The sequence below is a fragment of the Helianthus annuus genome, chromosome 11, assembly GCF_002127325.2.
Source record: "Helianthus annuus cultivar XRQ/B chromosome 11, HanXRQr2.0-SUNRISE, whole genome shotgun sequence".
In the NCBI taxonomy this organism is placed as follows: domain Eukaryota; kingdom Viridiplantae; phylum Streptophyta; class Magnoliopsida; order Asterales; family Asteraceae; genus Helianthus; species Helianthus annuus.
The window spans coordinates 146079853-146151941 of NC_035443.2; the positions used below are offsets into that span (position 1 = coordinate 146079853).

General features: G+C 36.6%; 4 protein-coding genes and 2 long non-coding RNA genes across 10 annotated transcripts; 2 read left to right on the forward strand and 4 right to left on the reverse strand.

Moving 5' to 3' along the window:
* Positions 1-8297: 8297 nt before the first annotated feature.
* LOC110890748 (protein PROTON GRADIENT REGULATION 5, chloroplastic) lies at positions 8298-9875 on the reverse strand. Its single transcript, XM_022138376.2, has 2 exons — positions 9471-9875; positions 8298-8537 (listed from the first exon to the last, which is right to left on the reverse strand). The coding sequence occupies exons 1-2, from the start codon at positions 9741-9743 to the stop codon at positions 8433-8435; spliced, it is 378 nt and encodes a 125-aa protein (XP_021994068.1). The 5' UTR covers positions 9744-9875; the 3' UTR covers positions 8298-8432.
* Positions 9876-13298: 3423 nt separating this feature from the next.
* On the forward strand, positions 13299-22782 carry LOC110887195. The gene is made up of 2 exons (XR_002563134.2): positions 13299-13394; positions 22541-22782. It is a non-coding gene; the product is annotated as an uncharacterized LOC110887195 (long non-coding RNA).
* A 10775-nt stretch (positions 22783-33557) lies between these two features.
* On the forward strand, positions 33558-38473 carry LOC110890750. 5 transcript variants are annotated; one of them, XR_004871050.1, is made up of 8 exons: positions 33558-33721; positions 34383-34470; positions 35034-35126; positions 35958-36537; positions 36720-36774; positions 37364-37587; positions 37701-37773; positions 38128-38473. It is a non-coding gene; the product is annotated as an uncharacterized LOC110890750 (long non-coding RNA). The 5 variants fall into 5 exon arrangements; XR_004871051.1 differs by having other exon boundaries at positions 33559-33721; positions 34383-36537; positions 37364-37448; positions 37536-37587; XR_004871052.1 differs by having other exon boundaries at positions 33559-33721; positions 34383-36537; positions 37364-37448; positions 37536-37587; positions 37721-37773.
* Positions 38474-41442: 2969 nt separating this feature from the next.
* On the reverse strand, positions 41443-44776 carry LOC110890751 (protein FAM136A). The gene is made up of 3 exons (XM_022138377.2): positions 44562-44776; positions 44329-44466; positions 41443-41867 (listed from the first exon to the last, which is right to left on the reverse strand). Exons 1-3 carry the CDS (start codon positions 44688-44690, stop codon positions 41676-41678), a joined length of 459 nt encoding a protein of 152 aa, XP_021994069.1. The 5' UTR covers positions 44691-44776; the 3' UTR covers positions 41443-41675.
* Positions 44777-46309: 1533 nt separating this feature from the next.
* On the reverse strand, positions 46310-49872 carry LOC110888569. Its single transcript, XM_022136089.2, has 3 exons — positions 49801-49872; positions 46997-47167; positions 46310-46750 (listed from the first exon to the last, which is right to left on the reverse strand). The coding sequence occupies exons 1-3, from the start codon at positions 49870-49872 to the stop codon at positions 46460-46462; spliced, it is 534 nt and encodes a 177-aa protein (XP_021991781.1). The 3' UTR covers positions 46310-46459.
* Positions 49873-50696: 824 nt separating this feature from the next.
* Positions 50697-55487, reverse strand: LOC110890752 (stearoyl-[acyl-carrier-protein] 9-desaturase, chloroplastic). The gene is made up of 3 exons (XM_022138379.2): positions 55251-55487; positions 52241-52742; positions 50697-51456 (listed from the first exon to the last, which is right to left on the reverse strand). Exons 1-3 carry the CDS (start codon positions 55376-55378, stop codon positions 50896-50898), a joined length of 1191 nt encoding a protein of 396 aa, XP_021994071.1. The 5' UTR covers positions 55379-55487; the 3' UTR covers positions 50697-50895.
* Positions 55488-72089: the final 16602 nt, after the last annotated feature.

Consider the following 72089-nt stretch of genomic DNA (forward strand, 5'->3'; position numbering starts at 1 on the left):
AGGTGCACGAAAAGAATTACACCACCCACGACTTGGAGCTGGGTGCCGTTGTATTCGCACTAAAACTGTGGAGGCATTATTTGTATGGAATCAAGTTTGTGATCTATTCAGATCACAAAAGCCTTCAACATTTATTCAATCAGAAGGAGCTAAACATGAGGCAACGCCGTTGGATGGGAACCTTGAATGATTATGACTGTGAGATCAGATACCATCCCGGCAAGGCGAATGTAGTCGCTGATGCCCTGAGCCGGAAAGAAAGGATGAAACCCATCCGAATTAATGCTAGGAGGATGGAAGTGAAGAATAACTTGATTGAAAGGATATTAGCTGCACAGCGAGAGGCTGTGTTGGAAGCTAATTATCCTAAGGAAAAATTAGGAGTAACTGAGGAGCAGTTAACTCTTCACAAGGATGGACTTTTGAGATTGAATGGGCGAATATGGGTTCCTATTTATGGAGGACTACGAGACGTTATCCTCCAGGAAGCCCATAGTTCCAAATATTCTGTCCATCCCGGAGCAGATAAAATGTATCAGGATTTAAAGGCAAACTATTGGTGGATAGGCTTGAAAAAGTCTGTAGCCGCTTATGTAGCCAAATGCTTGACTTGTGCGCAAGTCAAAGCTGAGCATCAAAAGCCATCTGGCTTGCTACAACAGCCTGAACTTCCTGAATGGAAATGGGAGTGTGTAACTATGGATTTTATCACCAAGTTACCAAAAACAAGCAAAGGAAACGACACAATATGGGTTATAGTCGATCGACTGACTAAGTCAGCTCATTTCTTACCCATCAAGGAGACTTATAGCTCCGATACATTGGCCCAGTTATATGTTGATAAGATTGTCGCCTTACATGGCATACCTGTGTCTATTATCTCTGATCGAGATACTAGATACACGTCTCACTTCTGGAAGAGTTTTCAACAATCTTTGGGCACACGTTTAAACTTTAGTACGGCTTACCATCCTCAGACAGACGGTCAGAGTGAGCGTACTATTCAAACGTTAGAATACATGCTGCGAGCATGTGCTATCGATCTAGGTGGTAGTTGGGATAAGAACCTACCCCTAATCGAATTCTCCTACAACAATAGCTACCATACCAGCATAAAGGTTGCGCCTTTCGAGGCATTATACCGTAGGAAGTGTAGATCGCCGGTTTGTTGGGCGGAAGTGGGAGAGGTCCAATTATCAGGACCAGAGATAGTTTTTGAGACAACGGACAAGATTGTCCAGATCCGGGAACGTCTCAAGGCTGCCCGTGATAGGCAGAAAAGTTACGCTGATCCGAAGCGTAAAGATTTTCACTTCGAGGTAGGTGAAAAAGTGTTACTAAAGGTATCACCCTGGAAGGGGGTGATGCGATTCGGTAAGAAGGGTAAACTGAGCCCGCGGTACATAGGACCTTTTGAGGTTATCGAACGTGTCGGGTCAGTTGCCTATAAGTTGAACTTACCGGAAGAGCTCAATGGAATCCACAACGTGTTCCACATCTGCAATCTAAAGAAATGCTTTGCTGATGAATCATTAGTGATTCCACACACAGATGTGCATATAGATGAAAGCTTGAAGTTTGTGGAGAAGCCTTTGTCGATTGAAGACCGACAGGTGAAAAAGCTCCGAAGAAAACATGTACCGATAGTTAAGGTTAAATGGGATGCCCGGAGAGGTCCCGAATTCACGTGGGAAGTTGAATCCACGATGAAGGAGAAATATCCCTATTTGTTCGAGTAAATCTCGGGTCGAGATTTATTTTAAGGGGGTGAGGATGTAACACCTCGAAATTTTGTGTCCAATAATGTATTGACACGTGTCTTGAGTTTACACGTGGCGTATAATATTAATAAAGGACTAATGTTGACAAACCTTGAAAGTATGTAAATTCGAGGGTTATAAATGTCGATTAAGGGTAAGTATACTATATAGCAACCCTAAACGATGCTCGACCTTCAAACGAATAAGTCATGGATCGTACGGAAGCGAAACACGGAAGAAAGTGAGAGATTACAAGCTGCGGGGGTTAACTGTGTTAACATGTTTAATTATACCTCTGAGTGACCCTTTGACGTACCCAAGGCTTTGTAACAGTAAAATACGCTCACTAGAATATACTGTATAAATTCCGCGAAGTTCCGTTTTAAAACGAGAAAGCTATGATAAAATTCGTACGAGAAAGGTTAAAAGCGTCAACAATATAAATTAAAGCTTTTCGGATAATAATCGAACTAACCGGGGGCTTAACTGTACGAATAAAAGACCCGAGGCCTTAATTGTAATTAACCGAGGGCCATATCGCAAAGTTACCCCTTCAAACCCGAAAGGTCAGGTTATTAATTACCAAAGATTCGTTATTAATTATTAAGATTTAGTAATCATTTCAAAAAGATTTAAAAACAAACCCTTACGGACCGCAAAGGGTCTGCCTTACGGACCGTAAGGGGGTGAATGATTAAATCAGATTCCGCCACAGGCTTACGGACCGCAAGGCCTAAGCCATACGGTCCGTAAGCGATGCCCAGCGACGAAAAATTGGTTGTTGGCTGTTTTAAGCGGCAAAACACTTATGTATGGGTTTCCCAGGGGTATGGGCGCCCCCTACTCGACCCATAGCACCTTAGGACACTTGCCATTCATCCATACTCGTTTGTAGAGTGTGTTGTAATGATCTAAGGGCAAGTCTTGTACTATAAATAGACCCATTGTATGCATAAGTTTCACCACACCTCAAACACATTCTCTTGATCATCTCTGGAGCTTCCAAGCTTTATTCTAGCATCCTATTTCGTGTTCAAGCTTCTGTAAGTCATTTAAATCCTTTGTGGTTTAGTTTTACTTAGTAATATAGCTAAAAATCAAACCGTCGTAACTACGGTTTGACTTCGAGATAAATCCTTAATGGCTCAGTCTTATGTCGAATCAAAAATAGCTATGTGTTGGTATTTGTGTGGGTAATAAACCTCTGAAAGGGTTCCCCATGATCACCACTCTAACTAGTGCAAATGTCGAGTCAAACGCGTACTTAAAAAGTCAACAGAAAGCTATTTTTGCGATTCTTGCATAATCTGTAATATGAATGATATGCAACCTGTTTAGACACTCATAAAACATGATATTAAGTATATAAACTTGTCTACGCTCGTTTGATTCGGCCATTTGCTATATTGACCCGGTTCGGAACCGAATGTCGCAAAAGTTTGACTTTTGCTTTGACTTCAGTTCTGACCCGTTTTAGTGCAATGTAGATATGCCTTAGGACTCTCTTAGGACCAGGTCACGTGATGGTATCACCCTCTATGACCGGTTCGTTGTTTGTCCGAGTCTTTTACGCATTTCCGTTAATTACTTAAAAGTTGACCGTAACGCCTTTTTAAAATAAAACGAGTATTTCGGACACGTGAAGGGACCATAACCTTGCTTACTAAATTCTAAGCATGTCCCTAAAGTTTCACGCCAATCCGAGGTCTAGAATGGGAGTTATGCTAAATAGCGCATTTTTAAGAAACTTTTGTAATAAACGGCGCAATTAGTATAACGCCTACCTAAACCAAGATTTCGTCACCAAAACTTTTACCCATTGTAGTTAAATAATATTTTGGGATTTTTAAAGATTTTTAATTAATTTTAACACGCTCATAACCTGCGGTTATGGCTACGGTTCGGTAAATACCGAATATGCCCTTTTCGGCCAAAACTTGAGTTCTACAAGGTCTTTTGACCCGATTCCAGTTGCTACTTATTTTAAATAATAAATAAGATATTTTAAACTTATTAAACTGATAGGGAAACTCAGGTTTCCTGTAGAACTCAGAAATCCCTTTAAAAGTCTTCAAAATGACCGGAAAACCCCTACGGGGCGTATAATGAACTAAAACTCGTTACGGGCATTATGGAAGGTATCCTACTGATACCACAACCTCTTTAAAGTATATTGACTTGGGAAAACAGTGTAGGACTCCTACGGTTACCCGTTGCGCCTATTGCGCGCACGGTTCGGCTTATGTAACTAGTTTACATAAATTAGCCGATACGGGTCAAACCATATCATTTTGACCCCAAGATTCAGAATGTGAATATTAAACCCGTATAAAACAAGTCTCCGAACTTGTTGGGGTCAGAATCACATTCCATTCTCGGTTTTCGCCTTTCACGCGATTAAACCGTATCTATCCCTCGAAACTAACCGGTCTAGGCTACGGCTAATATAAAGACCCGTTAGGATTCTAATAGGTTATTTTAAAACCTTCGTTCCAGAATAGGAGCCCCAGTAAAAGATACCTGTGATTTAACTGATTAAGGACAATACTTGCAAAGGTAAATACTTTTAACTTATTTTCCCTTATACGGGCTTGGGTTACGGTATATAAAATACCGCTTGATTGAGCATCAAATCTTCCATCGCTTAGGTGGTTAATTGAATAATTTGATCGGCTCATTTAAACAGTCTTGTTACTTAAAAGCCTTTGGGGGGTTAATGACCATGTCCCGGATATCCTTGGCATCATTTTACGAAATGGCCACGACCTCGACACCCGGGTGTAGGCGTACACCCGGTTGATGTCTATACTATTAAAAGACGTAGCCGATGGTTTACCCGCCTCGGTTTTACGCAAATGTGGTGTGTCTATTGATCTTTAACCCGGACAGGATCCGAGCTACTGAACGCATAGAAGGAACATGTAATTCGTTCACAAGATTATAATTTTAAATAATTCTCCCAAGTTATAAAAGAATTTGTGCCTCGGGCATTCAAATCAATTTTACTAAACATTTTTCAAAAGTGTCGGTTGAATGTATTTACCAGTGTAAACTGACGTATTTTCCCAAAAAGATTAAGTGCAGGTACTACACGTAATCGGCTGGCAATAGCTCCTTAGCATCTTAAGAAGTCTCGCAAGCTTGATGTCTTATCTGTTGAACAACATTTTTAGTTATTTTATTTTATTTTGATCCCTCCTGTGGATACTATTCAACTACTTGTGATACATTTGATATTACAGTAAAAGGTTGAATTATATTTACCTTTATGCTTCCGCTGTGCATTTATATATTGTGGTTTGACTATATTGTTGCCAACTACGTCACGGTAATCCCCCACTGGGCCCACCGGTGATACACGTGGAAATCGGGGTGTGACAAATCACGGGTTTATTGATGACTATGTACAACTGCATATCGTACTATGAATGATCAACTTTTAATATTCCTCATCAGTTTGATTTTGTATGTCTCTTACATATGTTCTGCCGGTGTAATGACATATAGACAACTATAAATACAAATCAAACGTTAAAGGGCTTACTTATTTTGATCATAACTGTTAGGTTTTAAATTAAGGCTATAGTATGACTAATGGGGGTCCTGAGTCGCATAATGATTCAACGGCTGTATTTCTCTGCTATAGTACTTGTTTAAGGCTAAAATGAGTATTAACTTCTGATCAGACTAATCTAATACTCATGATAAATGAATATTCGGCTAAGTGGGAGAATGCAAGATTAAATATTTATTTATTTATATTTAATCTAGTAGCCATCATTATCATTTATATAATATAGATCAAAATATATTAATAACCTATTAATAATTAGTTGGTAATTGTTGATGGACCATATTACCCTTATTAACTAATTGGGTTTCCTCTTGGGTGTATATTTAAGGAGATTATTAGAGAGGTTAAAGGTTAGACACACAACCTAACAACATAACATCACAATTCGTCTCTCTCTCTCTCTCTATAACCGAAACCTCCCTACTTTCGGTTTATCACCATCATCACTTTACACCCTAAGGAGGAACCAGATCAAAACTGACAACTATGTCGAACTCCGTGGCTGCGTCTCTGACTGGATTCACTACTGATGCAATCAAAGGTATGTAATTTCGTTTTCCTTTATGTTTTAAACAGAACTGATCAACACTGGGATCATCCTCGGAGAGCTGAGGTGGAGAGACGGGGGAGTCGGGAACACTACGCTGCCTCCCTCGTCCCCATGAGGCTCCCGAGACGATGCCCCTAATCTCCCTAAGCCAATATTTCTAGAGGATCCGTCTGTCTCTCTATTTAATTTTAAAACGCATAGAAAAGAGGATGGGGAATTAGGATAGACTATAACATAGGTTAAGGGATATGAAAAAATGGTGATGTGATATAGAGGAGGTATTCGGGAGTCGGGAAAAAAAACTCATTTAGCATGACAATTTGTCGAGTCCAAAAGCAAATTTCATTTTGACTTTTCTTTTTAAACTTAAAAGTTCAGTTATAATTAACTGGGTTAATATATTATATTTTATATGTACGTATTCAGACAACCAACAAAGGAAGACAAGGATGAAAATATGTTGTGGTTCCAACAATTAATTTTTTTTTTTTTTTTGAACGGCAAATTTGGATCACTGACGGACCACTGGAGTATCATCGTGCCACCAGCAGAACCACCCGATCATATCCATCTCCACTAGGCAATAATGCCTATACACCAATTCAGGAGGAAACCCAATAAATCTGAGAAAACCCCCTTTGTGGGAATCGAACCCATGACCTAATGGTCATAAGCCTTATCCCATCCCCAAGATACCACTAGGCTATAATGCCATGGGTGGTTCCAACAATTAATTAAGAAGGAAGCCAGATAGCAATTTAGAGAGAAACCAGACAAATGACAATTTAATTCATAATCTTCATGCATTCATTCTCAAACAAACGTCCCTTTTAAAAGGATACAAGGAAATCAAATAACTAACAAATTGCAACCATTATCTCCTAAACTTACTGCACACGTGGGAACATAGGCCTCCAATTAGTCCCTTTATTTTAAATCACATGTTTAATTAAACAAACACAAACTAATAAGAATATAACAAACAACCTCACTACTTCCACCGTGAGGAACATATCAAAATATATCTTTTTTCTATGTTGTTTACCTAGGAGCATTGGTCAATGTTAATGAATTGATACACATCAATACATGTTCATATATGCTCCTTTTTTTCCACTAGCAAAAACTTATTTTGAGTTGAGTTAAATGCCATTTTAGTCCCTGTGGTTTGGGTATTTTGTCAGTTTGGTCCAAAGGTTTGACTTTATCCATTTTGGTTCAAACGTTGCCATTTTAGTCCACTGAGTTAACTTTATCCATTTTTTCTGTTAACTAGCAGGGCAATTCAGTCATTTTTTATGTAATTCTTCTAACTAGAAGGGCAATTCGGCCCAATAAAATGACCGAATTGCCCTTCTCGTTAACAGAAAAATGGGATGAAGTTAACCCAGTGGACTAAAATGGCAACATTTCAAACTATTTGGCCTATAATGGCAACGTTTCAAACCTTTGGATTAAACTGGCAAAATGGCCAAACCACAAGGACTAAAATGGCATTTAACTCTTTCGAGTTGCATATATACAAATGTTTCCCAAGACAACATAATACACCATTACACCCTGATAACAATAGCTTATAATTCCATAGATATTAAGGCCAAGTTGTTATCACTGGTTGTAGTTTGTGAACCAATGGACCAGGTTGGGTGCGGACCAGGCCACTGTAAAGTGGGAGAAACATAGACTGCTGACCGAACCATCAAGGGGTCGGTAGGTTCCGGTTTGTTTTGGTTGGTTGGTTAGATACTTAGATTCCTTTTTGGGCTAGACCGGTGTTAAGTTTTGGGCATGTAGTAATTTTTTAGCTTGACCAGACTTTTAGGCATAAGTAGTGGGCTGCAAAAGCCTTCCAAGTTCCAACATTTATTTTGAGCTGCATACATCCATCCATCATATCTTTTTATGTATTTTGGGCTTGACTATTAATGAATTTTTGTCTGTTCCTTTTAAAGACTCCATCATAATGTAGCTTTTAAATATTTCGGAGTTTATAAGTATACAGAACAGCGTTTTGGTTTTAAGATCATTTGCGTTTCCATTATAATGTTTTAGGTCGAAAATATAATTGCAAATGGCTTAAAATGTTTAGAAGTGTACACTAAGTTTACCGCCCACATAGTGGCCCGCCCCAATTCTACCACATAGTGGGGGAACCCGCTTTGACCCAACCTGTTTTGACACTCACCTTTTTGTTTTACCCTGAACCCATTTCGACACGTTACACAACCTGACCGTTTTGTCACTCATTCCTAAAAATGCTTGATATTGAAGACGTTCTTATAGTACATGTCATTGTTCCATTAAATTCGGTATTTCTAACGCTTGATTTAAATAATAGATAGGCACATTCAACATTCGCGCTTGAGCGATACTACTTGGTAGATATTAAGTTTCTAGTGTGGCATTCAATATGTAAAACCTAAAAGATATGAAGTGAATTTGATATATATGTTTGATGGTCACCAATGTTCATACATACACACTATGGAGGTAAAATTCAACTTTCTCATCAAACTTACAATCTTTTGTCTGCAAATTGCACTACTAGTTAAGCTAGGAATCCAAGTTTTTCGCCATTCTTCTTTGCCAATCGAATCAACCCTTGTCTTTGTTTTGCATCCGCCCCTATCGATTTGCAGAACTCTGTTATTACCTAGAAACAAGTTCAAATCATTCATAAGGTTAAAATCAAGATTCTTAGGATGTGTTTCGCATTGTTTTCTTAAAAGTTTGATGGCCTTTTCAAGTAGCAAATATTAGATCCTAGTGTATGGATATAGTGACACTCATTATGATAATGTGGTTTTTAGGGGTCATTTTACATGTAGATCTTTAAATAATCTCATTTCATTTTATGTCACATGACAGTTTCAAAACGCATTTCGAATCACCCGCTTACAAGTAATGGACTCGAAAGGTCTTGCACATACATGTATATAAATAGTGACGGAATTAGAAACCTTTCGGTCCATAGATTTTTACCATATAGTAAGAAAACTCAGATTTCCCTTTCAAAGTAGGCACTAATTTTTTCTCAATATAAATAAAAAGTTATGTTTATATTTAAAAAAAATCATGTTTTCTTCTCAATGGATGGCAATTCATAGGTTAACTAACGTTACTTAAAAAAAACTATTTTTTTACATGTAAGCAAGTTCACATTTTCCTCCTAAAAATCATGTATATTTTTTAAGATTTTCTTCGTAAAAATTCATGTTTTCTTCTTACAGTCGACAATTCAGAGTGTCTAACTAACCTTGAAAACCTTATTTTTTCCTAAAAAAGGTAGGCGTGTAAAACTATTTTTAAATGATTTTTTATTACATGTGTAAAACTATTTTCTTAAATGAGTTTTTCTTGATAAAAAATCATGTTTTCTTCTCAGCAGACTAACAATTTAGAGTATTTAACTAACGATTTTCCTTAAAGGATACTCATTATTATGCAAATTGCGGTGTTTTGAGGGTTTGTGGACCCTCTTGACCCTCCGGTTTCGCCATATGAACCAAAGAAAAACCCACAAATTTCAATCATTTCAATTGATATGTTACGAAAAACACTAGTGTTAAAGACATGTGTATGATACCTGCGAGTGCAACGCAATCGCTTTCCCTCTAATCTGATTAAACCGCTTCTTCCCAACGATATTACGCGTGACAACAACCAAAGGCGCGAAGATCCCTTTCCCTTCATTAACATTTCCCATCATCGGTCCGGACCTCAACGGCCTCCCGACCCGAACCACGTTGGGTGTGGTCTTAGCCACCAAGGTTCCATACTCTTCACCAACTATGGATGTCCCCCAACTTCCATGAAAGGAAGATGCAAACCCTGTTGCGGTAACCGATGATGCTGCCATAATAATGAATGTGAAGCAAGATTGGTGATGAGAATGGGTTTATTGTGTGTTTGTGGGTTTGGTGTAAATATGAGAACCTTTGGTTTGAAGATGAAGAAGCATCATGAGCCACATATAGTTTGTGGTTTGAAAAATATGGTTGATGTCCGGTTCAGACCGGGGGTTTAAGAGTTGTGTGGGTTTAGCTCATGTGGGAATCTATCCTAGCTATTTGATTGGTTGGGGGTGTGACATGGGTCCACTTGTTGGATGTGGTGTAGTGAATTCATTTCTTGAAAATATGTATTAAAAGTTAAAACCAAATATTTTTATTTTAATTCAAATATAATTAAGTATAAAAGTTTAAAATCATTATATTTTATATTACTATCATGTTAGAAACTTTATTTTGTACGAATTTGTTATAGATTTAGGGGTTGTTTGGTAGCCTCTTAATGACCATTCAGATGGTAGCTCTTAATGGTTTAAAACCTCTGAATGAATAAGGGTAACCTCAAGTCTGAATGGTTAAGAGGTAACCTCTGAATGGTAAATCATCACATGTCACATTCTTTTACCTTCTCATTTGTAAAATTCTTAATGGTTCCATTAAGAGGTAGCATCTTAATGACCATTAAAAGGCTACCAAACAGCCCCTTAATCTTTTTCATGAATCAGAACAAGTATAAATAAAAGGTAAGATATTGAATAAAATCTAGAATCCTTAGCTTCTACTCTTTGGATAAAAAATAAAAATAGTTGACGGAAATTAAGTACAAGGAATCAAGGATAACTAATTTATATGAAAATAAAAAAATGTCTCTGCTAAAAGCCATAGATATTTTATATATAATATTATTAATTAGCATCAAGTTTTGGCATTGGGTGTTTGTACATGCTGCATAATTTGTTTTTTATGCAACTCTTTGTAGTACATCTGTTTAGTGAGTTGTAAATTGTTTCTAGGTTTTGCCACGTATGTTCTGTTGCTACGTGTAAATACCAGAATCAATCTTCACACTGTCAAAACCCACCACCAAAGCAAAACCACCAACATCTGTTCTATCACCATTTTCTCTTCTTTCTCTCTCTAAAAGATTCAAAGAGAGAGAAGTGTTACCGGCCACCTTCTCCGACCGAACTTCATATTCCGATGACAAAGATGACGAGGGTAGATGACAGTAGTGGTGGTTGAAGAGGAGATTTATCAACACCATGTGAAACTACTCGTCTGAAGATGACGACTCCAGTGGTGGTAACGATTTGGATTGATGTACAACGGTGGAAGTGTTAGGGTTTTGACAGAGGAATGACGGCTGCGGTTTGACGGCTTGGTATTCCGGCGAGGCATTTTCTGATCTGGCTCCCGACAATATTCCGGTAAGCCTCGATTCTATTGCATGTCCCTTAATCATTTAAATCAATCTCGATTCTAATGAGTGAAGTTATATAGGGTTATTCTAGAACTCCAACCAAAATCCGGTGAAGTTACGTAAGATGATGATGAATCTGGTTAGATCCCAGATGAGCTCCGGTTAGATTCCGTGATGATATCTTCCGACTAGGATTCGGCGTTTAAAGGTAAGTCCGGTGATGAAACAATGGTTAACCGGGCAGGGTTAACACACTGGTCTCGTCAAGAAGGGTTAATCCCTTCCTCTCGAGGATCGCTGGCTGGATCGTCCGCCGGTTGATCTCCTGCACAAGGAAACAAGCCGTGACTCGTAACAAGGAGGATGGGGTGGGGGGGTGCTCCTTGTTACCACTCTCCGGCGTGAGAATCAGTAATTTGCTTAGGAAGCAAAGTGTGATAGTAGTAGTAGTGAGTGAGTTGTGAAGAGATACCTCAAACCTGGTTTGGGGTTGGTATTTATAGTCGAGGAGTGACGGAGGAGCTGAAGGGACGAACTGACGACGTGCTACCCCTTTGCAGGTGTGTCAGGCTTGTCGGTTGTGGAGGTGAAGCCACGTCCTACTGCAGTGTCAGTCCGTTGCTTACGTATGGCCTGACAGGCGGCTGCTAGTGGTGCCACTTGCTCTGTGTTGTCAGTCCCACTTGCCTAGTGGGCAGGATGCCGTGCGGGTCGCATCGCTGCCTACGGTAACCTTTGATGTTCCCGCGCTCCATGCTTTGACCAAGACATATGCGGGATGCGGTGCCAAGCCGCATCGCCGTCTGTGGTGACTGTTGCTGTTGCCCAGCTCCCTCGTCGTGACGAAAATGTCCATATGATGCGGTGCCAGCCGAATCGCTATGTACGTCCGCTTTCATACACAAGGTAAGGCTTCTTCTTATGCTTTGACCGATTAGATTCGAAGGATGCGTCCGCGTGGACGTAGTTCTTTGCTGGTGGGGGTTTTTTGATAAGGGTAATGGTCATTCGTGTAACACCCCGAAAACAGGTTTAGAAATTAAACCCCGTTAATACTAAAGACGGGGAAAGTACCGTTAGTGGTAAAAGTAAATTGGCAAATATTAGGAATAAATTGAATAATCCTAATATTTATTTAAAGTGAATCAGAGTTTTCAAGAAAAACAAGATAGATAAAAGGCTCTTTTAACGAGACTTAAAGTAGAACGGGTTATGAATTCCCGAACCCACTAAACTGACTTGGAAATAAATAACCTAGTTAGTTGGTTGTCTTGTGTTAAAGCATGAATAGGGTTAAAATGCAACTAGATTATAAGTTGTGCAAAATGGAAGGGCCTAAGTTGTAAGAATTGAAACTATAATATTAATTTTAATAAAATTTAAAACCAAAACACCATTTTGAAGGTGTTGGTCGTACAGAAGAAGAGCAGGGGCGACTCCCCACTATCAAACCCTAAAAACTCACTAAACTTGCAAATTGAAGGCTCAATCCAAGTCGAAATCGAAATTAAAGTGTAGATTATTGATCCTCATCACAAAAGGATTACAAGGTATGTAAAATTTCATGAAAACCCTCAACTTGAATTTCTCATGTAATTGGGAAAATCTGAAATTCATGGTTGCATGTTTGTTTTATGATGAATTAGGAACCATATAGTGTCTAGGGACAAACCCTAGACAAATACAAGTTGAAATAATGTGAAATTTTAGTGAAACCTATGAACACCATTGTAGGTGATTAGTGGGTTATGTGTAATTTGATGAACACTAGGAAATAGAGTGTCAATCTAGTATAATTTGACAATTTTGAAGTGATTTCAGAAGTTATAGAAGTTAACAACTTTGTAAGATGGTTGATTTATGTGAAAATAGGGCTAAGACATAAGCTAGAGACTTGATAAATAAACATGTAAAATTCTGCCCTTAAAGTGTTTGTTGAAATGCCTCAAAGAAGGCTCGAAACTAGAATTTTTGTAGTTAAAACACCTAATTGTGATGTTTTGGCTATTATGCAAAATGTGATTAAAAGAGTTCTAAACGTGATGATTGATTGAACTTATTGTGCGGGTAATATGATTGAAGTTAATTGACTATCGAAAGTCAAACAAATCAATGTTGAAGTCGAATAGTAGTTCCGACATAGAGTTCGTAAGATGGAAAAGTCGTATGTAATAATGACTAAACTAACCTTCTTACAAATTATGATGATAGTTTGACGCTTGACAAGCTAGGTGAAGGCTTGGAAAGGAAGCGGGTCAAACGAAGCAAATAAGAAGGAAAAGCGTACTTCGGATGCGAGGTAAGTAAAACTTACACCCACTTGTAGTATATATGTTTATTTCATAACGATGAATACAATAAAGGATTTGGTTTGAATCATGGGTTCCGACCTAAAACGAAATGAGTCGGAACCAACAAAAAAAATGTTTTAAACCATGATAAATGGTGAAAAAGGCAAAATGGTAAATTAGTCACGAATTGGTTAAGAATTAGTGAGTTTTTCTTAAAGTTACCTTATAGCGTAACTAGTAATGGAAAATGGGTAAAAATGGGAATTTAGTCAAGTATCGACTAAAGTAAAATAAGTTTCAAAGGACACCCATAGCGTGAGCCGAATGGGTTTAAAAAAAATAATATATATATATATATATATATATATATATATATATATAAGAAATTGACTTTAGAAAGAAAGGGATCTAGTGAGAAAATCCGAAATGGGTCGGATATGTGATTGCTAATTAAAAACCCATGTTTTGTTACATATGAAAATGTTGGGTTATATAGGTCGAACGGGTCAAATGGTGGGAATAACGCCATTTGACAATATCAACTAATGTGGTTGTCAAGTCATTTGTTTTCAGGGGCGAATAGTAATTTGGGTAATTGCGTCACCATAAGAATATCGATAATAAAAGCAAGGAGTCGAAACGGGTCATTAGGTTGACTCGAGCCAGGTATGTATAAATAAGATTGTGGTTAAACATATATTTTTTTTGGGTCAAATTAGTAGCAAATGCCCTTCGTCGTAAATGAGGGGCTAAAGTCGACTAAAATACCCTTGATGGGTAAATCGGGCAAACGACCTTTAAAGGTTGTTGGAAATAAGTGATTTGATAGATTAAATTCTTATGATAAGTATAAAAGGGATGATATGGGATCTTAGTGCATAAATACCCTTAACGGGTCAAAATAGAAGTAATAGCGAAACGGGTTAAAAATGTGTAGTAACCCGTAAATTGAACCTTGTACAATAGGAAATAACCATAATAAAATGTTTACAAAAGAAACAAAGGCCACGAACGAGTTTGTTAGAGGAAACCGTGAACGGGTCAAAAGTGTCGTAATTGGACTTCAAGCCGAGAGCTTGAAGTATAAAATTTCGTGAAGTGAGATGTTAGATTTTAACTCCATTCGATGGAGAATTAAATTACGAGTGCGTAGGAGAAAGAATCGCGTAATACGGACAAGCGGATTGAAAGATACGAAAGTTTTGTGTCAAATAGCGGCAAAAAATGGAAATGTTGGATGCAGGTGCCACCGTAACTTACTGTAACGCCCTGCGTTTTCAAACTTCCTACATTTAGAAACCTTACGTGAAATTCTAACTTTGGAAATCTTGTGTTCTTATAACCATTCTTTCATTGTAATCGTTGTAAAATACGGAACTTGCTTCGTAAATAAAACTTGTACATTACACTTTTTACCTAGTTAAATCATGTTTTATTTCATATTTCACCTTGTTACAAGTTAGGGGAAACATTGTTGCACATTATTACACAACTTAACTAAAAAAATTACTCATTATAATGTTTTAAAAAAATAAAAAAATAAAGAAATATGGCAGCCCCAATTCAGCAAAATTCAGCCCATATAGTTGGGTTTTGTGGGCTGGTTTCAAGGTGTAACCCCTTCTAAACACTTCCAAAGCCCAACCCATTGAAACCCTAATCCTTCCCCCTATAAATACCACTTATAACCAGCCTCCCTACCACTTTTGCAACCCTAAAAAACTCACAAAACATCCACCAAACCGTAGCTGAAAGCAAGGGTTCGAGTAGATTGACACCCCTTCACGAAAATGAGCATAACTCACTCAATTCTTATCCGATTCACTCGATTCTTTTTCCTACTTGCTTGTATAATCATGGGGTTCGATTCCTAGACTTCTCCTTGGAGAAATCAGACCTGGAAATGCCCCGAAATAGTCCATAAACTTTCTGTTTGTTTTTATGTTCATCAAAAACTTGTTTAAACCTATGCAACTTGTGTCCAACACATCTCATACCTATGTCCTAATGCTTACAACTTATCCCATGGTTGGTTAAGCTTAAAAACAAGGTTGAGACATTTAAAATCAGAGGATTAAACCTCATAAACTTGGTGTTTTGTTTAGGGTTTTAACCCACAAGTCATGTCAAACTTTGTCTTTGATACATGAGTGATTATGGAACAACTTGGGTTGTCCAAACATACAATCCTCACATGATTTGATGATTTCTCTTAGTTAGTGTGTATATTTCTTATTCTTTATTGTATGTTCATGACCCTCCTTGGTTGTTTTTTTTTACATCAAGTGTAGTGGTGAACACATAGATGTGCCTAAATGGAAGACTTGATCTTCCTACCTCCTACATGACTTCTATGACATTTAGAGGTACCAAAATGAAGATTTTAATCTTCTACCTCATGCTTGAACTATTGGACATATATTATATAACCTAAATATATTATTCGAATAATCGAATCTTTGATGATGAACTAGTGTTCATATGTCGGGGTACTAGATTACGTCATCCTAGACTATGATAACTTGTCACGATTCTAATGGAACCTTGTTCCATGAAAACATCTAAACTCCTTCGAGTTTCCTAGTGTCAAGAACAAGCATCATATGTACTAAATGATTATTTTCCATGTTATTCTCATATCTTATTTTTACGTTGTTTTAAACACCGAATCTCGACTCTAAACATACTTGAACTTTAACCCTTATACATTCGGACTCTAAATCTCTACTCGTCAACAATTGGATAATCGGAAAACATATGCAAACTTTGTGAGTATACTCGTACTTTTCCCCTTTTACTTTTACCACTTTTGGGGTGTAACATGTTTACCTATTGAAACTTACACATGAACTTTTGTCTAAACACACGAACATTCCTATAACAATGCTTGTATATGTGATGGCTTGATACTTTAAATTTGGGTGATTCTTATGTGTTGAACTTATCATTAACTTCGTACGAGCCAAACCTTGACATATGTAGCGCTATAGGATTAACGACCCGCCTCTACTGAAACTTTGGTTATGTCATGAGCAAGTTGCGTTTTCTTGGTTTGATATGTTAGACACATGCCATATTTAATGTTTATCTTGAATCGCATGCTTGCTATGAGGGATTGTTCACATTTTTATCTTATGCTATGTACGTACCAAACTTGTATACTCGCCTTTGCTTTTGCATTGAATTATTTTAAACATGTTACAGGTTGATGAGGATGATGCTAAGAAAAGAAGTAGCGTTGATGCCTAGATACACATATAGACGTTAGGGTTTAATATGTTGTATCAAATTTTGTTATGTTATCATGTTGTTATGTTAAACTTGTTGTATTTGAATTTCTTGTAATGTTGACTATTTGAAGTTATGAAATGAAATTTGGATTTTCTAAATATTGTCACAAATAGCGTTATGATGTCTCTAGCAATCTTCACACTTCGTCTCATCCCGATGTTTCCGCCATTGGTTGGGGTGTGACAGATTGGTATCAGAGCCATAACTATAGGGAATTAGGAAAAGTAGGAATGCTTTCACCTAGTCTATAGTTTTAGAGCCTTATTCGTATGCTTTGCTTGGACTACTACATGATACCTTATTTGTTACATATTTATGCTCTTTTAAACATGTATGTTACTCATGTGTAATATTTGACATGTTATTCGTACGCATTAAAGCTTGTTCTATTATGTGTTAACACTTGTTTTATCATTTCATTATTTAAGTACCATTCTTGATATGCTTTCTTATGTGTTTATACTTGCTTGTGTATTTCCTTCAACACACACTTCCCTCATGCATTTTACTCGATTATCCTAAATCCGACAACACTCATATTGTACAAATGAGACGAATTCACCAAAATAGGCGTGAAACCCACAATTTAGTGAACGACTCTCAATCTATCTATTCTTCTTTTTACACGAGATATCGCCATTGAGCTAGGAGTGAAATCCACATCTAAATGGCAAATCTCAAATTTCAAATTCTAGTGGACCCTCGTCAACATATCGAAATTTAAATTTTGACCCGACGAGTACCAACCACACTTAGGATACGAAATCGTCAAGATAGGGGTGAAACCCGCACCTTGTCGACTAGTTCCACTCCTTGATTTTTTCATAAATCCCGCCAAGTCTCGAAATTTCGATTGATTTGGGACATGTAGTAACCGGAAGGGTAAATACCGTTAACCGACTTGTCGGCGAGAGTATTTTACCTATTAGGCCAAAGCATGCTCCTCAAATTCAAAAGACTTTTCGACCACTTTGGTTAGTCAAAGTTCCGTTTGGAACACTCCAAACTTTGGTCAAACATGTGTTTCTATTATTTATTTATACGATGCAATCTTTCAAACTCGAGTTTACTTTCGATTTCTCTTTTCACACACACAACATATTGAACCTTTTCCATACATTTATACATATGCATGATTTCATATAATTTAAATTCGTTTTCCTTGTAACGACAAGTGGAGAAATATCATCGAGATGGGAGTGACTTCCTTATCTTGACGATTAGCTCCACTCCCTTTTCCTCAAAACGACCTCACCAACGAGTTAGGGGTGTTTCCCTAACTTAGGTGACCGTTACCAAAACTTCTCTTTCGAAACATCTTATTATGCAAACTCGATCATACTTTATACCCAAATTGTTTAATGTTATTTAAAAATACCCACTCATACAGATTTCGAAATACATTGTTTTATCAAACGTACTTTTTATTCTACAATCTATTTTCACTCAACTCATATACGCGAAATTCATAATCATGTCTTAAAACGTTTTATTACTCAAACTTCAAAACCTTACGAAATGCTACCTATCAATTTAATCGGCCCAATGAAACTCTTGCCCATGAACTTCGTATTCGACTTAATCACTAAAACTTGCTCACATTATATCGTCATACTAGAGACTTCCATTCTAAATTGAAACCAAACCAACCTTTCTCAATTACCTATAGGATCTTATAGATATTATGAGATCGTTTTACCAAAGAATATTTCCAACATCAACGAACCATTTGTCTAAACCCTTTAAAATGAACACTAAGACCTTTGATAAATCCCTTTTCCAAGGATCAACGTATTCACAAAAAACTCCAAAATTTCTTGTTAGATGAAACGAACTTACCTTTTTCCTACACCTATTTTTCAAAACACGTGGGCAAGAAGACTCCATGGGGACCGACCATCTTCGGATCTCGTAAACTCTTTTAAAACAAAGGTAGCATTTCCATTCATTACGAAATGCGATATGCATGACCAATAAGTACTTTATATACTCTTACATATGCAAACTATATTCTACCCTTTTAAACCAAGCTCAATCTAAATTTGATTCAATAAACTCAATGTTTCGTTTAAACAACTATACATGCATATCATCGTACACATTTTGGTCGATACCTCGCGATAACATCATTTATATCATTCGTATTACATACTCGACCTTTTGAATGCTTTATACACTTAGATCCGTGGTGTCCCAACAAACACTATATACGCAATATTTATTTTTCATACCTACACCTATGTTCATACGTTTTATGCTTCTACTTATACGCATACTACTTATACGTTTTGCGCTTCTACTTGTACACATACTACTTACACGTTTTATGTTTATGCTCATACATACATGCGTATTCATACTTAAACTTATGCTCATACTTTCATCCTTACTCATGATTCGTACATTCGTACCTATACGCGAGCGTAATCCGAGGGATTCGCTTACGTGGGTCCCATACATGCTTAAACATAAACATGCTTACATACGACATTCTTCTACGTACACATTCTTATTTTCAAATTCATGTATACCTTGATTCATACATAACTAGTACAAGCTATGTGGATCATGCGACGATCAGTATAATCGCGGGTGCACACGGGATTATAGTGATAGGCGTATGAGAACCATAGAGTGTACTACTGTGTATGGTAAGACACGGAACGTAACATGACCCCGAGTAACGAAACGGACGTAATGTGGTTAAAACATGGTGGATACGCCGCTGGTACTTCCTATATATAAGTGTTTTCACCATGTTACCAAACTTTCGTAAAACGTGCCATGAGAAATTCAGTGTGTTGCAGACCTTTTGGACCTAATACAACTTCACGCAACTCACAAACGCATTATATCCGATTATTCATGACGAGACTTCATCCTTAACACACTACGTTCATCTATCCAACACTTATGCTATTCACATACTTGTACTCTTTAAGAGCCATTCGTTCATTCTATACTCGTATTATTTTATACAAAACTCGTTCGCAATCCAGCTTGTTTAAACATTTGAGTCCTAACTTACCTCATTACCTATAAAATAGCCTCCCTATTCTTGATTCTTGTGTAACTATACTTAGTATCTCTCTATTGCTTTATTTAAAGTAACAAACCTTTTCGTTCCTCTCAATAAACAGGTTTTACGAAAGTATGATTTTTTTTATACTATCCTTAAAAACTTCCCCTTGCAAATCTACCTTGATGTTCTCCAAAATTTGGTACTTTTCATAACTTTCAAACTTCCCAAGTTTCAATTCTTAATGATCACCTTTATGCCAAAAACTCTTTCAAGCCTTCCTCTTGAATAAATTTCGGGACGAAATTTCCTAAAGGAGGGGAGACTGTAACGCCCTGTGTTTTCAAACTTCCTACATTTAGAAACCTTACGTGAAATTCTAACTTTGGAAATCTTGTGTTCTTATAACCATTCTTTCATTGTAATCGTTGTAAAATACGGAACTTGCTTCGTAAATAAAACTTGTACATTACACTTTTTACCTAGTTAAATCATGTTTTATTTCATATTTCACCTTGTTACAAGTTAGGGGAAACATTGTTGCACATTATTACACAACTTAACTAACAAAATTACTCATTATAATGTTTTAAAAAAATAAAAAATAAAGAAATATGGCAGCCCCAATTCAGCAAAATTCAGCCCATATAGTTGGGTTTTGTGGGCTAGTTTCAAGGTGTAACCCCTTCTAAACACTTCCAAAGCCCAACCCATTGAAACCCTAATCCTTCCCCCTATAAATACCACTTATAACCAGCCTCCCTACCACTTTTGCAACCCTAAAAACTCACAAAACATCCACCAAACCGTAGCTGAAAGCAAGGGTTCGAGTAGATTGACACCCCTTCACGAAAATGAGCATAACTCACTCAATTCTTATCCGATTCACTCGATTCTTTTTCCTACTTGCTTGTATAATCATGGGGTTCGATTCCTAGACTTCTCCTTGGAGAAATCAGACCTGGAAATGCCCCGAAATAGTCCATAAACTTTCTGTTTGTTTTTATGTTCATCAAAAACTTGTTTAAACCTATGCAACTTGTGTCCAACACATCTCATACCTATGTCCTAATGCTTACAACTTATCCCATGGTTGGTTAAGCTTAAAAACAAGGTTGAGACATTTAAAATCAGAGGATTAAACCTCATAAACTTGGTGTTTTGTTTAGGGTTTTAACCCACAAGTCATGTCAAACTTTGTCTTTGATACATGAGTGATTATGGAACAACTTGGGTTGTCCAAACATACAATCCTCACATGATTTGATGATTTCTCTTAGTTAGTGTGTATATTTCTTATTCTTTATTGTATGTTCATGACCCTCCTTGGTTGTTTTTTTTTTTACATCAAGTGTAGTGGTGAACACATAGATGTGCCTAAATGGAAGACTTGATCTTCCTACCTCCTACATGACTTCTATGACATTTAGAGGTACCAAAATGAAGATTTTAATCTTCTACCTCATGCTTGAACTATTGGACATATATTATATAACCTAAATATATTATTCGAATAATCGAATCTTTGATGATGAACTAGTGTTCATATGTCGGGGTACTAGATTACGTCATCCTAGACTATGATAACTTGTCACGATTCTAATGGAACCTTGTTCCATGAAAACATCTAAACTCCTTCGAGTTTCCTAGTGTCAAGAACAAGCATCATATGTACTAAATGATTATTTTCCATGTTATTCTCATATCTTATTTTTACGTTGTTTTAAACACCGAATCTCGACTCTAAACATACTTGAACTTTAACCCTTATACATTCGGACTCTAAATCTCTACTCGTCAACAATTGGATAATCGGAAAACATATGCAAACTTTGTGAGTATACTCGTACTTTTCCCCTTTTACTTTTACCACTTTTGGGGTGTAACATGTTTACCTATTGAAACTTACACATGAACTTTTGTCTAAACACACGAACATTCCTATAACAATGCTTGTATATGTGATGGCTTGATACTTTAAATTTGGGTGATTCTTATGTGTTGAACTTATCATTAACTTCGTACGAGCCAAACCTTGACATATGTAGCGCTATAGGATTAACGACCCGCCTCTACTGAAACTTTGGTTATGTCATGGGCAAGTTGCGTTTTCTTGGTTTGATATGTTAGACACATGCCATATTTAATGTTTATCTTGAATCGCATGCTTGCTATGAGGGATTGTTCACATTTTTATCTTATGCTATGTACGTACCAAACTTGTATACTCGCCTTTGCTTTTGCATTGAATTATTTTAAACATGTTACAGGTTGACGAGGATGATGCTAAGAAAAGAAGTAGCGTTGATGCCTAGATACACATATAGACGTTAGGGTTTAATATGTTGTATCAAATTTTGTTATGTTATCATGTTGTTATGTTAAACTTGTTGTATTTGAATTTCTTGTAATGTTGACTATTTGAAGTTATGAAATGAAATGAAATTTGGATTTTCTAAATATTGTCACAAATAGCGTTATGATGTCTCTAGCAATCTTCACACTTCGTCTCATCCCGATGTTTCCGCCATTGGTTGGGGTGTGACACTTACGGTGCCACCGTAACTTACGGTGCCACCGTAACTTACGGTGCCACCGTAACTTACGGTGCCACCGTAAGTTACGGTGGAGCTTAATTGGTTACGGTGCTAGCCTACTGATGTACGGTAGGGAAATGTTAACACAGGGGCCACCGTAACTTACGGTGTCACCGTAAGTTACGGTGGAGGCCAGAAATGAGTTATTGTGTTGGGATCAAGATATAAATGTTGGATTTTCCTAATTTCCTTGTTGTATTAGTTATTTAATTATCAAAACTGACCTTTAAGTTGGTTTTGATCACAGGTGAATGTCGAGAGTCCCGGATGAAGATCAAGCATCGAGCAAGAACCGAACACACGTTAAACAAAGCTTCCGCAACGTTGTTTTGTCGTTATTCTAAACGGCGAATTAAATCACATTATGTATATCACTTAAATTGTAAAAGTTTTTAACAACCCGTATTTCCGATGTATATGTAATCATTAATTACATGATTATTTCGCTAAATATACGTTAAACCTTGATTTATAAGAACGGGTGTTACAAGTTGGTATCAGAGCCCTGGTTTAAGAGATTCAAGTATGGTGGGGAAAACCATGCTTGGACTTAAACCTTATGCTCTTGACAAAGATTGGTGTTCGGTTCGAGGCTTGATCGCAAATCCGGTAAGTACATCTATGCTAATAGTTTAGCATGCTAAAGTGTTGTAAACAACACATGGGGTTATCGTGTGATACACGTTACCTCAATTAAGCGATAAATGTAGTTGACAAAGTTACACGTGTTGACACGTATAGTAGAAAAGTCTTGTATTATGGTACGGGCATTTAGTAAAGTTGATATTACTAACTTTTGTGAATGTCTTGATTGAAGGACACTTGTGTTTAAAGATGACAAAGGTTAAACAAATTAAAGATGTGATAGAGGAACAGTCCGAGGCATGACGAGAGGAACATGCTCGCTAAGGACTAAATCGCGTAAAGACCGCGAACAAGGTTAATGGCAAGAAACGCCCGTCGGGGCAAGCATTATCAGGTGCGTGCTTTTAAATATAATCGCGCAATTAGCAATGTGCAACAAACATGTAAAGAATGATTGTCGCATATGTAAATTAGAAACTTGGGAAACCTGAATAGAATACCTATCCAGGATATTATCTCCAAGAAAGCTAAATAGAGGTGTTACTTACATGGGGTGTGATGTGAAAACTATAAAAAGGTCGTGTATGTCATGTGTTAATCGCTTACTCTGGCCAAGTAAGTAGTGGCATATGATACCATGAGTTTCTTATAGCGGACACATTATATCTGATGTAGTAAGGACGGGGTAAATGGGACAAATTAAAAAGTACCTGTAACAACCCTCACAAAAAATTAATATTTAGTATGATAATTATGCAATAAGGAAACCCTAATTAAGTTTAGTATGATTAATTAATCAGTTAATCAATATTAATTAAGCTAACAAGATTAATTAAGCTAAGTAAGGTCTATTAAAAATAGATATATATGAGGTCGTATAAGAACGTTTAAAATTAATAATAAAATATATTATTTTTTTTCCTTACTCCGTTTTTAATGAAACTTAGGTTAAAACGTAGATAAAAATATGCTCGTTCTAAAGACATATTCGTCGTTTTATAAAACGTTATATTTTAAAAGTTATACAAGAAAAACGAGTTAAGCAGCTGAAATAAAATAACTAAGCTAGCTAGCTAGCACGTCAAGCTAGCTAGCAAGCACGTCACTTGAATCCCAGAGAAAAGGAATTGAGCTGCCTGCTTGCTTGCTATAAATAAGAAGCTTAGGATTCATTTTTCTTTGCCCATTTCTCTTCTTCTTCTCTCTATACGTTGGTGTTCTAACCAATAATCACTCAATCGCTATTACGATTCATTTTCCGAGTGATCAATATATCCAAGGAATGCCTAAGTGCCGCCCACATTGGGTTATGCTTTGTCGTTTGTCGGTAATCCGATAAATGAGTTGAAGCATTGTACTTTGTCGTTGTCGATAATTCGATAATGAGTTGAAGTACTATACTTTGTCGTTTGTCATTTTGATAAATGAGTTGAAGTATTGCACTTGGTCATTCATTGTGAGAATTTGATCTCGGGAAATTATCGTAACTGCTGTATTGATCATTAACCCGGTTTTTGTGAAATTCGTTAAGGTTCGAATCTCATGACTACCGTTAAGGTTTGATTTGGGTTTTACACCAATACGTATTCTATTCTGTTAAACCACCAAAAACACTCCCAACTACACCCTTACAATCAAACAAACTATTAAATCATCAGAAGATCCAGAATAATAAATTATCAAAAGAAGTAGAATCAAGAAGTTTGTTAATTCAATCCTGCATGCTGAATTGTGAGTCATTCTCTTTTTATTAACTGTTTTACAACACTCCAAATCATTTTTCAAAGTTATAATTACAGTGATTAAGTTTATGTAATCACCAAATTACAGCCGGTATGTGGGGTATTGTGCACAGTATTACTATTGTTTTAATCACATTAGGTGGGCGAGCCTAAAAGTAAGTGATATACGTCACTCATTGGGACAGCCAATAGTGATATGACCACAGTCACAGAGCTGGTCTGTGACAAATACCTATTCTTGAAATGTTGGTTGATAATAAACATATGTAAAAACTCTTAATACTGTGAATTATAACAAATGTGTCATTTTCAGTAAAATGAATGAACTCACTCAGTATTTCCCGCTGACAAAACCTTTTTAAAACGCGTTTCAGGTAATTACAGTAGATTGGAGTAAGGATTGGATCCGGCACTAAAAGACTTCAAGAAGTGGCTTATTTTATTAATTAAATCAACTTAAGAAATATTGTTTTCATTAAAAGCTACCTTTGTAAAACATGGAATTTATTCCATCTATTTCAATAAAAATCCGGTGTTTCTAAACTCTGATATTTTCCTAACTCACGGTCCTGATGAAATTTCCGCTGCAATGTTTTTAAAATAATCACCGGTACCACTGGACTGCTCACGGCACCGATTCCGGCTAGATGGGGTCGGGGGTCGTGACAGAAGGTGGTATCAGAGCTAAGCCACTACTTTAAGCCTATAAAGTGTTGTGATAACAATACTTAAGCTTAAATAAAAGAGTTAGGAGATTGCTATTAACTTAACTGGTAGCACATCTGATAGCATTTAGACTTGCACATAAGAAAAGATGCCTTAGTATAAGCTAAGCCACTTGTTTACGCAAATAGGTATTATAATAATACCTAAGCTTAAAAGGAAATTTAGAAACTTAATATTAGCTGGTAACACTCTAAATGATATTTAGACCCGAACATAAGAATTTTGTCCTAATATAAATTTCAAGATAAAATTTCTTATATAAGTATAAATAAGTATAATTGGTATTTCGTAAGAATAACGACTAGCAGGCAATAGCATTTAATTGCTATTTATTCTTGTTTATTGATATTATGTGGTCTAGAATAAGATATGTTATGGGAATACAAATTTTCTTGATTCTGGATAAAAGTCCTAATAAAAGAGACACTTTAAAAAAAAAAATTTGAAAAGATACTATTTATGGGAAATAGAAAATTTTCTCCGGCAAAACTGGGTATAGAGTAGCAGACTCTCCAGCTTGTCCGGATATACTGAGATTACCTCTCCGGCGCGAACCGGGTAAGATGGGGTATATAAAATGTCAAACAAGTGACAAGATTTCCCTAAATAAGTATCATGGCCTAATATCAGACTTGTTTTTGAAAATAAAGAATCTGTTAAATACATTAACCTTATAAAGGATATGTATATTACAGCATGTGAAATATATGATTATATAGATATGTGTATCTATAAGAAATTTCAAAAGCCATAACAATTGATAATTAAGAATAAAGCACAAGTATATGTGTCAATAATAAGAATCTCTATATCGATATCAAACATTATTTTGTTTAATCATCTACCTCGTAACTCGAGCAACAATAATAAATGGAAACCCATTAAGTTGGGACACCATCAAAAATATAAGAATTACCAATACGTTACCATAAATTATTAACGCCATAAATTATGAACGCAAGTAAAATTGTGCTAATACACAAGAAAACACATGAACCTTAAATTATACATCCACAAAGGTCAAAGTATATCACATACAAAGACCTTTGGAAAATATAAATTAGGCACGATGACACCAATACTAATTCTGTTAGTAGAAAACTACTAATCCAAAAAGAAGCACTTTGCCATATGATCCTACAACCGACATAAATCTCGCTGAGGTACGTTGTAACAAGATTTCACAATTATCGGTGCACAGTATAATCAGAGTCATAATTATCATCACTACAAAAGGAGTCATATACCTTTGCAAATTCCCTATTTTATTTTATTCAACATTTCCTGGTAATGTCACTTAACACGAAATTCCAGCTAAAGTTTTTATATTTCTTTTCGTTGAAATTCTGACTTTTACATATAAAAAGTTGACTTTCGCATTTCTACTTCCTCTAATAATCGTCATATCATGAAGATTTCTTTCATAATAGCAAATATTGATCCATTTCGTTTCTTGGTAAATCCACACGATACACATGCACTATTTGTTGCATGTGGTTCATTTGAGTTATAAGACCCTAGGAAGGCATCCTTTCAATTTGTTTTATCAAAAGTTCAAATATCGTTCCGCTATACTTGATCTTTGCATTGTAAACCGTGTTTTTACAAAGCAATGACTCTTTTCAATGAATTTATTGAAAAACTCGATTTTCTTTTGAAAGGGATACATGGTTTCTTTGTGATCATGTTTGAACTTTCTTATTAAAACTCGTTTTATCCAAACCCAGTTAACTTGCTCGCAATACGTACTCAATTCAAAGTCCCATATGATAGATTGAAACCATCATATTCAAAATAGTCCTAACAAGCACTTCAATTCTCTTAAACCATAACATGCTTGTTTAGTCTTCGAATTCATCAAATCATCTCTTTGATCACGAGCACTTTGTAACGACATTTTTACAAAAAAAAAAAAAAATGAAGATTGCGCTAATCTAGGATTTAATTATTTAGTTATCTATATTGAATCCGCTTTGTTAATTTATTTTATAAAAGCAATCTTAACACAACTATGCGCTAAAATAATGATCCACCATTTCATGTCCTAAATTCCGTAGTCCTTACAACCAATCGAGCCTTTCGTGATATTTCTTACCTTATCATCATTAATCGAAAAACATTATATAAACTTAATTGAATATATATAGAAACTTACAATATAGTATTTCTGTAATTAAAATTTTGTTAAAACCATTAAGGTAAAGAAATTATATTTTTACGTATAAAATTTTGTTTAAAGTATATTCTCATCTAAGTTTATGCATTTATTATTGACAATTAATATCAATTTTATTATTAGTAATATTATTGGTATTATTATTTTCAGATACTAGGATTATTGTCAAGGACAGGTATTGAATAGTCTAGCCTTAGTTAGGCATGGACTGGCCACCTATGCTTAAACAAGGCAGCACTAACCAATATCCGCCGTGATAATGACTAGTTAATTAAGTCATCATACTTATTTAGTAAATTTTAATTATATATAAAATTATTTTACTTTGTACTAAAAAGAGAAGACATATTTTTATACCAGAATTAGAGGGACGAATAAAATTATACAAATAATTATGTATCACATATTTTGTGATAACTATGTACTATAACACTCTAGCAAGAAAATAACCATATAAGAATAATATAGTAGTCAGCGACTACATTGGGTTAGAAGAACATTGTAATACATAAAGAATAGTCACCACAACATTTGTAACTACATTTTACAGCGCTATATGGTTTCAAAATAAAAATAAGTAATCACATAGAATTGACCCAGTGTTATATAAAATATTTTACAAATACTTTTACCCCTTTTATTCACAACTTTCATTTAAAAGTTATAAATAATAGTGATTCTTTTACAAAATCATAATACTAAAATATTTTGTAAATGTAATAACTTCACTACAGTATTTTGTAATCTATATTACATAATAAATATAAGTTATTTTACATAGTATAATAAATACTAAAATAATATTTATTTGAAAGTAATAACCATTTACATATAATAAAAATGCGAAACAAATAATATATATTACATTGACTTTACAAATATAATATAATGATTAGTCATGTCAAAACAACTTATTTTTTTTATTATATTTTCATCTCTACGACATAGCATATAGTCACTAATATTGTACTATCACATTATTTCACCATTTAAAACAATTTGGAACTCTAATACACTAACTCTATTGTCCTTTGGTGTATCTTTGCAATTAACTCATCTCAACACATAGAATTTCTCATATCATAATTTACTGGTTGACAAATCATTTTTCATGCTTTTGAACCCGTCAATTCTAAGTCTTCCTTAGGTACCAATCAAGGTAAGTTTTCTTCTGACAAAGAATTTTACTAATTCCAAAAAGTTCTTCACATTCATTTTAAGAATCTATAGATCATATATCTTTTGGCTTGAACCCAATCACCTTGAAAACTATACCATTTCATCTCATTCGTTTAAACATTTCATCTTCTGAAATATCCAAATTCGCTTCCTTGAAACTCTCGATTTCGAACAACGGTGAATTTGTTCGATCATCATTGAATTCTTACAAACACTTTGTAGCATCCGAATAGAGCTGTAGCCTGTGTTAAATCCTATTCATAAGTCATTCGTTTGATTTGTCATATTCTTGGTGCAATTATATACTCAGATTACGATACACTAAATTCTATTACCATTTAAGTAAACGATATTGATTTTTGGATAATCATTAACAAATTATTTTCCATATTTCCATTCACAAATAGATATTTATCAATTCAGAATCTCCCTCAAATTGATCAAAGTAAGTTCATTTCGGATATTAAATCCAATTGTTTCTATAAATCATTTTTATTTTTAAAAATGCTCATACCCCTCAAAATATCTTTTGATTCCATTCCACGCTACATTATTCCTCTTAACTAAAAGAAGAAACATAACCCCAAGAAAATATCATAGTTCAAATCTCGAGGACGAGATTTTTATTAAGGTGGGGAGGATGTAACAACCCTCACAAAAAATTAATATTTAGTATGATAATTATGCAATAAGGAAACCCTAATTAAGTTTAGTATGATTAATTAATCAGTTAATCAATATTAATTAAGCTAACAAGATTAATTAAGCTAAGTAAGGTCTATTAAAAATAGATATATATGAGGTCGTATAAGAACGTTTAAAATTAATAATTAAATATATTATTTTTTTTCCTTACTCCGTTTTTAATGAAACTTAGGTTAAAACGTAGATAAAAATATGCTCGTTCTAAAGACATATTCGTCGTTTTATAAAACGTTATATTTTAAAAGTTATACAAGAAAAACGAGTTAAGCAGCTGAAATAAAATAACTAAGCTAGCTAGCTAGCACGTCAAACTAGCTAGCAAGCACGTCACTTGAATCCCACATCGAACAGAAAAGGAATTGAGCTGCCTGCTTGCTTGCTATAAATAAGAAGCTTAGGATTCATTTTTCTTTGCTCATTTCTCTTCTTCTTCTCTCTATACGTTGGTGTTCTAACCAATAATCACTCAATCGCTATTACGATTCATTTTCCGAGTGATCAATATATCCAAGGAATGCCTAAGTGCCGCCCACATTGGGTTATGCTTTGTCGTTTGTCGGTAATCCGATAAATGAGTTGAAGCATTGTACTTTGTCGTTGTCGATAATTCGATAATGAGTTGAAGTACTATACTTTGTCGTTTGTCATTTTGATAAATGAGTTGAAGTATTGCACTTGGTCATTCATTGTGAGAATTTGATCTCGGGAAATTATCGTAACTGCTGTATTGATCATTAACCCGGTTTTTGTGAAATTCGTTAAGGTTCGAATCTCATGACTACCGTTAAGGTTTGATTTGGGTTTTACACCAATACGTATTCTATTCTGTTAAACCACCAAAAACACTCCCAACTACACCCTTACAATCAAACAAACTATTAAATCATCAGAAGATCCAGAATAATAAATTATCAAAAGAAGTAGAATCAAGAAGTTTGTTAATTCAATCCTGCATGCTGAATTGTGAGTCATTCTCTTTTTATTAACTGTTTTACAACACTCCAAATCATTTTTCAAAGTTATAATTACAGTGATTAAGTTTATGTAATCACCAAATTACAGCCGGTATGTGGGGTATTGTGCACAGTATTACTATTGTTTTAATCACATTAGGTGGGCGAGCCTAAAAGTAAGTGATATACGTCACTCATTGGGACAGCCAATGGTGATATGACCACAGTCACAGAGCTGGTCTGTGACAAATACTTATTCTTGAAATGTTGGTTGATAATAAACATATGTAAAAACTCTTAATACTGTGAATTATAACAAATGTGTCATTTTCAGTAAAATGAATGAACTCACTCAGTATTTCCCGCTGACAAAACCTTTTTAAAACGCGTTTCAGGTAATTACAGTAGATTGGAGTAAGGATTGGATCCGGCACTAAAAGACTTCAAGAAGTGGCTTATTTTATTAATTAAATCAACTTAAGAAATATTGTTTTCATTAAAAGCTACCTTTGTAAAACATGGAATTTATTCCATCTATTTCAATAAAAATCCGGTGTTTCTAAACTCTGATATTTTCCTAACTCACGGTCCTGATGAAATTTCCGCTGCAATGTTTTTAAAATAATCACCGGTACCACTGGACTGCTCACGGCACCGATTCCGGCTAGATGGGGTCGGGGGTCGTGACAGTACCCAAAAGAATCAAGTGAGCAAAATATTTGATAATAATGTAAACGCACAGCCGAGTGACGGAAGCGTATTACATTAAGATAATGAGCCCGAGTGAAGGGACAAAGAAACACGTAAGATGATCAGAATACATATTGGGAGGGGGTGTACTTACACTCGAACCCGGAAAATGCAAATATGTAAAATGATGTAGACATGTATTAGGAGGGGGTGTACTTACACTCGAACCCGAAGAATATAAACATGTAAAATGATCAAGATATGCATTGGGAGGTAGTGTACTTACACTCGAACCCGAAGAATGCAAATAAGACTCTTAACGGGTCGATTTTGTAAAACACCAAATTTGAGAACAAAGTAGGAATATAAAAGCGAAACGAAGTCATAATGCATACCGTAAGGGTTGCAATAATAACGACTTCGGTAAAACACCCGGTTGGTGGGTAAGGATTTAAACACATGCGTAGACTGAGAAACAGGAACGCGCATGGAAAGTCAAAAGACACGGGTTTTGGGTCATGACCTAAGGACGATAAGATAACGGCAAATAGAAATTTTGATGAATTACGCTCAACTATTTAAAGTTGAACGGGTCGAACAAAGATTGAAATTTGACATTATAAGTGATGAAATTTTCACACGAACAAGTCAAAGAAAATTTAAAAAAAAAGGGGGTGACTCTTGCTAAAGTAAGTAAGCGCGAATCAAGTAAAAAAAAGGTGCGAAATATTAGTAAACCTATGTAAAAGAGTTAAAGGTGTTAAAAACATTAGAATAAAAGAACCCGGGTAATAGGACGTAAAGAAGTATAGGTAAGAACCGGTTAACAGTAAGTGTAGGGCAAACTGACGTGTAATTGACGTTAGAAGTCAAGGAGTCGGAAGGATAATTCGAAAGAAACAATGTAGCCTTAGACTACGGTCAAGGTCAAACGAAATCCAAAAAGTAAACGTGAATAATTCTAAAACATAAGAGGGGGTGCCTTAATGCCATATGCGTATATAAATGTATACATATTTGAATAAAGACTTGAATAAAAGATGATCTACGGGATCATCATAACCTGCGGGATATGAATTAAAGCAAAAAGGATCATAAGGGTCTCACCTTAAAGAGGTGAAAACAAAAGGAAATAGCCTACGAGGTTAAGTGAAGGAACCTACGGGTCAATAGAGTAAGGTGAGGGAATTTGTTACGATTCCCCGCATAAAGTAAGAACGGAAAACAATAAATTATGAGTTATCAATTTCCTTGATATGGATAATTGACAAAAGTTAAAAGGAAAATGCTAAACTAAAACTCCGGTTTTTGCAAGAAATGACGTTTTTATGAATATGAATTCTGACAGACGAATATGTAATAGGCATGAAAGATATAAGTCTTGACACTGATAAGTGCAAGACGATACATTTGAAAAGAAAGGTTGGAATAGACCTAAACATGACGTGACGTGATCACGGTCAAGAGAAGTAATGTGAAGTAATCATATTATGACCCGAGTGATGGGTACAAAGTAACTGGACTGATAAGTCTAGTTAGTGAGATCGGTTAAGGTCGAAACCCAAATTAAGAAATTGTTTAACACGTTATTCACTACGAAGAGTAATGTAGAATAAACATAATTTATAAACCTATGTGACTAAGTGGCCAACATTTGGCGACTCGGTCAAGTAAACAACAAAGGTATATAGATCCGAGAGATAAAGTGACGGCCCATGAGACCTCACTAACAGAAAATATTGATCACTTATTTGAGGGATCATAAAGCTATAAGTTCATGAACAAAAGTATAGTTGCTAAAAGTGAAAGATTTCACCAAGGACCTTTAAACGGGTCAAAACGACGGATTCATAAATAATTTGATAGTATATGAAAGCGATGAATATCGCTAAGTTAACCGGACTAGTGGAAATAACGAGGTTACGTTATTTCAAGATTGCACTATGTAGTATGAGATACGTAGACAATCAGTAACCAAAAGGATATTGCCATACTTTTCTGTTATTACTAACAATTGGTCAAAGTAAAAGTAACGTTTAAAAGATTTCTCGGATCAAATGCATTGAGTTTGAACTCGATGAATTAAGCAAGAAAAGGTTTCGAGGACGAAACCTCTTTAAGGGGGGTAGACTTGTAACACCCCGAAAACAGGTTTAAAAATTAAACCCCGTTAATACTAAAGACAAGGAAAGTACCGTTAGTGGTAAAAGTAAATTGGCAAATATTAGGAATAAATTGAATAATCCTAATATTTATTTAAAGTGAATCAGAGTTTTCAAGAAAAACAGGATAGATAAAAGGCTCAATTTAACGAGACTTAAAGTAGAACGGGTTATGAATTCCCGAACCCACTAAACTGACTAGGAAATAAATAACCTAGTTAGTTGGTTGTCTTGTGTTAAAGCATGAATAGGGTTAAAATGCAACTAGATTATAAGTTGTGCAAAATGGAAGGGCCTAAGTTGTAAGAATTGAAACTATAATATTAATTTTAATAAAATTTAAAACCAAAACACCATTTTGAAGGTGTTGGTCGTACAGAAGAAGAGCAGGGGCGACTCCCCACTCTCAAACCCTAAAAACTCACTAAACTTGCAAATTGAAGGCTCAATCCAAGTCGAAATCGAAATTAAAGTGTAGATTATTGATCCTCATCACAAGAGGATTACAAGGTATGTAAAATTTCATGAAAACCCTCAACTTGAATTTCTCATGTAATTGGGAAAATCTGAAATTCATGGTTGCATGTTTGTTTTATGATGAATTAGGAACCATATAGTGTCTAGGGACAAACCCTAGACAAATACAAGTTGAAATAATGTGAAATTTTAGTGAAACCTATGAACACCATTGTAGGTGATTAGTGGGTTATGTGTAATTTGATGAACACTAGGAAATAGAGTGTCAATCTAGTATAATTTGACAATTTTGAAGTGATTTCAGAAGTTATAGAAGTTAACAATTTTGTAAGATGGTTGATTTATGTGAAAATAGGGCTAAGACATAAGCTAGAGACTTGATAAATAAACATGTAAAATTCTGCCCTTAAAGTGTTTGTTGAAATGCCTCAAAGAAGGCTCGAAACTAGAATTTTTGTAGTTAAAACACCTAATTGTGATGTTTTGGCTATTATGCAAAATGTGATTAAAAGAGTTCTAAACGTGATGATTGATTGAACTTATTGTGCGGGTAATATGATTGAAGTTAATTGACTATCGAAAGTCAAACAAATCAATGTTGAAGTCGAATAGTAGTTCCGCCATAGAGTTCGTAAGATGGAAAAGTCGTATGTAATAATGACTAAACTAACCTTCTTACAAATTATGATGATAGTTTGACGCTTGACAAGCTAGGTGAAGGCTTGGAAAGGAAGCGGGTCAAACGAAGCAAATAAGAAGGAAAAGCGTACTTCGGATGCGAGGTAAGTAAAACTTACACCCACTTGTAGTATATGTGTTTATTTCATAATGATGAATACAATAAAGGATTTGGTTTGAATCATGGGTTCCGACCCAAAACGAAATGAGTCGGAACCAACAAAAAAAATGTTTTAAACCATGATAAATGGTGAAAAAGGCAAAATGGTAAATTAGTCACGAATTGGTTAAGAATTAGTGAGTTTTTCTTAAAGTTACCTTATAGCGTAACTAGTAATGGAAAATGGGTAAAAATGGGAATTTAGTCAAGTATCGACTAAAGTAAAATAAGTTTCAAAGGACACCCATAGCGTGAGCCGAATGGGTTTAAAAAAAATAATATATATATATATATATATATATATATATATATATAAGAAATTGACTTTAGAAAGAAAGGGATCTAGTGAGAAAATCCGAAATGGGTCGGATATGCGATTGGTAATTAAAAACCCATGTTTTGTTACATATGAAAATGTTGGGTTATATAGGTCGAACGGGTCAAATTGTGGGAATAACGCCATTTGACAATATCAACTAATGTGGTTGTCAAGTCATGTGTTTTCAGGGGCGAATAGTAATTTGGGTAATTGCGTCGCCATAAGAATATCGATAATAAAAGCAAGGAGTCGAAACGGGTCATTAGGTTGACTCGAGCCAGGTATGTATAAATAAGATTGTGGTTAAACATATATTTTTTTGGGTCAAATTAGTAGCAAATGCCCTTCGTCGTAAATGAGGGGCTAAAGTCGACTAAAATACCCTTGATGGGTAAATCGGGCAAACGACCTTTAAAGGTTGTTGGAAATAAGTGATTTGATAGATTAAATTCTTAGGATAAGTATAAAAGGGATGATATGGGATCTTAGTGCATAAATACCCTTAACGGGTCAAAATAGAAGTAATAGCGAAACGGGTTAAAAATGTGTAGTAACCCGTAAATTGAACCTTGTACAATAGGAAATAACCATAATAAAATGTTTACAAAAGAAACAAAGGCCACGAACGAGTTTGTTAGAGGAAACCGTGAACGGGTCAAAAGTGTCGTAATTGGACTTCAAGCCGAGAGCTTGAAGTATAAAATTTCGTGAAGTGAGATGTTAGATTTTAACTCCATTCGATGGAGAATTAAATTACGAGTGCGTAGGAGAAAGAATCGCGTAAAACGGACAAGCGGATTGAAAGATACGAAAGTTTTGTGTCAAATAGCGGCAAAAAATGGAAAGGTTGGATGCAGGTGCCACCGTAACTTACGGTGCCACCGTAAGTTATGGTGGAGCTGAATTGGTTACGGTGCTAGCCTACTGATGTACGGTAGGGAAATGTTAACACAGGGGCCACCGTAACTTACGGTGTCACCGTAAGTTACGGTGGAGGCCAGAAATGAGTTATTGTGTTGGGATCAAGATATAAATGTTGGATTTTCCTAATTTCCTCGTTGTATTAGTTATTTAATTATCAAAACTGACCTTTAAGTTGGTTTTGATCACAGGTGAATGTCGAGAGTCCCGGATGAAGATCAAGCATCGAGCAAGAACCGAACACACGTTAAACAAAGCTTCCGCAACGTTGTTTTGTCGTTATTCTAAACGGCGAATTAAATCACATTATGTATATCACTTAAATTGTAAAAGTTTTTAACAACCCGTATTTCCGATGTATATGTAATCATTAATTACATGATTATTTTGCTAAATATACGTTAAACCTTGATTTATAAGAACGGGTGTTACAATTCGCGGTCAGGTGGCGCGAGATTTAGGACCATACCCCTTCATCCGGTTACGTTTTACATCCATTCATGGGTCGATAACTAATATATGATTATTAATGACGAACAGTGATGGCTACCCCTTTGTGATAGCTCTACGATGATGGTCACCGGTGACAGAGACAACCTCCCTCCAGCTGCGGGGTTAGAAGGAGGAGTGATGGTGGTTCGTTGGACAGGTTGGTCACGAACATACGATGATTAATAATGATTGCAGCAGTGGGTGTTGATGAGAGTAGAAGGTGATCGGTCAACAGAGTAGCTCTGGTTCATCCGGCCATACGATGGGACTCTTAGATAGGTAGTGCAGAGCCATAACCGCTCTATTTTGATTGATTTTTATTATTGTATATTACTTTGATACGAATATTATTATCATTTTGACATGTGGGAAGTGTGAACTCATGTAATGTTAATTGAAGAATAGTTGTTTGTCCCTTTGATTATTTGATTGACTTAAGAACGTTAATGGTCTTTTTGCAGCTTATACTAACTAAAATGCTAGGCCTCATCTCTCTCGATCTTAAATTGCGCTTCGGTAAGTATTCCATCAATCCTATCCTGAATTCCCATGGTTGTTTAATTTACAAGAATTTAGGTGTCTATATGTCTATGTATTGACATGAGTGTATTAGAAGTTTATTATTTTAGTGTTTAAGATACATGCTCGGCAACTTTTCTTTAGCTTCAAACGTAAGATATTTAATTTGTATTACTAAATATTGTTGATGTTGATGAATATTGAGAGGGTAAAGATGTATTAGAACTTCAAAGTACGTAATTTAGAAAAGTGTATTAATGTTTGTGGATAAACTGAAAAGATGTGATTGTTTCAATTGATTTATATTAAAGGAGTTGACTGATACATATATTTTAAGAATGTTAATTTTTGAATGATCATAGAGTAGATTATATAAATGATAATCTATTTTAAGTTACCATAATGTCTTTTAAGAATTCCTTTTAAGACACAGACATGCATATAACATTCGTTTACATGTAAACTAACAATGGTTTACAATATCCGGCAAAATTGGTTGGGTTGGGCCGATCACAAACACTTTATTTGGTAAAGTACAAGCATATGCTATTCACATTGTGTCTAACGATGAATGTCATTCTTTTAGATTTAAAGGCATATAGCAGGAATTGGTATGCAGATCAGGGGCTTTCATGAAAGTTCACATTGTTGTGAATCCGCGTGTTCATTTGGTATGCAACTGCCTCCATTTTTCTCTGTCGATGACATGATTTAACCCTCTTAATCACTATATTACTTGCTACTTAACAATATGGAAGTGTATGGTGTAACTAATTTGATGCCAAGAAGGAATGTGAAGGCAACCTAGGGGTGAGTGTCATTTTTTCCATTAATGCAGTCATATATACTATATATACTGGAAATTCGTTAGTTTACAAGTTTATTTGGTTGTTTTTTTTTCTCCAATAAAATTATTGATAAAGGCACGATATTCAATGGCAAGGTTCAAAGGAGAACAAATTGTTGAATCTGGATGACAGAATCAAATGCGTTAAGGTAAACTATTTAACTAAAAAATAAACATGGGTCAAATCATTTGGGTAATAAAACCTCACCAAAGAGTTTGCATCAGATAAAGCTAGATGTCAGGTTTTATATAGAAAAAAAAGTTGTAGGGCTTTTCGTAGTGTTATTTCTTTTAGGCAAAGACACATCCACACCCCCATCATCCCCATGATGGCACCAACCAAAGAAGAGGAGATCAAACTTAGGGATAGCAATGCGTATTCTCCGCTGAACACTAGACGTTTTGCTTAGGTGTTTAGTATTGTAGATCTGGCTAATTATTCTTTGTGAAATAGTGTTTCAACTGAGTCGCTTGGTAACATCGTTTTTTTGTTTATATGTTAGGTGCGTCAGCGCACGTATGCTTGCTAGCATGCTGGAGGTTGTTCGTTCTGCTTTCGTCAATCGTATTGCATATAAATGTTCGTATCAGCGGCATTGCTCACATAAAATAGGTCCGTACCAACGGCTACTCATACGCATGGCATCACTCCCGTTGTATAGGAAACGAGGGCTGTTGCAACAGATATGACAGTCATGTCAACATTATGCAAGGGTCTTTGATATTTTAAGAGACTTTATACTCAATTCATTGCTACTTTTTATCACATTTGTAATTATATATCTAAAAAGTTAATTTCATAGAATGATTTGGTTTAGCGGCGCGCGCCGCAACGCGCGCATGGTTAAATCCTGGTTTAGTAAAAATTAAACATCTATAAAGATTTAAAGATATTAAGTATGTTTTCTAAAATGTTAGTGTATATATGAATGGGTCATATAATTAATTAAACACTATAAATAAGCAAGATGTTAGTGCATATATGTGTTGTAAGTTGGGCTCTGAGAGTCTTTCAAAAAAAATGAAAAATTTTCTTTTTAACCCTAAAGTTTTAATTTTTGACAATTTAAGTTTAAACTTCTAATCTTTGTTTCCTTTTTAACACTAAAGTTTTAATATTTGACAATTTACCCTAAAAATTTTATCTTTGATAATTTAAGTTTAAAATTTTTAATCTTTCTTTTCTTTTTAACCCTAAAGTTTTAATCTTTGACAATTTAAGTTTAAAGTTTTAATCTTTGGTAATTTAACCTTTTTGATTAATTTTATTTTTTTACTTCTAATTCAAACGTTCCCATCTTTTGCGATTTAACAACTTTGATTTTTTTTACTTTTCTGTTGTAATCTTGACTTTAGGGGTTTTTCAAAGAAAAAATGGTTACGCATATGGTTGTTGTAACCTTGGCTTTGGGGCTTTTTCAAAAAAAAAATTTGATTTTTTACTTTTCACCCAAAAGTATTTCATAAATTACTTTTAACCCAAAACTATTCGTTTTTTTACTTTTAACACAAAACTTTTTATCTTTTGCAATCTATCCTCACAACTTTTTTACTTTCAACTTTGGTCCTTTATAGTTTTCATTTTCCGCAAATTTTTCGCTTTATGCTTCGTTCTGAATTTTGTGACTTAAAACATCGCAACGTGCGTCTATGGTTTAGCATTTTTCACGTTTCGTTCTAAACTTTGTGAGTTAACACGACGCAACGTGCGTGTGTGGGTGAACGTTTTTACATCGTCTATTTTTTCCCGTTTGACAGGTTCAACATAACGTGCACGTCCTAAATAACTAAAGAATCCCCGCCGCATTGCGGCGGGTCGTAATTCTAGTTTAGAATTAATTACATGGTTAGTACATCTGGTTTACTTGTTTTTTCATTTTCTTACCTATTATATCACTAGTATCAACTTTTACAAATTATTTCAGAATCAGTGCATGTGAATAAAATCATTTGTAGAATTAAGTTTATGGTTGGTACCTGTTGCCCTGTTGGGTATTAGGTGTGAGACAATTTATAAAAGTTGGTACCAATGATGTAATTTTCAATAAGTAGGTATGAAAATGACAACAAATAAACTACAGGTACTAACCATGTAATTCATTAATTTATATTATAGCCAATTAGCCATGTGTTTTATACCAATTACAACTTTAGTAACCAAAATACTTACGGAAGTCCTACCGTAGAATATCACTATGCTATGACTAGTTTGTCATCTCATATGGTACATTTATGATGGAATTGTCTTCTTACGGTACACCACCAAATTCTTAACAAGTGACGGACAAAAAAGTTCTTACTTGTATAACAACGTTTTAGTTTCCAGATAATCAATTCAAGAAGTATTTTATTTATCGGGTTGGGTCATCAAAATTTCAATAATATACATTTTAGGACCAAGAACTACATATAATGATAACCATATAAACTATGCTCTGATTATATTTGTATACTTTTATATGTTATCATAACCGATATTTAGGATTAGAGATCGTTAACTTACATATATACGTGTTTTGAGGATTATACCTGATAAATAAAAATACATGAAATATGTAACGATGTAGATTCAAACACACAACCTGCTAATAACATAAACAGATAAACTAACAACTAGACTAATGGTACTGTTTGCTCTGAATTTTGTTAGCCGGCTTTTTTATAAGGGAAAATTACAAGAATGTCACTTGACCAATCACCATTATCAAAATATCACTCTTATGCGCCGTTGGACGGACTCCTGCAACATCGGATGCGTCCGTTTCTCACCTTGAAGAGTCCATGAATGAGGAGCTTACACGTGTCCGACAAAGCTGAAGCGTTGACGGCCGACTCCTCCCATATACTTGGCAGACTCCTCCCATTGGCTCGGCTAACTCTTCCCAACGGCTTGGCAGACTCCTCATATTTTGGCAGACTCCTCCCATTGGCTCGGCTGACACTTCCCAACGGCTTGGCTGACTCCTCCCATTGCTCGGCTGACTCCTCACATTTCTTTTTAATTCTATCAAATATTTATATCTATTTAATATAACATTAAACATAAAACATTACAACATAACTTAAAAATTAGAAATATAACATAAAACATTACAACGTAACTTAAATATTACAACATGACTTAAATATTACAACCTAAAAACGTGAAATGGCATGTTATTAAAAAAAAAAAGACACTTAAATATAATTTTTCAAAATTTCAAACACCGAAAGGTGTTCAAGAGGCCTTGCGCAACTACGCTATGCTTTACGGTGAGGACTTTGAACACCTTTTTGTGTTTGAAAGTTTGAAAAATTATATTTGAGTGTCTTCTTTTTTTAATAACATGCTATATCACGTTTTTAGGTTGTAATATTTAAGTTATGTTGTAATGTTTAAGTTTTGTAATGTTTTATGTTATATTTCTAATTTTTAAGTTATGTTGTAATGTTTTATGTTATAATGTTATATTAAATATATATAAATATTTGATAGAATTAAAAAGAAATGTGAGGAGTCAGCCGAGCAATGGGACGAGTCAGCCAAAATATGAGGAGTCCGCCAAGTTGGGAAGAGTCAGCCGAGCCAATGGCAGAAGTCTGCCAAGTATATGGGAGGAGTCGTCCGTCAACGCATCAGCTTTGTCAAACATGTGTAAGCTCCTTATTCATGGACTCTTCAAGGTGAGAAACGGACGCATCCGATGTTGCAGGAGTCCGTCCAACGACGCATGAGGGTGACATTTTGATAATGGTGGTTGATCAAGTTACATTCTTGTAATTTTCCCTTTTTATAAATACGGAGCAAAGTCCAAAGTAAGTTGCTATTTAGTTTTTAGTCACGTTTAAAATTTGCTGAATTCTCCGATCACTTAAAATTTTAATACCCGTCTGCCTGCTGCACAACAATATCACAGCAAACAATTCCGATCAAGTCAAAACACATAAGTAAGTTATACGGTCCTCAACATATTATTGGTTCAAAAAAGAATGTCAATAGCTCTCCATGGGTCTCGAATCTTGATTCTTGATAACAATGTGATTCGTAAACTATTACAGAAGGATGTAGACTTTACTCGTTTGTAGAATCAATGGCGAGAGAAGCCTTCAACTTTGCAACCAAATGTGGTAACGCCTTGATATTTTCTTCGACCGACTGGTTAACACATGATTCCATATCCCTTGTTGCATCAGTCCTAACATTTTGGAGTTTGGCAGACTCGAATTTGTCTTGACAAACCATAAGTGACCGATTCAGTCGTTCCTATATGCAACAACAACAACAACAACAAGAAGTTAGCAATTCATGCATAGGCTGCTAAAGATGATACCAGTGCATAAAACTGAAAAGATTTGGGCTCTAACGTAAACTAATGTGTAATATATTGCGTCACCTTGGGCGATTAACTTCCAAAATTTGTTACATTTAAGATATTAGTATGGGTACTAAATTTGAATTTGTTATCAATGAAATGGTGGAAATTGTATGGGAAAGCAATCTCCAATGTGCAACAATTACCTATCGAAGTGTTTAGTTTGACATGTAGTGTATGAGTTTGTAAAATAAATCGGAGCACATTCGAGCATGCAAGTATATTCAATTATATGGACTTCTTTTGGTCACTTAACAATAAAATTTAGAGAAATATATACATTCTTTTGTATATAGATCAATTCTAAGAAAAAGAACCAATTAGCACACAAGAAGCTACAAGACCTAATGTTTGTCGGATATGACCAAACACTCGAGAATCAACGTGATAAAGATGTCGTCTATCATCCTATATATTTGGATCACACCAATAATTGCAATGAGTGGTAGACTAGACATATGAATGAATTGATAAGGATGACTTGACAATGTGACATGGCTTATGTAGCAAATGCAAGTGGGTTGGAGATGTTAGGAGCCCTAGACAATCTAGGCAACATACGACGATAACGTTTTTACAACCTTCGACTTCAGTGACAATAGAGGATGATTTACATTGGTTGTTATGAGCCTGCATTAGTAATTTGAATGCTATGTATTATTGGTTTATAAGTCAACATGATTCATCATCATGAAGCTCTTATATTGATGTCCTAATATTGGTGAGTTGGGCTGCTGGTTTGAACTACTGCTGATCTACAGTATCCGTGCCTCTGATACTTTGTGTACATTCTGCCATATTGGTATTGGCACTTTCTATGTTGCTGCGATAAGGTTCTAATTACGGGCTAATAGCATTAAATGGGCTTTTGGTTGGATTTAAATCTTCGGCATGAATTGGGCCATTGGCAGTAAATGGGCTAACAGCAGAAATTGGGATATCAGCAGGAAAGTACATGTCGGGGTTTACCATGTCATCGACACCAAATGAGAGTGCTGATAAAAACTAGTTCGTACTAGCAGCAAATGATTTTAATCTTAGGAATTGATGCTGATTTAAATCCCCTAGCGGTTATTGAAGTTAAAGGTAGTAGATTTAATAATCTGTGGTTGTTAATGGTTGTTAATATAGTTAAGGAAGTTAGTGGGCAGTTATATGATTACTTTAATTTAGAATGGATTGTTAATGGTTGTTAATATAGATTATAGTTAAGGAGTGTGATGCATTTACCACATCATTTTGGATGGGTGTTCATATAAATCGGGCTGAGAAAATGCTCCAACGGGGTCTAAATAGGATTTTGGGTAGCCTAACCGGGCTATAGCCTATAGGAGTGCTTGGTCCAAGACTCCAGGGCAAAAGTGAGCATCTTGTAAGGCCCAAGTTAGATTTTTTTTTTTTTTTGGTTTTTGATTTGGGGTATATCTCGGTAGAACCTTAAACAACGTTTTGTATTCGTTTATTCTTTCTAATAACATTTGTTACAAGTACCGCCCCCTTCCCCATAGAAAGACCCATCCCCAACTCACAAGGCATAATTAAAAAAAAACTAAGCAGCAATTGGTCTAACTTTGCTGAGATAGATTCCGGAAATAGTCATCTTTTCAGAAATGGAGAATTGAAATTGGCAAAAACAAAGAAGATCTAGGTTGCCCCTCATCAAGAAGGTTTAACTACACTTGAACAAGATCAGTAACACTAATGACTAACTGCAGGCATAAACTCAACCAAAGGGACATTCATGATATAAACCTAAGAGGCTAGAACCTATCACTCTGATCATACCAAATCTCAACTGGAATAAAGACGACAAATTAGCTATTTTCTTTGGCATTAGAACACAGAAACTACCAGACTATCATCATGCCATAAGATGCTAATCATTCTGTATCATAGTTACTAGTGGATTAAGAGAAGAAACTGTAGCTAATTTGATTTGCATTAGAACACATAAACTACCAAGCTAGCATCATGCCATAAAATTTTAATGATTCTGTATCATAGTTACTAGAGATGTAAACGAGCCAAGCCGCTCGTGAGTTACTCGAGATGGGCTCGCTAAAAGCTCAAATCAATCCGAGCCTAAACAAGCCAATAATTTTATATTATTTCTATAATTAATACTTAAAACACATACTTACACTATAATTATCTGTACACACAAAATTATGATAAAAATGCTAAATCAACATAATATACATACTTTTCTAAAATATATTAATATATAAATAAGTTAATAAATAATAAACGAACCGACACGAGCTTGAAAACTCTCACAAACAGAGCTCGAGCTCGGCTCGATCACACAATCCATAATCAACATGAATAAGAAGATAGGTAAAGAAAAACTACCTGAAACTTAGCCATCTCGCCTTCAACTAGATTCTGAGCTTGAAGAACAGGAATACTACAATTCTCAACACACATACTTATATCATCCTGCTTCCTCCTCCTATCAAAGCACTCATACGCACATCTAAAGTACGCTTTCTGCACAACATTAGTCACAAATCAAAGTTCATAACGATCTTCAAACAATCGTTAACATACAAATAGCGCGATATGAAACAAACAGTATTAGAAACCTGGAGAGTGAAATTAACGTGATCCTGAACAACTGCGAGCTGAGATTGAGCAGCGGAATTAACTTCGTTGAGCTTTTGCCTCAATCTCTCTGTTACGATTCGTTCTTCTGCTGCATCGATGTGATTCATTGTGGATTTTGTTTTGTTTTTGACCTAATTTTTCAATTTGGGGGATTTGTTGGAAGGGTTTATTCAGGGTTTTATGATGGTTAGGTTAGCGGCGATTCCCCTTTTACACGTTATCTCTGCAGCACCTAATTACAACTTTGACCCTTGTAAATTTAGAATTTGTAATTCGGGATCACAGGGTATTCGCGTGATCCGGCGGGAACACAGACATCGCCAATAGTGTGCATGGTTTTTTTCGGTTAAGTTATTAGCCTTAACCGAAATCGAAACCGAAGTCATAGTTTAATCTATTTTATTAACCAATCAGTTTTCGGTTAAATGGTTAGGTTTATTTGGTTAGATTGTTGGTTTTTTATTTGGTTAATAACCAAACGAAATTTGGGTAAAAAATTTCTTTAGAATTACATGAAACGGAAGTTTATAACATAAAATACATGTAATGAGGCTTGAGCAGGTACTAGTATTGGGTACTTTGAAAACACCGTTGCAATTGATTGAGGGCATTCGGGAACGAAATTTGGTTCATGAACCTAAAATGTTTACCGAAGAATGAGATTAGCTGCAGAAGAAAATATTTTCGGGTAGTTGGGAACGTCGTCGCAATTAATTTGGGTACATTGGGTTCAACTTAGGTGAAAACTAGGTGACACTCCCACGTTGGTTGGTTTAACTTGGGTACGTTGGATGGTTTGGGGAGTGCCCCCACAACCTTACAGTCTATTTAAGGGTTTGTTACTGCATGTCTCTTATAATAAATTTGTTTCTTATACACGGTATATTGTATGATATGTATTAATTATTACTTATTGGGTATTTATAGTTCTATGTGGTTTAGATACGAGTAAATAGGTTCACATCTATTACACCATTAACCTCGCCTCAAAACTTAACTTGACATGAAATATGAAATATTCAGCTGTAGTTTTATGAGAAGGTGTGTGTTAACCGTTAGGGATTTTGTCGGAAAGATATCGCGTGGAGGTTTGTAAGGCTCTTGTGTATTGTGGATGCTCTAACAACTTTACTATACAAATTATTTAACTTGTAAGATAATATAGTTTATAAATATATTTGGTTTAGATACGAGTAAATAGGTTCACATAATTCAACTACATACCACATATCTAATAACATGCCCCTCTCAACACGTCAAAACTTTTGAAATAAAGGTTGACCCCTCTCAATTGACATCTTACTCCTGCCTTTGCCTTTGTCAAAACCTAAGGTACACAAACTAACGATGAAGCGTTGCCAATGCCGCCTCTACTGCTTGAGCCAAAGACATGCTTTGTAGAACCAAGGTGTTAAATATCAATCCATGAAATATAATTTGGTACTGCTAAAATAAAAAAAAATTAAAAAAAATACGACATTTTATTTGAAACTAGCTATGGGTGGTTCATTGGAGTTGAGAAATACACTCAGCACACCATGCGATACAACGGAGCACCAAAACTCTTTGTGTGGGGTGAGGCTGCTACGGCCCTCACCCATAGAGTTTGGATATATATATGAATATGGAAATTATAGGATGCTTACCAAAACTGTAGAGAAAGTATGATAGATTGTAAGCAAAGCGAACAGGCAGAACCTGTTACCACTTTGTAACCGTGTCTTAATCCAGCAAAAGCCCAAGTCCATTAATATCATTGTTTTAACATACATTGTACTGTCAACTGCATACGAAAAAAGGTAAAATAAAAGACAAGATATAAACTACGAGATAGCTACCGGATATCAATCAATGCACTTAAAACATTCTTATAGAATTATGGCTCCGGATCCAAGAAGACCACTTTTGCTTTTGGTGAGGCTCGTGGGAACATCAAAACATCCTTTGCAATGTTGTGCCTTTTCTCAGCATTAGTGGTTGCTTTTGGTTGGATTATCATATTTTCAAGATGTGGACAACAATCGAGCAGAAGCTTTACAAAGAGGAGCTCTGGTCTTGACCCTTCTAAAGATGTCATTTCTACGGTTTGCAACATGAGCAATGTCTGATCCAGACAGTCAGGGGATTCTAAGTAGTCAGACGTTAATTGCAAATCAGCCTCGGGTCCCTACAAATATAATACAAAAGTGAAATTGTGTCTTGCCAAAATATATATATATATATATATATAGGATTAGGTTCAAGAGTGAACACTAGTGTAGCTTGCGAACTGAGTGAACTAATCTTGGCCATACACGTGTGTAGATCAATGGCCAGGATTTGTTCACTCAGTTCGCAAATACACTAGTGTTCACTCTAGAACCCCACCCTATATATATATGTATATATATTAACAAACTTTAGCCCTCTTTACCATCTGCGTAGGTGTGACACAAAGTACTTCCAAATTAGGTGAGTTCCGAAGCATACATAGCGCACCTTGAAGTTGATCCAAATCTCCGAAACTAAAACTTATAAAATCCAGTTCCTCTAAGCATTTTACCACATGCGGAAGCCACTTTGGAAACTTTTGTGCAGCCAAAATCTGTGCGGTGAAAGTGAGATTTTAACTATAACGTGAGAACTGTATCAGACTAACAACCAACCTAGAATCTTTTGTGGAAACGCTATACAAAGAACAAAGGTTAAGCATTCTGATATAAAAGTTTGCATCATACCTTGAGAAAATAACCATCAATAGTAAAATAGAATCTTTTATATTGAAGGAAATCTTGTATGGATTTTGACAGACATATATAATAAACTGCATAAAGGTGTTCACTATCCAACAATAGTAAAATAGAATCTTTTACATTGTTTCTTGATAGGATTAACATCCATTGATCAACTTCTTGGAAGCTATCAAGATTTATCTCTTTTGGTATATGAAGATGAAATCTGAAAATGGGACCCTTGTGATTAATCATAATATGGCTTATCACCCTTATAAACCCATTACGACTGGGGGCCGCTCTAAAATCGGGTCTAGCAAATCCTCTGACAAGTTACTGATTATGTCCTTGTCAGCAGAGGAGCTTACAAACCTCCGCTTATGAGTCTCTGTCATTACATTCAAGTAAACAGAAAAATAACATGAAACGTTGAAAATTTCAACTGGAATCTAGAACAATGCCATAAAGAGGATAGTTGGAAAAGTAAACAACATTATAAAGACATGTTTTGATGTAGTAAAAAGAATCAGATTTGTGAACTAGAACTTACCCATTCAATCCCTTAACAACAATGTCATGAAAGATATCAAGAATTCTTACAACATATACATGCATGTTTGTTAACTAGAACTTACCCATACAAACCCTCAAGCGATCAAGTACTCTTTAGCTGGAGATTGGAAAGTTGAACAACGACAATTTAGGGTTTTCACTTTTCAAAATTGAAAGGGGAAATGACAGAGTGAATAGCATAATCTTTTTACGTACTAAAAATTACTAATTAAAAATATAGCTTAACAATCCAATTCTTTAAAAAAGATCCACCTTACTAGTTAAACAACATTTCTTAAATATATTAGAATATACACGCACACACACATATTTAATTTGGGGTTTAATTTAAAGGAGCCAAACGAGCGAGCCAATGAGCCAACTAATGAGCGAGCCACAAATCCAACCTACCTTCGGGCTCGGCTCGTTTACAAACTGAGCGGAGCTGATCCAACTCATTTAAAACCGAGCTTTTTTCAAACTTTTTTTGAACGAGTCTCGATCCACAGGCTTTTTGAAAGACCCTACACGAAACTATCACTTCTTTCCTACTAGAGGTGTCAAATCGGGTTTATTCTAATATCCGATTCCAGTTATGGAATTTGTTCCGGGTATTATAGAGTATTGAGAGAAACCGGGTAGGGTTTAACAACGGGGGTATTGAAGATAAAAACCATACCTTATGCATCTAGCTAGGGTATGATCGGGTTATGGTATAACCGGGTATTGGAACGGGTATTAATACCCGATTTTAAAAAATAAAGTTTTTATTATTATTATTTTACACAAAAATAAATTTGTTTAAAAGTTAGATTTTGGTTTGTAACTAGTGAAACACCCCGCGCTACGCGCGGGAATTTGGTCGGTCATTATAGCAACGGGAAGATGATACCTCAAAAAAATAAAGCCGATATGCCCAAAAGAATATGAACATGTCATTTACATGAATCTTAAACTATAAAAACGAATAGCGGTACCGATTCGTAATACTAATACCGGTACCAATGTTGTTAGGTTGTAATCAGGACGGTTCTTTATGGTACCAGTATGATACCGACACTCGTATAGATTATGATACCACAGTTGCATATTCATCTTTTTTTTTTTAAGTTAATATAGAAAAATTAAAGTAAATGAAATATTAAATAACTAAAAAAATATTTGGTTTTCTATCATAAAGTTTATTACGACAGTTAAAAAAAATAAGTAAATAGTATAATAACAAAAAGTAAGTAAATAATATAATATCAGATGGCATATTTCTAACAAATATGTGGTGAGGGGAAAATCAAAGAAAACAAATTGTAGTGGTGAAATCTAAAATTTAGAAAGATGACTGGCGTAAAATACCGATGACAATTGATATATATAATAATATCTCATTCTTATCAAGTATAATGTTATTATAGAATTTTTATACAACGCAAAATGTTTGTTGAATTCCAAATTCGAATACAACAAATTAACGTAATTACTCTTGCATATTGGCTGAAAAACATTAATAAAAAATAACATATAAACTCAAAATTTGAACTAAATGCTTAAACCAATCTAATAAGTGCATTAACATCTTAAATCCACACTTAGAACATCTTAAATCCGCATTTAGAAATTATGTTGCTTGTTTTAGAAAGCGTTTTTGATGTATATGTATTTAAAATATTAGCAAAAAATAGTGGAAGTTACATTTATAATACGTACTTGTTTGATAAATCTTCAAGGTATTCCTTAGAGGCATAACAACACATATAAGCTATATGTTGTTAATAAACGAAATCTATTGATTTGTCACATAAATAAGAACTTGACCATTAACTTAATGTGTTATGGATTAACTAAACACCCAATACAATTAACTAAATAAAAAAAGTGGCATGTGATTGGTTGAACATCCATAGGCCCACCACCAAAGCCTCTTCCTCCGTTGACCCAGTAACGAGCCCCATTAACGGACCGGCTCAGTGTTCCCTCCATTAGCTCCCACCACCAAAGCCTCTTCCTCCGTTGACCTAGTAACGAGCCCCATTAACGGACCGGCTCAGTGTTCCCTCCATTAGCTAAGCTGGCACGTTAATGGCCATGCTAGTTAACAGACAACAACGAACAGCCTAAACTAATAAAAATGAAAGGGTGATGGATTTCTTTTTTTTTTCATGATAAATATATTATGAAATACTAATTCATTTAATAGATTTAAGTTGCATTCAATATTCCAAAGATTTTCTCTCTAACACGTCAGTTCTCTAAATATAATTTTCTACAAAGTGCAAACAAAATACACCCTTAGGTAGCGTTCGTTTCATGGAATGGAATGGAATTAGGAAGTTTTTCTTTGTAAAATTGATCTTGGTTGGGGGAGGGAGGAATTTGAAATCCTTCACTCTAATGAAATTTGTGACTATTTCAACATTCCTTAGAAATCCTTCACTCTAATGAAGGAATGGAATGGAATGTTGAAATAGTCACAAATTTCATTGATTAAAGAAATTCATTGGATTTCAAATTCCTCCCTCCCCAAACCAAGATCAATTTTACAAAGAAAAGCTTCCCAATTCCATTCCATTCCATTCCATGAAACGAACGCTACCTTAGGGTTTTGTTGCATTCATTTTTCAAAGATTTTCTCTTAACACATTTCAGTTCTCTAAAAATGAGTTTCTGCATAGTGCAAACAAAACACACCCATAGGGTTTCCTAATTCCTAATACAAATATATATACATGTGAGGTTTTTGAAAAAATAATTCCTAGCCTTTACGAGTTCATGATCTGTGACCTCGAAAACGGGAGGGTGATGGCGAATCCTTTAGAAAACCATCACCACCACACCTCTTAACAACACAATACGATACAGACGATAACCATCATCATCAAAACTGGCATAACAAGTTCTATAATATGTCCAACATCCAAACAAGTTCAAACTAGTAACACATTCCAAATTCAAGAACAAAACACATAATCGCTACACGAAACAAACCCCTAACATAGGTTTTTTGTTTTTTTTACCTCTATCCATAGAAAGCAACAGAACCTTAAACTTGTTTTTCTCAGAGCTTCACTTCTCTATCGAAAATCCAGCTGAACGGAATGCTCGGTCCTTCTTTTGCTCTTGCGGCAGCCCTCTCCTCGAGCCTTCTGATTCTCGAAGGTAGCCCGCACACATAGTCTTGGGCCTTACGCCCTTCACCAGAAAGCCCGGTAAGATCCGCCACCTTCCACCGACCCACCAAGAACTCCAAAATGTCCGCATAGTCTTTCGCGGTATACACACCGAGTCTTTGTGCAACAGCCGAAAAATGGTCGAAAAGGTCGTCATCGCGCCCGTCATACATCAAGTGTGCGGGCATGGAGATCTTTTTCCTCATCATGTCGGCAAAAGCAAGAACCGTGCCATCAGGGTCGATTTCGAATAGTTTTTCAGCGATTTTAGTGTAGGCGGTTTCGTGCCTTTTTTCATCAGCGGCGATCGTACCACAAATTTGAGCCAGTTTTAGATCCCCGTAATCCTTTGCGTGACGCGCGGTGTTTCCATGCGAGATGAAGGTGGCGCGTTCTTGAAATGATGTGTAGATGAACCCTAGGTACGGACTGTTTTCTGTTCGTGGATCCTGAAAGATCAAGGTGCATGTAAAAGTAGCATTAAATAAGTCGCCCTAAGTGTATATCTACCGCAAAGAACCTACTAAATCGCTGCTAATACTCTTAACAGATACGTTATCTGTAATCGTATTTAAAAAAAAACTAATATGAAAAGTTCTAAAATAATGGATAAAAAAGTGTTTCACGTCAACAACGTCTAGTAAAACCCATGTTTCTGCTAATTATGTCAATTGTGTTCAGATAATTATGCTAAGTGCTTATTTATTTTTTGGTGGATTCTTCGTAATCTTTGTGATGAAAAATGTAGATTTTATTCTATAATGAATACATGTTCGTGTGTATTCATTTGTGTTCATAAACGTTGTTTGTGTTCATTTATGTTCATGAACATTTGTTTGAGTTCGCATTTGGTAAATCTTCGTGAACAGTTTATGAACACGTTCGTTTCCTTAATGAACGAACACGAACAAGAAATCTCGTTCGCTAAGCGTTCATGAACAGTTCATGAATACGTTCATTTCCTTAATGAACGAACACGAACAAGAAATCTCGTTCGGTAAGCGTTCTTGAACAATTCATAAACATGCTCATTCCTTAATAAACGAACATGAACAAGGCCTTGTTCGCATTCTTTCGGTTTGTTTACAGCCCTATGCATGGATATATGAGCATTACGAATTGTTACCAAACCCACTCACTTTTTCCAACCCATAAGACCAACTACTGATACTAGATGAAAAAAATACAAAAGGAAAAATTTCATAATAAAAATATGAAAAAGAAAAAAATTACCATTCCAGACCCAATGAGATATTGAATGGTTTTCTGAATTTGCCTCATGTCAACGCGCCCCGAAAGGTAGAGATACTGGTGAAGAAGATCACCGTGCCGGTTTTCCTCAGCGGTCCAAGCCCTGGTCCAGATAGCCCAAGGTGTAGGGCTAGCTCCGGTCTCATCACGCACACCGTCTAGTGTGTTAAGCATGGTTTGGTAGGTAGGTAAGGCTTCCTCTGTGATCATGTCTCCAACCAATACAACGAAGTATTCATCGGGAATTTCTTTGGCCCGAGCCCTTAGTTCTTTCACTTGTTCCTCGAAACCGTCAGATGCGGGTTCTGGTAAGAAATCCTGTGGTTGCCAGCATTTCTCGACTGGCTTTAGGTGGACCAAGATGTTGTCTTCGGCCCAACCCTCAATTGATTTGAAGATTTCTATCTTTTGTGGGGGCATGGAGTGTGTCACCTGAAGGTGTACCTCGCGTGGTGGGGTGAAGGGCTTCTTGGTACTTTCAACCCTGTGTAAAAAATGGGAAGAATTAGATATAGATATCTAAATATAATCAAGCAATAGAAAAGTGGAAAGCAAAGAATTAAGGATTAACGATGAAGCAAAACATGTAAATGATTATAACTAAATGAGTTTATGAAAAGTTTAGAAGATATATAAGAAGCTTATGAACAACTTGCTGTCTTAGTTGAGGGCTTCCTGAAGTAGCTGGCCAATATAACTACCAAGAACAACACTGCAACAATTTACTAAAATTTCAAACCTTATGCCACCTACTCTAAACGTCGATTCCCTTGAAAAGACTATACAGTCTATACTCAATGATATAAACAACAAATACCACCTGAATCAGTTTAAATATATAGATGAACAACATTTCACTAATTATGTACAGAAATCCGGTAATCTATTAAATGTCCAGTAGGGCTGTAAACGAACCAAACGTTCGATGAACAGTTCGTGAACCGTTCGGCGGGAACTTCGTTTGTGTTCGTTTGTTTAACAAACAAACGAACACAAACAAGAAATTTCGTTCGTTTAGTTAAATGAACGAACAGGAACAAAGGATGTGTTCGTTCATTTATGTTCGTGAACGTTCGGGAAGATGTTCGTTTGTACTCGATAGCTCATTAGTGTTTTTAGTTTTTATATCTGATTTAAATACTTGAAAATTCCAAAAAATAAAATATTTAACAAGTGTCAGTGTATGATATATTCTGTTCATGAACGCTTGTTTGTGTTCGTTTGTTTTCATTTGTGTTCATGAACTTAAGTTTGTGCTCATTTGTGTTCATCAACGTTCATTGCTTAAAATTAACAAACAAACACAAACGAACACGAACAAGTTCATTTCCTTAACAAACGAACACGAACTTAAAATCTTGTTCGGTAAGTGTTCATGAACCGTTCGTAAACACATATATTTCTTAACAAACGAACACGGACAAGGTTTTGTACGGTTTGTTTGCAGCCCTAATGTCCAGCCACATAACAAAGGTTGAACATAACAAGGTAAAAGATGACAATAATGAAAGGGATGTATATAAACTACAGTGTCACATAACTTTTAAAATACAAGCCAAGTAAGTAGATTGTATTAAACATATATTGAGAATTTAAAATACACTTTAATCCCAGGTAGTTAAAGGCTCAAAGCGCACAAAAAGCGCAAGCTCAAGACAGGCAAGGCGCACGTCCTGTCCCGGCCATTTTGACTGATTTCGGCTGGTTTAGATTGGTTTTTGGATCGTCCAGGCTGGTTTTTGGCTGATTCAGACCGTTAAAAAAACTATTTTTGGCCGGCTCAGATGCTTTTTGTGCCTTGCTGCACCCAAGGCGCTTACAATGCTTTAAACTTAAAGATACAATCGACGTAAGTTGATTGTAAAAAAAATATTGAGAATTTAAATACACTTAAAACCTAGGTAGTTAAAGAATTTAATACTCCATAAGTATAAACTAACAACACTTTTCAATTGTCCTTTTCAGAACATGCGAATTCAACCTAATAAGGCAAACCATGTGCAGCACAATCAGCAACCCCAAAAAGTAAACTAACAACACTGAAAGCCACATCTAGACAACAAAAGAAAAGGACATTAGGCTATGCGGTATGGTGATGACCCATCTTTGGAGGATGATCCGCCACGTAGATCGGGTGTGAGGACGGGGCAAAGAGGATGGAGGTAAGGAAATTGAGGATGGGCCTAAAATATATATGTATATATACATACAATATATACATATAATAGATGTGTGTGAGTATGTTTTGTCTTTTTGTGGGTCGGCTTAATCGTCCAAAGGTAGACGCGCAGGACGATGATGGGGGGGGGGGGGGGGGGGGATGGTCTAGCCGACGGCGCCGATCCTCGACTATCCAAGGCCGAAGCCCACACCGGGCAGCCTTATACACAAACAAATTCATATAACTCCTTTAATAAAACCTAACTTCAAAAGTAATCATCTCAATACCAAAAATAAATCAAATCATCTTAGCCTAATTCTAAAACACAAACAAACAATAAAAATGCTATAAATCATCATAACAGCATAAAAATCACACATCTAGGTCATCGAAAACACAATCGCAATCACAATTCACAATCGCAAAATCTTATTCCTGTCACTTCGAATCTGATAATCATTTTCGTACGAAATTTATAAAACTCTTTCAAATTAACCTAAATTTCAAAACTAACCACCTCAATACCAAAAAAAATAAATCAAATCATCTTCACCTAATTCTAAAACACAAACACGCAATAATAATAATTAATTAATGCTATAAATCAACATAACATCATATAAATTACACATCTACATCATTCAAAACACAAACGCAGTCGCAATCACCGTATCTTATTCCTGTCACTACGAATCTGCCAATCGTTATCATACGAAATGAAACAATTAGTTCCGTAACGGAAACAAATTAACAACACAGATCATTTAACGGAATCAAAAACATGAAATAAACACACCGCTTGAAGATAATACGGAAATTCATTTTACTCACTTCGGAGTGGAGGATCCGATGGTGGAAGCCATCGCGAATTTAGGAGATCTGAGATTTTTCGATTGATGAAAAGTGTATGAAGGATATATCTCCCGTTGAAGCGTCACCGGACTCATTCGAAACGCCATCGTTGATGAAGAAGATGATGATGTGTGTGTGATTGAGTGTGTGTTGTGTGTGTGTATTGCAGTCGGCAGTTGTTCAGATTTTTTTGCTCCACACAAGTGAGAAAGGGTGTCAGTAGTGTACACAAGGTTTATAAAGAATCTATTTGTCATATTCCGTTATTGCCCTTGTGTTGTTTCTTTATTTACATCTTTGCCCTTGTATTTTTTATTTTCACCTTAAGGGCTGTTTGGTAGCCTCTGAATGGTTATTAAGAGACTGCCTCTTAATGGAACCATTAAGAATTTTACCAATGAGAAAGTAGAAAAATGTGACATGTGATGATTTATCATTCAGAGGTTACCTCTTAACCCTTTAAGTGTTCTCACACCATTAGGGGAAGGGGGTGGTCACTAGTGATAGAATTCTATCACTCCCAATATCCAATCAACTTATGTCATGTCATCACCCAATATTCTATCACTAGTGATAGAAATGTAATGGGGTGGTCACTAGTGATAGAATTATATCACTCCCCTAATTATCAAATACATATTCATGACTAAATTCAACAGAGTGTACACGTGTAATGTAGTGAGACATGCCTTATCCAAATACATGCAGAGCATTCAAATTCATGTAGCTTTTCAAAGCGTGATGATTCTAACGCGTTGATTAAATAACGCGTTATATATACGGCGGCGACGGTGTGCCTGATTATATAACGTGTGACGGGGGATCCATCACGGACCGCCCCGCCTCCCCTTATATCTTATTTCCACATCCCTGTACACTCTATCTCTCTCTATATGTATCTGTGTATATATAGAGAGAGATAAAGAAAGGGATGTTTGAATGTTAACTCCCGTAAGTTGCCTATGCTACTTTATTAATAGAAATTGTAGACGCGTCATATTTATTTAGTAATTGCGTCTCTAACAATAAGAAATGTAATTAACATCATCTCTTCTTCCTCCTTAATAGAGTCCGTCCCAAGACATTCTCGAGACGGATGCATTCGACTCTCTCTCTTTCCTTGAGATGATGTACGGTCAACAAGCCTATATGACCATTTTTACTAGATATTTATAGCAAAATAATAAGGAAGTAAGGATGTATTGTGAAGGTTTAAGGATAAAATCTCAGCACTACATGATTTACTTTTGGGGTAAGCGATTTAGCTATCTTTCATGTTCGTCGTGAGTCTAAGGGGGTATGGGTACTTCACTTTTCATCACTCACCATACTTAATCATGTTCCGTCACATCATTGAACTTGGTTCCATCACTAGTGATTGATTTTAGTGGGAGTACCCATCACTCACCACACCCAACAATTTCCCTCACATTCTGCAACTTGTAACGCGTCATGGCCATCACGAGTGATGAGTTTAACGAGTGATGGAATTGGATGGTGGCGGCGTTCCACGCTACTCCACAAGTAATGGAAGCTCCATAACGTGGCGCCCTGACCCCCTAATCAACGAGGGGCGCCCATCAGTTATTGTTAGGATCCGTAATTAAATATTATGACACATGCAGTTGCATTGTGGTAAAAAAACATATAAATTTATTTTCTTTGTGTCTTAAAGATTTTAGTTTTGAAAAATATATAAAATAAGGTCATTTAGATACCTTTCATTAATGATTATATTATTCAATAAACAAAATTATATAAAATTTTATAACAAAAAAGTTGAGATCAATAACAAACTAGTCAAACCTACAATTTACTACCATTATATGATGAATTTCGTTATAACTTATTAAATTTTGTCCTTACTCTAGAAAGGTTATAAACCATTATATGATGAATTTCGTTGAACTTGAAGCACAAAAGATTTTAGATAATCAAATTTACATCTTTTTTTTTTCTATTCCATAACGTTTTAAGAGAAAATATCATACTTACTCAAATAATATTTTATGAGAAATATTCCACTACGCATTGAAACTTCAATCTTGAAGAGTATAATATTTTATAAGCGTAAAAAGATATAGGGTTATTGGATTTTATCACCCTTAACTATTGGCTATTGGCTGCTGCCATCCTCAACTATCACTTTGACTCCCGACACCCTCAACTTAATACTTAGTGTGTTCTGTCACCAGATCACTAACTTTTGATCCTGTTATTATCCTTTTGGGGGTGTTTTAAGATCCCTAAAACCTTCCCAAGATCCCTGTGACACCCCCAAAAAGTGTAGTAACAGGTTCACAAGTTAGGGATCGGTTAACGACGTGGTGACAGAACACACTAAGTGTTAAGTTGGGGGTGACGGGCGTCAAAGTGATAGTTGGGGATGGCAGCGGACAATAGACAATAATTAGAGTGATAAAATCTAATAACCCAAAGATATATTACATTCTTTCATATGTATAGCACTAAGGTATTATTAAGATTCATAGTTGACAATTGTACCACATTCAATGATGCATTTGTTAAAGTTTCTTGCGTTAATTCATGTCATAATTAGGCGGAGACACTCACATGAGAAGAATGGAGTAAATTTAAATTCGGTGGTTAAGTAATTTATGTAGTTTAATTTGGTGTAAAACTTTTGTATGTTTGATGGTAGCATCCCGCTACAATGAATAAAATATTTTGTCGGCCGTTAAAAAAAAAAAAAAATTCATGTCATAATGACTTATTAGAGTATTTCAATATCTATCTTTCAATAACTATTATTTTTTCAGTACCACATTCAGTGATGCATTTCAACATTTGGTAATGTTTCTTGCATTTATTCATGTAATAAAGACTTGTAGAGTATTTCAACATGTATCTTTCAATAACTATCATATTATTCAGTAACCAAAATAAATAAAAATAGTTTTTTTTTTTTGAAAGGCAAATTTCATAAATAAATAAAAATAGTTGACATCAATAACATACGGCAAACCTACAATTACCTTTGCATTATGAGTTTCCTTACAATTTAACTTATTACATGTTTTTCAAAATCTAATTGTTGTTACTCTAAAGCATAATAACTTTTAAACAATCAAATTTAGAAGTAGGGTGTGCATGGTTTGGTTCGGTTAACCAAAGTCATCGATTAATCGATTCGGTTAATTTGTTGGTTTTTGGTTCGGTTTAGTTAATTTTTGTTAATAACCAAATTAAAACAATGGCTAAAATTTTTGCTTATAAATACATTTAATGGAGATATAAATAAATGAAATGGAGGTATAAATACATGAAATATATGTATAAATACATGAAATGAAAGTATAAAACATGAAATAGAAGTATAAAAGCTAGAAATATATAATAATATAAATGGTTCGGCTCGGTTAATTTCGGTTAACCGATGGTACAAAAAGTAACCGATAACCGACTTCGGTTAATTTCGGTTCGACTTCATCAGGTTTCAGTTCGGTTTTGATTAACGATTCGATTATTACTCACCCTATTTACACGTTACAATCTTATACACCATTCATTAACATTTTAGATTTTTTTATACAACTATTTTGAACTTATTTTGGTAAAATGAAATTTTGAGGGTGATGAGGGGCAAAAATGTAAAAAAGAAAAATGATCTAAAATAGTTGTTGTGTGAAGGGAAACTGCCAAAAGCCAAGCAAGTAATGAGGGGGTGGCCAACATTGCCAATAGGCAATGAAAGTGACAATCTATAATCTATTTTTCTCTTGGCACCCCTTATGGCTATAACATTTGTCAATTCAACCCCTTATACTTTCGGTATCTTTACCTTGTTATCATCGCCACTTATTTTCTATTTTCCTTTTATTTATTTGTTTGATTACGTAACATCAACCACATATATTTTGCCCACATTACCAAAATAACAAATGTTTAAATTGTGTGACTTGCGTGCACATGGTGAAAACCATGGACGGACACAAAACTTGGGCCCTAGGGGGCACCCCCTGAAATTTTTTAAAGTACTAGAAAATTTTCAAAATTTTGGTTTTAGTATAATTATTTAAAAATCCATAAGTTTTTGCTATTTTCATCAAGTGGTGTGATGAAACACAGGCTAACACTAAGGTTAACCAGTGGGATTGTCTCTTCAGTGGGTTCAATCTCCGTCTCTGCTCGTCGAATGGCTATAGTCCTGTAAAACAGCAACACCGTTAGCTCGTTAAGAGGGGAATATGGAGGTTTCCCTCTTAACCATACTCCGGCGTGAGAATAAGTACTGTTCTGAGGAATAAAATAGTGTGTGTTAGGTGCGAGAGTATGGAGTAGAGAATGGAATCAACCTGAATGATGAAGGGTCCTATTTATAGCCGGAGGGTGAAGGAGGGAGGAGCAACCTTGCCAGCTGCTATAGGGCGCCAACTGTCCGACCAAGGGGAATATCCTCTTGGTCTCCTCTGCTGTGGTCAGGGTGGTGGTACACGTGGCGCGCCTATATTCGCCCATGCTGGAAACGTCGTACTGCTGCTGTCGGTCTGCTCCTTAGATTTGTTGTAGGTCCACATGGCGCTTGGTGACTGGTGACACGTATTGTCCTTCCTGTCGGGAGGAGCATCTTTTGGTGCCACCTTGACGTCTTCCAGAAGCTTCCGAAAGCTTCTGGATGCTCCTGCTGATGTAAGCGCCATGTTGGATGAAAAAGTGGTGTGGTCCTTGCCATGTAGGCAAAGGATTGGTACCATACCTCTTCAAGTCCCCCCAGTCCAGTGTGCCTTCTAGTTGAATTGATCGTCTAGGAGGGATTCTGGACTAGTAAGGATAGTTGTTTTTGTTCAATGCATGTTGTTTACCTTGCGCGGTTGGGCCGAGTGGATTTGTGGCGCATGACGTGATGGTAGCTTTAACATTGGGCTGGATGGGCGCATGGCGTGTTGGTAACTTTACAACGTTGAGCCGACTGGACGCATGGTGCATGGTTCGTTGGTGACTTTACAAAGTTGAGCCAACTGGACGCATGGCGCAGGGCGTGTTGGTGACTTGCAGAGTTGAGCCAACTGGACGCATGGCGCATGGTCTGTTGGTAACTTGGCAAAGTTGCTCGCAACTGGACGCATGTGGCATGGCTTGTTGGTGATTTGGAAAAGTTGAGCCAACTGGACGCATGGCGCATGACGCATGGCTTGTTGGTGACTTTACAAAGTTGAGCCAACTGGACGCATGGCGCGTGGCGTGTTGTGGTTCCTTCTAAAAAAGGTTTCCTTTCTTGGAAAGAAGACAAGTGATGTGACTGTCTGGTGTCCTTGTCATGTCAGAGATGAACAGGCGTCTTTTCAGTGGTGTCAGTTACTTTTCTTCATGATGTCAGACGTGTGCCGCCCACGCTCCCGGAGAACGAGGTGACGGTTTCTCTCTCTGCTGATGTGTCTTTCCCCTGTTGGTTGACGTTCCTGATTCTTGACGGCTCACTACCCATCGCATTAAATGCGATGTGTCACACCCCGACCGATGGCGGAATCATCAGGGCATGGCACTGAGCGAAACAGATTGTCCAGAAGTTTCCATAACAATTATCATTACCAATCAATTTAAAGTAACATGTCCCATACCATGTCTCAAAAGGTAAACAAATTATTACAGACAAAATCTAGGCAAATAGTTCTATTCCGACAACTCAGATTTTACAAATTGCCCAATTGTTTATGCTTCTAGAGACTCTTGATTTCATCAGTACAGACAACTATTTGTTGGCCTCTAAAAACTTATTCTAGCCTCGCTTTCCTAGCAGATAAGCATCCTAAACACCTGTCACATACGGTAAAATAAAAGTCAATACACATAGTGTAAAGGTGAGCATACAAGTTTGATAATAACATATAGAGTTCGAAATAGTTTACGCATAACCAGCACGTACACAGAGGAAAACGAAGCATGTTAATTATCGACATGGACCTATTGATACCAATGACTGTGGGTTGACTGCCCAAGGCAGTTCGTAATACATGATCACCACCGTAATCCATGCAAATAATTGTCCTTAACAACCTCCGTGTGAACGGGTGCTGAGTCCAAACTATAGTACTATCGTTGCTAAGGCAGGTAGACAACATTCCATGTGTAAACATAACAAACAAGCATTCATTAAGTCATGTAATACATGCGGTAACGGTTAGCGTTAAAAGTATTGCGTAGTGTGTTTGATGTGAGTTCGTATTAGTAACGTATGTAACACCCAAAAGTGCTTAAAGCAAAAAGGGATCGAGTATACTCACAGCGGTTGATGGATTGAAGGGAGCGCTTAGAGAGTAGGGTTAGCCTGACCGAATAGGAATCACCCAAGTTCAACCAGTTAACCGGTTCGAGACGGTTGTTCTTGATTAACCCGAAATCGGTGGTCTCGTGGATAGAATCCAGATCTTGAGCCAACACATTACTAAGAACGAGTAGAGGTTAGAACGAGATCCGATTCTATCGGTTTTGAGTGCACTGAGTGTGAAAGAGTTGAAAGAAAGTTAGAGAACATTCTCTCAATCCTTTTCACCGAGAATATGTTTAGATCTATGCAAGATCTTTGCTTATTTGCGTTGAAATCGGTTAGATTCAAGTTATTCTTGGTGGGTTGAAGCCAAAACATGAAGTTCCCAAGAACTCCATGATGACATCATCCTAGAACACCTCAAATCTAGTGATTTCATGGTTAAAAGTTAAGATTTAAAAGATAGAAAGGTGTAGGAGTGCGTGTAGATTAAGGAAGTACAAGATTTAGGACGAGATCTTACCGGATTTGAGAGAAATCGAAGAAAAGGTGAGGAGCACGAGCTGGTCGGATGTCACTTTGCCAAAAGTGGAAAGAATGAAAGTGACTTGGGGTATTTATAGGATTCCCAAAATGGAAAGGGGTGGGTCGGTCGGATGACATCTCACCCGGATGACATCTCGGTCGGATGGCACATCGACCGGATGGCAGCCCGGTCGGATGGCGATCCGGCCGGCTGGCATCTGGTTCGAGTGTTCGGTGCGACGATTTTTGATATTTCGATTTCGAGTTTGAGGGTTGCGAATTCGATAGAGTTTCCTATTCAAATTACTTTTAATCCCAACTATTCAAATCACGCGCTGTCTCTTCTCCACTAATTATCGTAGTTCGATTTCGATTGAGTTCGATTGCGTTTCGATTGTGATACGATTGATTACCACACATAACATAAATAAACACGCACAAGTAACACATAAGGCACACACACACGTATAACAATCATCAGAAATGCGATATTCGAGTTGCGAGCGCGATGTTGATTAGATTAGTTCGTTTAGCGTTTAGTTAACTTTATCGCATTGTTACTTCCTATTATTCACAGTCGTAAAGCGGTTCGTAGAGATAGATATACATTGATTACTGCGACTTTAATTGATTACTCCACATAATACAACTAACGTAAAACATAAAATAGACTAACCATGAGTCAAAGAAGTCAAAACAGGAATTGAGCAAGGAGAGACAGATTGCAATTAGCAATCTTTTCCCCCTTTGACTTCAATCTTGACTTTGACTTTGACTTCCGAAACACTGGGGTGTTACAGCCTCCCCTTGTTTAGAGAATTTCGTCCCGAAATTAGGTTGAAGCCGTAAACAACTGCGGGTACTTCGCCTTCATGTCGCTTTCGAGTTCCCAAGTGAACTCTGCGCCTCATTTGCCTTCCTATCGGACTTTCACAATAGGAATGCGCGAGCATCTGAGCTGCTTGGTTTGGCGATCCATGATTTCGACAGGCTTCTCCATGAAATGTAGTGTTTCGTTTATTTGGAGGTCATCGAGAGGTACAATTAAATCATGCTCAGCCAGGCATTTTCGGAGGTTTGACACATGGAAAGTCGGGTGGACGTTACTGAGTTCCTCCGGTAGTTCGAGTCTGTAGGCGACTTTTCCGATCCTTTCCAGAATCTTAAAAGGTCCAACATATCGAGGCGCAAGTTTCCTTTTCTTGCCGAATCTGACCACACCCTTCCAAGGTGATACGTAGTCGCCAACTTCAAATTTGTCACACCCCAAATTCCACGTGTTTCGACGGTGGGCCCGGTGGGGGATTACCGTGACGTAGTTGGCAACAATATAGTCAAACCACACAATATTTAAATGCACAACGGAAGCATAAAGATAGATTTTATTTCAACCATCAAATGTAATATCCAAGTATCACAAGTAGTTGAAACGAATCCACAGGGGATCAAAATAAAAATATAAATATTGTTCAACAGATATGGCATCCCAAGCTTGCGAGACTCTAACGATGCTTAATGAGTGGCCAACCTATTTCGTACAGAACCTGCATTTAATCTTTTTGAGGAAAATACGTCAGTTTACACTGGTAAATACATTCAACCGACACTTTTGCAAAAATGTTTAATAAAATTGATTTGAATGCACAAGGCACAAACTCTTTATAACTTGGGATAATTTATCAATTAAATCTTGTAAAAGAATTACATGTTCACTATGCGTTCGGTCGCCCGGGTCGTGCCGGGTTTAAGGTTAATAGACACGCCACAAAGCATAAAGCTGTGGCAGGAAAACCAACGGTTATACCTTTATAATTATAGACACCTTGTCGGGTTTCGTAAAATGATGCCAAGGATATCCGGGACATGGTCATTAAGCTCCCAAAGGCGTAAAACCAACAAAACCAATTTTTAAACGGGCCACATTGATAATACCCAACTACTAGTGAGTTGGGGTCAACTGCCCGACCAAGCGGTATTTTAAATACCGTAACCCAAGCCCGTATAACGGAAAATAAGTTAAAAGTATTTACCTGTGCAAGTAATAACCTCAATCAAACAAAAGCAAGTATCTTTTACTGGTCTCCTATTCTGGAACGAACGTTTATAACAACCTATTAGAATCCTAACGGGTCTTTAATTTAGCCTTAGCTTAGGCCGGTTAGTTTCAAAGGATAATTACGGTTTAATCGCGTGAAAGGCGAAAACCGGGAATGGAATGTGGTTTGGGCCCAACAAGTTTGAAGACTTGTTTTATATGGGTATAATAACCACACTCTGGAGTTTGAAGTGAAAACAATAAGGTTTGACCCGTTTCGGCTAGTTTATGTAAACTAGTTACATAAACCGAACCATGCGCGCAAAAGGCGTAACGGGTAACCGTAGGAGTCCTACACAGGTTTCCTAAGTTAATATGCTCTAAAGAGGTTGTGGTATCAGTAGGATACCTTCCATAATGCCCGTAACGAGTTTTATTCCATTATACGCCCCGTAGGGGTACTTTGGTCATTTTAAAGATTATAAAAGAGGTTTCCGAGTTCTACAGGAAATATGAGTTTTCCGAACAGTTTATGAAGTCCAAAATACTTTATTTATTATTTAAAACTAGTAGCAATTGGAATCGGGTCAAAATACCATGTAGAACTCAAGTTATGTCCGAAAAGGGTATATTCGGTAATTACCGAATCGATGCCATAACCGCAGGTTTTAAGCAGGTTAAAAATAATTAAAAATCTCAAAATATTATTTTACATCAGTGTGTAAAAGGTTTGGTGTTGAAATTTGGGTTTAGATAGGCTTTACGCTAATTGCGCCGCTTAATTACTAAAGTTTCCGTAATTGCGCTATTTAGCATAACTCCTATTCTAGACCTCGGATTGACGTGAAATTTTAGGGACATGCTTAGAAATCAGTAACTAAGGTTATTGTCCTTTCACATGTCCAAAATTCTCGTTTTAAAGTAGAAAGGGCGTTATGCTCAACTTTTAAGCTTTTAACGGAAATGTGTAAAAGGCTCGGACAAACAACGAACCGGTCACAGAGGGTTAAACCATCATGTAACCTGGTCCTAAGAGAGTCCTAAGGCATATCTAAATCATACCACAACGGGTCAGAACTGAAGTCAAAGCAAAAGTCAAAGTTTTGCGACTTTCGGTTCCGAACCGGGTCAAAATAGTAAACGGTTGGATCAAACAAGCATAGACTAGTTAATATACTTATTATCATGTTATATGAGTGTTAAAACAGGTTACACGCCGTCTACATTACTGATTATGCATAAAATCGCAATTTAGCATTCTGTTGACTTTTTCTAAGCAAGTTTGACTCGACATTCGGACTAGTTAGAGTGGGAATCAGAGGGTGCCCTTTTAAGGGTTTAATGCCCACATAATTACCAACATATAACTACCTTTGATTCGGCTAACCACTGGACCATTTGTGATTAACCGTTAAGTCAACCGTTAATTACGGCGGTTTGACTTTTAAGCTATAACTAAACAAAAACTCAACTAAGAAAGGTTAAGGGTGCTTACCAAAGTCCTATGCACGACTAGGGATGGCTTGGTTCTGCTTTGGAGCTCCAGAAGTCTTCACAAATGCAGATTGGAGGTGTGAAGACAATGTTGCACATGAAGGCCTTTATATAGTGTTCATAAGGCACTAGATTGTTGACAACCAAGTCTACCCCTGATCATTGATCATCAACAAGTGTCCCTAAGGGCCCTAAAGCATGTAGGGGGCGCCCATGCTGCAACATTAATGGATCTAAGTCGGTTAGAGTGGAAAAGGCAAGCATGGAGCAAAAAAAAAACGACCAGACAGGCCTAGGCGTGACGGGAAGGACCCCCCCTGGGCCTCGCGTCGCGCGACCCCCCTTCTATACCAAATCTTCAATTTCTGATTTTTGCGATTTGATCCTTGGCTCTTCAAACTCTGATTGGCCATCATTTTCTTGCACATTGAGCCCTCAAAATTGACGTTTAGGGGCTTCAAGACCTATACCCATTTCGTTAGGTCCCCGGTTAACTTTATTGTTACCCAAAAAGTCCTAACTTTCAATGTTGACGCTTTGATCCCTCGCATACGAATTTGATCACAACTTGTTCATACGATAACGAAACTTTATGAAATTTTGTCAAGTATACTAGTGAGCATAATTAACCGTTACAAAGCTTTGGGTTTGTCAAAAGGTCACTCAAAGGTATAACTTAAACATGTTGACATATTTGACCCCTGTAGTTTGTAATTCCTCACTTTCTTCCATATTTCGTTCCGTATGATCCATGATTCACTCGTTTGAAGGTACGGGCATCATTTAGGGTTTATGTACGATATATTTATCCCTCGTTGACACTATGAACCCTCGGATTCACATATTTTCTATGTTTGTCAACTTTAGTCCTTAATTAGTATCTATATCCACGTGTAAACTTATGACACGTGTCAATACATTATTGGACGCAAAATTTCGAGGTGTTACATCCTCACCCCCTTAAAGGAAATCTCGACCTCGAGATTTATTGAAACAAATGAGGGTACTTTTCTTTCATCGTGGACTCTACCTCCCACGTGTATTCGGGACCTCTACGGGCATCCCATTTTACCTTCACAATCGGTATATACTTCCTGCGAAGTTTCTTAACCTGTTGATCCTCGATCGACACTAGCTCTCGTCGATGTGTACATCTGTATGTGGTATAACCAGTGATTCATCAGCGAAACACTTCTTCAAGTTACAGATGTGGAACACATTGTGGATACCACTGAGCTCTTCCGGTAAGTTTAATTTGTAGGCAACCGATCTGACACGTTCGATTATCTCGAAAGGTCCAATATATCTCGGGCTTAACTTGCCTTTCTTACCGAATCGCATTACCCCCTTCCAGGGCGATACCTTAAGTAATACTTTGTCGCCTACTTCGAAATTGAAAGGCTTACGCTTCAAATCTGCGTAGCTCTTCTGCCTATCTCGGGCAGCTTTCAATCGATCGCGAATTTGGACAATCTTGTCCGTTGTTTCAAAGATAATATCAGGTCCTGTCATCTGGACATCTCCAACTTCTGCCCAACAAACGGGCGTTCTACACTTTCTACCATATAGAGCTTCAAAAGGTGCAGCCTTAATGCTTGTATGGTAGCTGTTGTTATAGGAGAATTCGACCAAGGGTAGGTGGTTATCCCAACTACCACCTAAGTCGATCGCACATGCACGAAGCATGTCTTCCAACGTTTGGATTGTACGCTCACTCTGTCCATCTGTCTGAGGGTGGTAAGCCGTACTGAAATTCAAACGTGTGCCCAAAGATTGTTGGAAACTTTTCCAAAAGTGTGACGTGTATCTGGTATCTCTATCAGAGATGATAAATACAGGCACGCCGTGAAGGGCTACAATCTTATCTATAAACAACTGGGCTAGCATATCGGAGCTATGAGTCTCCTTTATGGGTAGGAAATGTGCTGACTTAGTCAGTCTATCAACTATTACCCATATTGTATCGTTTCCCTTCTTTGTCTTTGGTAATTTGGTGATGAAATCCATCGTCACCATTTCCCATTTCCACTCGGGAAGTTCAGGCTGTTGTAGCAAGCCTGACGGCTTTTGATGTTCAGCTTTTACTTGCGCACAAGTCAAACATTTTGCTACATAGGTGTCTATAGACTTCTTCAAGCCTATCCACCAGAAATTTGCCTTCAAGTCCTGGTACATTTTATCAGCTCCAGGAGGAACGGAATATCGGGAACTGTGGACTTCCTGAAGGATAACATCACGAAGACCTCCATAAACAGGAACCCATATCCTCCCATTCAATCTCAGAATTCTGTCTTTGCCATAGGATAACTGCTCTTCAGTTACTCCTAGCTTTTCGTTAGGATAGTTAGCTTCTGACACAGCTTCCTTCTGTGCAGCTAACAATCTCTCATTCAGACTGTTCTTGATTTCAATGCTCTTGGCATTGATCCTTATTGGCTTCACTCTTTCTTTCCTGCTCAAGGCATCTGCGACTACGTTGGCCTTGCCTGGATGGTATCTTATTTCACAGTCATAGTCATTCAGAGTTTCCATCCAACGTCGCTGCCTCATATTCAAATCTTTCTGATTGAACAGGTGCTGAAGGCTTTTGTGATCAGAATAGATCACGAATTTAATGCCATACAAGTAATGCCTCCAAAGTTTCAGTGCAAATACAACGGCACCCAACTCCAAGTCATGGGTGGTGTAATTCTTTTCATGCACTTTTAATTGTCGTGACGCATAGGCAATCACCTTGCCCTTCTGCATAAGCACACAACCCATACCGGTGTGCGATGCATCACAATATACGACAAATTCTTCCATTCCGTCCGGCAATGTCAACACTGGAGCATTGCTCAGCTTTTGTTTGAGGGTATCAAAAGCTTCTTGCTGCTTAGGGCCCCAATTAAACTTTATACTCTTTCTAGTTAAAGAAGTTAGGGGTGCAACAATTCTTGAAAAATTTTCGATGAAGCGTCTGTAGTATCCTGCTAGACCTAGGAAACTGCGAATTTCCGTAGGTGTCTTCGGCTCCTGCCAATTCATGACGGCTTCAACTTTGGCGGGATCCACCTGGATACCACGCTCGCTGACTACATGTCCAAGGAACTAGACTTCTCGTAGCCAAAATTCACATTTAGAGAATTTGGCATAAAGCTTTTCTTGATGAAGCAGTTTGAGAATACATCGAAGATGTTTCTCGTGGTCAGCTTGACTTTTTGAATAGATGAGGATGTCATCGATGAAGACAATGACAAATTTATCCAAATAAGGCTTACAAACGCGATTCATGAGATCCATGAATGCGGCAGGTGCATTGGTGAGCCCAAAAGGCATCACTAGGAAATCGAAATGACCATAACGAGTCCTAAATGCAGTTTTGTGCACATCTTCATCCTTGACCTTCAATTGATGGTACCCTGACCTTAGGTCAATCTTGGAAAATTAGCTCGCTCCTTGCAATTGATCGAACAGATCGTCGATCCTGGGCAAAGGATATCTATTCTTGATTGTGACTTTATTCAGCTCACGATAATCGATGCACAGACGCATCGAACCATCTTTCTTCTTGACGAACAGAATTGATGCTCCCCAAGGAGATGAACTTGGTCTAACAAAACCTTTGGCTAGCAGATCATCTAGTTGCGTCCTCAATTCTTTCATTTCCGTGGGTGCCAATCTATAATGTGCTCTCGCAATAGGCGCGACTCCTGGAATGATGTCGATACTGAATTCCACTTGCCTGTCTGGTGGCAGACCAGGAAGTTCTTCTAGGAAAACTTCAGGATAGTCGGAGATGACTGGAATGTCTTCAATCTTGGGTTTCTCCTCCCCAATAGTCACCTGTGCCATATAAATGACACATCCTTTCTTCAAACATCTGGATGCCTTTAGCATAGACACTTTCGCAGGCAACCCATGTCGAGTATCTCCCTGGATGGTAAGTGGTTCTCCAGACAGAGTCTTGATTACCACTTGTTTCTGGTTGCACACGATTTGGGCTTGGTTATGCGATAACCAATCCATACCCAACACTACGTCGAAACCAGCGAGTTTAAAGGGTAACAGAGATAAAGGAAATGAGTGATTCCTAATGGATATAACACATCCATCTAAAACAGTCGAGACCGTTCCCATAGTCCCATCAACTAGTTCTACTTCATATTTCACATTCAAGGTTTTAACATGCAATTTTAACAACTCACAGAACTTATCATCCACAAAGGATTTATCTGCTCCAGAATTAAACAATACTCTTGCGAATACATCATTGATAAGAAACGTACCGGTTATGACGTTGTCGTTCTGGATAGCCTCTTGAACATTCATCTGAAAGACCCTCGCATTGGTCTTTTTCCCTTCTTCAGCCTTCTTCACTATCTTCGGGCAGTTAGTCTTGATGTGCCCTTTCTCGTTGCAACTATAGCAAGTTGCATCCTTGAGTTTCTTGCACTCAAGAGTCCTATGCTCAGAGGACTTGCATATCCCACAGGCCTTCGGCGGGGATTTCTTTTCATACCTGCACCTTCCGAAATGGTGCTTCTGACAAACCTTGCACAAGGGCTTATCGCCCGACTGTCGATCATTCTTCTTGTTCTCTGACCCCTTCTTGTGGTCACGATTCCCCCGATGCTTCTTGCTAGACCTACGTGAATCATCATCTTCACGTTTCCTCTTCTCACTATCAGCATTTCTTAACGATCTCTGCCTCACTGCATCCAGTGTGAGAGACAGAGATATATCTGCCACGGATCTGAAGGTAGCAGGCCTAGAAGCCTTCACGCTAGCTTTTATCTCTGGGGCCAAACCCCCAATGAAACGCGCGATCCGTTTGGGTTCCGGTGTCACAAGGTACGGAACCAATCTTGACAGAGTGTTGAAAGTCGTGAGATAAGCCTGGCAATCCAGGTTCTTCATGACCAACGATAGGAAATCAGATTCTATCTTCTCAACCTCGTGCTGAGGGCAGTAGTTTTCTTTGATGAGAGCAATAAATTCCTCCCATGTCATGCTATACAAAACAGCCTTCCCAGAGGCTTGAACCAAAGATCTCCACCAAGCTAGGGCTTCACCCTTGAACGACTGTGAAACAAACTTCACCACGTCTCTCTCAGCACAACCACTGATGTCCACAACAGTGTCCATTTCGTCCAGCCAGGTCATACAATCCACCGCGCCCTTTTCCCCAGTAAAGTCTCTGGGCTTGCAGGAGACAAAGTACTTATACGTGCAACCCTTGGCGCGGGGTGCATCAGTGAACACGTTCTTCTTAGGACGGACACTATTCTCATTCGATGAGTGCCGGTCGTCGTCCTTCTTAGGCTTAGACGGGGTCGAGGGTGGTTTGCTGTGAGATTTAGAATGGGTTCTTGGCTTTGAGTGTGGTGTAGATAAGGTCCTGCTTCGAGATTCGTTGTACTCTTCATATTGCCGATCTAAGGCTTCTTTAACAGCGTTGTCTACCAAAGCTTTTAATTCAGCGCCCGTTATATGAATTTGGGCGTTATTGTTGTCATCCTCCTTCGAATGACTATTAACTTCATTTGGGTCAGCCATTTTGAGATCTTGATCTGCTACAAGGAATATGACAGAATTCTATTTAGGAGTTTATTATGGAATTGTCTTTTACAGCAATTCATTAACCATGGTAAACATAGACCATATTTGGTTAATTTGTTACTCTCTTTTATTTAGGATTTGAATATAACTTATCCTAATTATAACAATATTGTTAGTGGCACAAAAGCCTAGTCACAAGGACGTTTTATATATTATTAACCAGGATTTCAGAGAATCAAGGTATGAAGGTTTGAACCATAGTTCTTTTACCTTTTCTGACAGGGAGTCATAGACTACAACTGTCTTTTGTCTTATATGACAATAAGTATGGCCCGTAGGCACTACATCACTAATGGATGATTTAACCCATGATTTATAAATCATTAACTTAGGTCTTGGAATCCTCTGAAGGATTCTTATATAAGAATGACGCGTGTGATTTTAACGAATCACATCTGCCAAGAATGTTAACACGTTTCCAGAGGTTAACAGGAATCTGAATCTTTTAATTAGGTCTCACCATCTTGGCCGGGCCTTATAATGACACCAGGCTAGGTCTCACCATTAAGATTCTTTATTTAATAACTGATAGGCAGATTAATTTAAAAGGAATGATTTTTGATTTATTTATTTCATATAATAGTGCATATAAAGACAGAGATGAAATTTATAACTTAACATTCCATTAATCATAATAACGATTACACACTGCCCTAAACGGGACTTTTAATAGACAAATACCTACACAGAGGTTTACAGAAAACAAGTCCACGCAGGGACCAAATACAAGGATAGATGTCCGCACAGGGACAAAAAGATAAGTCCACGCAGGGACTGAAAGGAAATTGTCCTCGCAGGGACTACACACTATAAATTTCCACGCAGGGACTAAACATAATAAACGTCCACGCAGGGACTTGATTAAAATAGGAAATACAATAGTAGATCTAGAGACTAATGATCTCGCTTCTTCTTTCCCTTTAATAGGTTTGCTAGG

What these genes read in the sequence shown, in the direction of transcription:
- LOC110890748 (XM_022138376.2), bottom strand. Translation starts at nt 9,743, where the DNA reads ATGGCAGCATCATCGGTTACCGCAACAGGGTTTGCATCTTCCTTTCAT. An exon ending in CGATTGCGTTGCACTCGCAG is followed by an intron (nt 8,538 to 9,470) that starts GTATCATACACA and finishes ACTTGTTTCTAG; the next exon opens with GTAATAACAGAGTTCTGCAA.
- LOC110890751 (XM_022138377.2), bottom strand. Translation starts at nt 44,690, where the DNA reads ATGAATCACATCGATGCAGCAGAAGAACGAATCGTAACAGAGAGATTG. An exon ending in ACGTTAATTTCACTCTCCAG is followed by an intron (nt 44,467 to 44,561) that starts GTTTCTAATACT and finishes AATGTTGTGCAG; the next exon opens with AAAGCGTACTTTAGATGTGC. An exon ending in GCGAGATGGCTAAGTTTCAG is followed by an intron (nt 41,868 to 44,328) that starts GTAGTTTTTCTT and finishes TGTTGCATATAG; the next exon opens with GAACGACTGAATCGGTCACT.
- LOC110888569 (XM_022136089.2), bottom strand. Translation starts at nt 49,872, where the DNA reads ATGGGGCTCGTTACTAGGTCAACGGAGGAAGAGGCTTTGGTGGTGGGA. An exon ending in ATGGAGGGAACACTGAGCCG is followed by an intron (nt 47,168 to 49,800) that starts GTCCGTTAATGG and finishes TTCACCGCACAG; the next exon opens with ATTTTGGCTGCACAAAAGTT. An exon ending in GTGTCACACCTACGCAGATG is followed by an intron (nt 46,751 to 46,996) that starts GTAAAGAGGGCT and finishes TTATATTTGTAG; the next exon opens with GGACCCGAGGCTGATTTGCA.
- LOC110890752 (XM_022138379.2), bottom strand. Translation starts at nt 55,378, where the DNA reads ATGGCGTTTCGAATGAGTCCGGTGACGCTTCAACGGGAGATATATCCT. An exon ending in ATCGGATCCTCCACTCCGAA is followed by an intron (nt 52,743 to 55,250) that starts GTGAGTAAAATG and finishes TTTTTTACACAG; the next exon opens with GGTTGAAAGTACCAAGAAGC. An exon ending in ATCTCATTGGGTCTGGAATG is followed by an intron (nt 51,457 to 52,240) that starts GTAATTTTTTTC and finishes TTGATCTTTCAG; the next exon opens with GATCCACGAACAGAAAACAG.